We start from the raw sequence: 72,089 nt of genomic DNA, 5'->3' as shown, positions 1-72,089 counted from the left end.
AAGAACAAAGTGAGAGGATTTATACTACTTAATGTCAAGATTTATTGGGAAGATGTAGTGATAGTGTGGTATTTGCATTGAGATTGAAAACTAAAATAGAGAGTCCAAAAGCAAAACCACACATATATAGACCACTGTTTTTGTTTGTTTGTTTGTTTACAAAGATGCAAAGGTTATGCAGTGGGGAAAGGATGGTCTTTTCAACAAATAATGTTGGAACAGTTGGATAGCCATAGGCGAAAACAAACAAACAAAACCTTTAGTTTCATATCTCACACCACACGAAGACTTAATTAAATGTATTACACACCTACATTTTAAACCTAAAAGTATAAAACTTCTGGCAGAAAACATAGGAGAAAGTCTTTGTGACCACAGATTTGGCAAAGATTTCTTATATATGACACCAAAGGTGTGATCCATGAAATAAACACATGATACGCTGGACTTTATCAAATTTAAAATCTTCTCTTCCAAAAATACATTAAATTCATAAAAAGACAAACCACAGATTGGGAGAACATATTTGCAAAGCATGTACCTGATAAAGGACTTGTATGCAGAATATATAAAGAATTCTCAAACTTAGTAACCAAAGAACAAACTGTCCAATGAAAAGATGGCAAAAGATCAGAAGACACGCATCTCCAGAGAGGACACGCAGGGGGTTAATAAGCACATGGGAAGACTCTCAACATCATCAGCCATTATGGAAATGCAAATTAAAACCAAAATAAGATACCATTACGTGTTTACTAGGATGCCTTCAATTAAAATGTTTGGTCACATCATGTGATGTCAAGGATCTGGAGCAACTAGAACGCTCAAACACTGCTGCTGGGAATGAAAATTGGACAGCCACCATCGATTAACATTTTGGCAGTTTCTATGAAGCTAAACATATACCTACCATAGTATCCAGCCATTTCTCTACTAAGGACTCACCCAAGAGAAAAGAATGCATACATCCAGAGCCACCTGGGCAGCTCAGTCGGTTAAACATCTGACTCTTGGTTTAAGCTCAGGTCATGATCTCACAGTTCATGGGACCAAGCCCCACATTGGGCTCTGCACTGACAGTGTGGAGCCTCCTTGGGATTCTCTGTCTCCCTCTCTCTCTGCCCCTCCCCTGCTCTCTATCAATAAATAAAGTTAAAATAAAAATTAAAAGAAACACACATCCCTACAAAGACAAGTACATGAATATTCAGAGAAGCTTTATTTTTGAGAGCCCTAAACTGGGCAAAACTCAAAAGGTAAATATGGATAAACAAATCACAGTATCTTTACACAGTGGAATATTGTTCTCTGTCAAAAAGGAATGAGCTACTGATACATGCAACAACACAAACAAATAATTACTGCGAGCAAAAGAAGCCTGATAAAAAGAGTACATACTCTTTGATTCCATTTCTATAAATGCTGTGAAATACAGATGCTTCTGTAGTGACAGAAAGCAGACGAGTGGTTCTTGGGGAGGAGAGGTAGAGAGATAAGAGGTAGAGATTACAAAAGGGAACAAGTAAACATTGGGGATGATGGATGCGTTCATTATCTTGATTATCGAGATGGTTTCGCAGGTGTAAACATATGTCAAAGCTGATCCAATTGCACACTTTGAATATTTGCAGTTTATATTATATCAATCATACCTAAACAAATCTATTAAAAACCAAAAATTTAGTAGGAAGATGCTGAGTCTACCCTGTGATTTCACATTAAGCCTGGGGGCAAATCTGTACCCTTAAAAGCCATCATTACAACAAAAAAAGGATCTCTAGCTATTCATAGGATTCTTGTATTTGTTCATCCAGCAAATACGTATCAAATGCTTGTGGATGGCAGCACGGCTGGGTATTCCAAGTCCCGGACATGTAAGACAAAATGGAGTCTGCCTGGGCACCTGAGTGGCTGGGGTTGGTGGGTTCCAGCCTCATGTCGGGCTCTGTGCTGACCTCTCAGAGCCTGGTGCCTGCTTCAGGTTCTGTGGCTCCTTCTCTCTCTGCCCCCCCACCCCTGCTCATGCACTCTCTCTCTCTCTCTCTCTCAAAAATAAATAAACAAAATGAAAAGAAAAGAAAAGAAAAGAAAAAAAGAAAAGAAAGGAAAGGAAAAGAAAGGAAAGGAAAAGAAAAGAAAGGAAAAGAAAAGAAAAGAAAAGAAAAGAAAAGAAAAGAAAAGAAAAGAAAAGAAAAGTTGGAGTCCTCCTGCCCTCACAGAGTTTGTTTCGTCCACTATAGCAATATAATAAAGAGGCTGAAAGTACAAACTTCAGAGTTCAGAGTTGAAAAAATCTCCCAAGAATTCCCCAAAAGTCTTCCACTCACTTTTTCATTGGTCAAAATTGCATCTCAGAGTCAATTTATAAGTTGCGGGGTCAGAATTCAAAGCCAATTTCAGAGATTTTGTTTTAACTTCTCTTTGACCACTCAGAATTAAGAGACTCGACCCTAATTAGAAGGATTGACATAGAACTGAAATGTATTAACTATCTTACTATGGATGGCATGCTGTTGAAAGTCGTAACTAGGTACCACCTAAAATTTTCTTTTATACCATCAGGGTTATATGTGCCACCCTGGGAAACACTGGGCCAAATGTTCTCCAGACTCACTTTTGCCTCCCATACCTTGCAATCGTGTATTCTGGGTTTTGTTCACATGAAAGTAGAGGATAAGTCATGCCCACTGTAATTGCCTTAGCCTTCTTTACCCTACTGGGAAAAGATAACGTGTTTCTGTCGGGTCAGAGGATATAATGTAAGGTTCCACCTCAGCACGCATGTGGTAGACCTCACCTTTTTTCCTTCTATATGTTCCTGGAAGTTGGTGGTGGGTATGAGGATTTGGGAGGCAGCAAGAGATTCCAAACTGGTTCAACCCAACCCCTGGTGAGCTCAGAACAAGAGAGCAGAACTGGTTGTTGAACAGAAGTGGCCTCAAGGGCAGTGTATGAAGCAAAGTGGCTCCTTTAAGGTTCTTAAGCAGGGTCTTGACTCCTTTTATTTGATGTTGGATGAGCCCCCAACTTCTGGCATTACTTGCAGTGAAGAAGAGTCTCCATTCGGCAACTGGCTAAGATCCAAAGTTGCCAGTTCTATAGCCCAGCAACTTTCACAGAGGACAAAGTCATTCCAGAGTAGAAGGTTTTTGTCTCATGGTCAAGATGCAAAGTTATCTTCAGAGGTTGTGTGCAGAACACAGAAGAAGTATGATCTTCTGGGTCGTACTCAGTTAGCAACGTATACGCACACAGCTGTGACGGGCCTTGGTCACCATTTATTTCTATTCTAAGAGGTGCTGTTTCTTTAGGGCATTTGCCAGTCACAAAGAATTGGAACAAAACAGATTTCAGAGAATGCCACTCATGGACCAAAGCCAGCGTTCTCCTCCCTTTCTCCTGACAATACAAAGAGTAGGTCGGCAGTTCTCTGTCTCTCTACCACTCCGGTAGGGTTTCCAACATCACTTTTGACATTTTGGGTCAGATAATTTGTTGTTTAGGGGACTGGCCTGTGCACCTCAGAATGTTTACCCAAATCTCTGGCCTCAACCGATTAAGTTCCAGGAGTGCTGTTCCCCAGTTGTGACAACGAAAAAGGTCTCCAGATACTACCAATGTCTCCGAGGGGACACAATCAGCCCTGCTACTTTAAGGTATCTTTATTTCAGGGTCCTGAGTAAGGGCTATCCTAGTCTGTATCACGCAGTCTTATAACTCAGTCTCAAGGAGGCGAGATTGAGAATTTATTGGGCCTCTCTCCTTATTCGGATTTGCCTGTTTTCTCCCCAGCAGGTTGTACAACAGAAAGAAGGGCTTATTTATTAAGTTAAACAAGAGGTCACATTCATCTTACCCCTAAGGCCCACAGCCTGCTTCCCTTATAGTTACAAAACTAAGAAGGTAGAGATTACAAAGAAAGGTCACTTAAATCCTGTTCCAAAGTGATGACCTTAAGCCAGAACACATGGTTGCTTCTATTAGGGAGGATAAAAGAAAAAAAAAAAAAAAAAACTCTGGTAGGAATCTCATTTCATTACAGTTTTATTGGGGGTCATATTCCAATTAGCATTTTTCAATTCGGCCTATTATAAGTAAATCACACAGAGGCTGCATGTTACTTTTCTTTCTTTCTTTCTTTCTTTCTTTCTTTCTTTCTTTCTTTCTTTCTTTCTTTCTTTCTTTCTTAAATATTGTGCCTCTCAGTGATAATCACTCGTAAGAGAAGCATGCTGCCCCCTGCAGTGATTCGACAAATAGATTGCCTAAACACCTTCCTGTAAGAATTAAGGAGAGGTGAGTAAACAGAAGGTAGCCATTCTGTGTTTCTTGAAACCAACTTCAGGAGAACAAAGGTAGCAATTAGGATTCATTTTCTCTCCTCATCAAGACTGTGCTCAGCCCCTCTGCTGAGCGAGCCTTTGCAAGAGATGGCATTTTTCATCAGTGATTGATAGCGCCCACAGCTTTCAGGCAGGAAAATGTTCTTAGTGACCTCCACAGAGTTGAGGGACTGAGTTATGTCTCAAAAGCCCGACGGTGCCAAGATGTCGAAGCTTGTGAAGTTTCAAGACCAACATTATCATGAATTGGCTGATGATTTCAAAATGTAGATTAGCTTTGACGACGGATTGGAAGCCACAGGAAGAAATTATGGAGGAACAGGACTTCTGAGTTACGAAAAGCCTTTTGAATCCGTTTTGAGAAAACTGACCCAGCTTCTTTCGTTGTCTAAAAATCTTACTGAAACGGACCCCGTGGGATTTTCTCCGAGTTGTTCTCAAGTTTGTCCTTGACCCCATATATTTTCGCTCCATCTCTGTTTTCCCTTGGTGTTCCCAGATACTCCCATCTCTTAAAATACTTAGCCTTGTGCACAGGACTCTAAAATCTATCTATTCGAGAATCACACCATGACTTTAAGGGACTATTGTATGCACCCTCGGAGGCTGAGCACTTTATTTATTTGAAAAAAAAAATCTTTTTTAAGTTCATTTATTTTGAGAGAGAGAGAGAGAGAGAATCTCAAGCAGGCTCTGCACTGTCAGTGCAGAGTTGGACGCAGGGCTCTATCTCACGAACTGTGAGATCACGGCCTGAGCCAAAATCAACAGTCTGGGTGCTTAACCGACTGAGCCACCCAGGCGCCCCCAGCTGTTGAGTACTTTAAACCCAACATGTCCAAAACTAACTTAACACCTCGCCTTCCAAGCATCCCCCTCTTAGTGAATATCATCTTTAAACTCGCCATCCATGCACCCAGTCAAGGACATACTACCTTTCCTCACACTAGCGGGAACCATATTTCCTCACATCATCAGGGACCACGTTTCATCATCCGATCAAGGACAATGTTCTGGAGATTCTACTTCCTAAATATCTGTCCGAATGTCCCCATCTCCAGCCCCACTGCCCCCTCAGCAGCGACAGGATTTTGCACGAGGATCTGGGTTGGCCCATCTGACGTGACTGTCTAACCTCCTCTGTCATCCTCTGCATTGTAACAGAAGTTATCTCGCTATGCAAAACACAGATCTGATTGTGTCACAGCCCAGCTTTAATATTTCGGAGTTCCTGAGACCCCCTAGCCCTTCCCACCCACGTATTGTAGATGAAGCTTTCACTGACTTAGGGGAAAACTCTGTGGCCACCAGTGTTACCCCTTCTGTTTCCTGATTCTCACGTGGGGGTGGGGTGTCTCTCAGTGCTTTATAGTGCCGCCCACATTCCAACTCTTCTCTAAAATTTTTTTTTCAATTCTAGGGGCGCCTGGGTGGCTCACTCAGTTGAGCATCCCACCTCGGCTCAGGTCATGATCTCTCAGTTCGCGAGTTCGAGCCCCACTTCGGGCTCTGTGCTGACAGCTCAGAGCCTGGAGCCTGCTTGGGATTCTGTGTCTCCCTCTCTCTCTGCCCCTCCCCCACTCATTCTCTCTCTCTCTCTCTCTCTCTCTCTCTCAGAAATAAAGAAACTTTAATTTTTTTTCAAATATCATAGAAATTCCAAGTAAGTTCATTTATTTTATTTGACAAAAATTTACCATATACCCTGTGCTCTCCTACGCACTTCAGAGATACTACTTAAGTTGGAAACAACCTAAAACAAGTTTTCCTGAAACAAAGTAGAAATATGTATGAATGGCACTACCTAGAGATACCCTCAAAAGCATTTTTACTGCAAGATCTTATCCATCACTTAAGTGAGAGTTCTTAGAAACCCTGAGAGGTTGGGATGATGTCAGGACTTAATTCGGGGGTTCTAAATTCCTTCTACTAATATGTTCACCTTCCCTTTTTCCATCTGGCAGGCTTTTGCTTATTAACTGTGTATCGAGGATACTGAACTCAGTGGGTTATAAACGTGAAGCAGTCATGTATCTTCTGACCATTGCTTTAAAAACAAGGTAGCATGTGATTTGGGGCATGTAATTTAACCTCTTTGGGTCTCCATTTCCTTTCTTAAAGACAGAAGAAATAATGTTACCTACCTCCTAGAGTTGTAATGTCTAAAGCAGTACCCGGCATATAGTAAGCACTCAATAAAAGCTGGCCATGATTTTTATGCTCCTATCTCCCCTTCTAAACCACAAGCTCTTTGAATTCCAAGAGCTTACATAATATCTGGCACATATTAGGTGCCTCCAAAATATTGGCATAATAATGGATAAAAAGTAATCAAAATAAGGATTCTAGGAATTAAACAGAATTTGAAGTTGATTTGATCACATAATGCCTTTTCTCCTAAGGATTTCAAAATAGCATTCAGACAATACTTGATTCTCCTAGGAGACAATGCCTATAGACAATATCTCTATGACAGAGAGAATAATTTAGCTGGATTCAATCACAGAGAGATTCAATTACTTTCCTGTGAACTGGCAGACGAATTTGAGCAACGACTTCATTGGTAGACAGTGAGCATTCTAAACACTTTAAGATGGCAGAATTAACCTTTGTACATTTCCTTCATCTGATTCTATCCCAGTCATTTTTTTTTAAAGAGTGGCAAAGAACAAGTTTCAAAGATAATAATTCCTCAAAACTCTGAAGGATTTTATAAAATGCTTTTTTGTCAGGTGCTTTGGAAAGCGAGATGATCATGTTGCCTACTTCCTGCAGGCATGTTTCAGGTAGTTATACGACATCAGAGCCCGGTTGTATCACAATGCAAAAACAAAACAAAAATAGTATTTTTATTTTCTGCATTATAACAAACGAGCAGAACTTCTGGGTAGGTGTGGCTTCATTTGTCTTCAGTTAAGTGCCCTCCCTCACTGTTTCTCCAAGGGTCAAGGAAACAAAGCCAAAATTAAAAAGGAAGAGCAAAATCAATCATAGTTCTCTTTCCAAATAGTCAAGTATTTAGCGTTATGTAGACTAAACATCTGGGTGATGGTTCAATTTTTCCCCATTTTTTATCCACATTTCTACCCAAAGATTGAACCCTGTCTGGAAAGGCTCAACCATTAGCCTCCAAAAGCTGAATTAACCGAGCTGATCAGCACAGAAAGTATAGTTATCTGTTGAACTAGAGGTGGTCATAGGGGGAGAAAACGAGGCAATCTTAACCAAAGTCAGTGGTTTCGTGGCTGACTTTTTCTGGATTTATACTAATGAAAAAAAAAAATGTGCTTCTGTCCAGAAGATCCATTCCAAAACAAATAAAAACATTGTCACACTAGACTTAAAGAGATGCCCTCACTTTCAGTAAGGGCCTGGGAGGAGGAAGGTCCTTGGAGAACCATCTAGGAGTGGCTGACATACAATTTTGTTTGCTAAACATTCTTGACCTTATGGTCCTCTATAAAAATAGTCTCTTTCAGTGCAGCTGAGAAAGCTGTGATTTTGCCGCCCAGCCGATGTAGGCTGGACTTGTCCATCATGGTGAGCCTAGGTGTGCCTTCGTTCCCAAGGATAAGAGAAAAAGGTGGCAAGCTTAGCCACGTCCTCTTCCAATGACTCAAACACCCTGCATCCGCCTCCCCCACTTAGGATCCTCCGCTGAGAAAGCCCGTCATAGGATCCAAGCCCAAAGTTTTTGAGTCTGTCCAAGACCCTGCATGTAAAACAGGTCTCTGCTCCTCTCTCGTTTTACCCGCTTTCCCTACCCCCGACTTGCGAGGTTCCGCACGGCCAAGGAACCCTGGGGTATCAGGCGGAACATTCTGACGTCCTCCCACCGCTGTTGCTGTGGCTATCGAGGCTGGAGGATTTATTAGTTGTGAACGTTCATTTTTGTTTTTCCTGGTCCAGTGCCAGTAAATAAGTCACCCAAACCATGGCTGAGTGTCATTTGATAGGAAAAGGCTGGGATCACAAGGAAGCCTTCTGTCTTTCAACCAAAAAAAAAAAAAAAAACCCAAGAAAACAAAAAACCACCACCGCCGCCACCACGACAAACTGCTGAGGTAAGCGGTGTCAAACCCAGCTGCGACAACAAGCCGGTGGCGAGACAATCGACAGCTTTCACTGCTGGATCTGGGGCTAGAGAGCCACTGGCCCGCAAACCCGGGCATGGACGAATTCAGGCCTGCAGCGAGGGGCCGCTCTCTCAACCTACCGGCCCTGTCCATTTCGATCTTTCTAGCACACGACCACGGCGCAGCTGCAAGGCGACTGGAGATGAACGTCGACACACACGCACGAATGCACGTGCGCCCACCCTTGCGTGCACGCACACCCCCCCCCCCACGTCCCCGCCCCCACGCGCGTGTTGCTGGAGCCGAGTGAGAAGAAGCTGATGAAATCACGCCGCGCGCGAGGGGCTGGGGCGGGGAGGCCAGAGTGGGATGCGGGTGGGCGTCTGGAGGCCCAGGATGGGAGAAGCGGGGGGGGGGGGGGGGGAAGGGAGGAGGTCAGAACTTGGGAGGGGACGGCGCTCCTGCCAGGCCCGCCGGCTCCCTGTGACTGTTGCCCGGGCGATGGCTGGGGATGATCGGGGAATGCTTGGAGCCCGCAGCCTTCTTTTGGACTCCGGGACGGAGCAGAAGGGGGTGGATGGCTTTTCTCTTTCTGTTCCTGCCTTTCATATTCAGCAGATTAGAGCGGCGGCGGGTTGCTGTGGCGACCACGCAGAGGAGGGCTCCGCGCACCTGCACCGCCAACGCCAGCCGCCAGCGTGGGCTTGGGCTGTCCCCAGGGCAGATTTTGCTGTGGGAAACCCGACAACAACAACAACAACAACAACAGCAACAACAGGAGTATGGCAAAGGGGGGGTGGTGGGTAGAGGGAGGAGGAGAAGGGATCGGGGAGGCAGGGAACGAAGAGAATACACTCCCAGTTCACCCCAAGGCAGCGTTGCTCTTTCATAAAAGGGGGTGAGAACGCACAGGACACACAGGTGGTGGCCCAGAAACCTTGCCCAGGTAGCCAGCGGGGCTGCTCAGCTGTGACCGGAAGCGGGGAGACAGTCACCCACGTCCAAGGGCCGCCCGCTGCACATGCCGTGGTGGAAGGGAATCATGCGAACAGGGAGAGCTTTAAAGCTTCGACTCTTGCTAAGTCTCCGGAGGAGATGCCTACGAGGAAAGTCACTCTGTGGTGACCCAGGACTAAAAGCGACTCGCCATTTTTCTGCGACTGATTTTTCAACGCAGAGGAGAGCCTCCTAACGTGGGAGAGATACCATTATGTCTTTTCTTTCTAAGTTTGCAGAGGCAGAGAGAAGGAGAGGAGAGAAGGGGGACAGGGGAGGAAAACCGATGAGCTCCTGAAGCTGTGGAATGCTCTGGCATGGTTCCAGGTTCTGCTAATGAAGAAGTCAGCTCCACGCAGGGTTCGGGCCTCACCTCTCTGGACACCCTGGGCTCTGCCTTCAGTCTGCCGCTTCCTTCCTTCCTTCCTTCATCTGCCTCTTCCTGGTCCCGTCTTGTGATTGCCTTCCGCATTGTTGTCTCTGTTTCCATTAACAAAACATCACAACGCGTTAGCCTGCCCAAAGCCTTCTACAGCGACAATATTTACAGAAGGTGAACTAAAATAGGTATAGAGATTGAGAGCGAATATGCAGCAGACCTTTTGAACTGAGAGCACGCTGGGTTTGTTTGTTTGTTAAACTAGATTCTCCTGGCTGCTTCAGCTTTCTCGCTGTCTCTCAAACAATCCAGTTAAAGGGAAAGATGATTCGAGAGACATATTCTTTAAAAAATGTGTTGTTGTTTTTTTTTTTTTAAACACATTTCCCAGGCAATGCTCTTTCCCAAGCAATGTGATTCGCAGGCAGCGGGCCTTATGTCTTCCATTTTCAGTATAACTGAAACCAGGAACATTTCTTTGGGGTAGCTGTGTCACAGCAGACTGAGAGGAAACAATTACAATTGACTGTCCCATCAGCACATACACGAACAACACTGTGCTGTTGTTCCTGAGGTCCGTACACGGCTTCTTATTGACTCTAGCTGAAGGAATTTCATACGGTGACCTCATCTCAAATGTAGCATCTTTTCAAACACCTGTATATGTGTCTCTGCCTTTAATAGAAAGTCGACACACTATTTTCACCAGGAAGATGGCAATACACTAGATCAGGGATTGGCAAACTTTCTGTGTAAGGGGCTAAATATTTTAAGCTTTGGGATCCATACAGTCTCCAGCAAAACTTAACTCTGCTATTGTGCTATGCAAACAGCCCCAGACGACATGCAAATCAATGGCCTGGCTATGAGCCAATAAAACTTTATTTACAAAAACAGGCAACAGCCCCATTGGATCTAGGCGCCACAGTCTAGATCCTGCACCAGATCTAGCCTCTTTGAGGTGTAGCACATTGGGGAGGTTAGAATGCTCCTGACCCTCAGAAGAGATCGCTGTTCCAACCCCATTCTTTTCAGTTCCTAATCTTACGAGGTATATCTAGTAACCAAGAACAAACAACAAACTAGTTCAACTGAAGAGAGTATCCAACCTGCTCGTGGGACTAGGATTTCTTGATTCCATCAAAAAAAATCAAATAAGAACCCTGAATGTAAAAGAATACTGCATTTTTGAGCTGTTACAGTATATGTACGTCTAGTCTTGTAATTCGTGATCCACTGGCAAACAAATGACCAAGCACATTACGTTTAGAAAGAGTAGAATTTGTGCTTCTTGATGGTCACAGATTTCAAAGGCCTATTTGGTGCCCAATTTTCTGTAGAGTCTTGTGCCAAAATGCCTTTTATCACGGGGAAGCAAGCAGTGCACTTAAACATATTTTGTCGACTGGGCACCATATGTGGAAGTGACAGCCAGAATTCCCTGCCAGTTCTCTTCCGTAGGAGAGGATGGGTCTACAAAGGTTCAAGCATCTTCCAATGACTCATGCTTGAGAAGTCAGCAGGTAGGGGGGGTGACCGCACAATTCTAAGTTTCCTTCTGAGAATGATTTCTTTCCTAAATATGGATTTTGATTATTACTGTCTCTGAAATTTATTCCTTATTTTTAGGAGTTGTATATGTTATTCTTGCTATAACTTTGTACACAGACAGCAGAAGGAAGTGGGAACATATGCTCACCTTCATTCCAGTGTATGAATTCCAATATGGATTATAATGTTTTGGCCCCATATGTAGTCTTATTAAAGACTGAAAAGCCCATTCTTTGGGAATGACACTGATACCTGATTATGGAATTCTGAAAATTCGCCCTAATAGAATCCTGGGAAGAGGTTACAATTGTCCATAAGTGATGGGATTTGTCCAGAAAAACATTTCCATTGCTTATAACTGGGCAATAAATGAGGACTGAGAAAGCTGAATCCCAAGCAGAGAAGTCGTGTTCCAGGGTGTGCCCACAAGACTCGGGGGCAAAAAGCCACAAGAATGGATTAGAAGAATCAATCTGAATTCTTGAGGAATATCCCAGAAACACCTATGGTAAGAAACTCGAGGAAAAGCTAGGCTTGTTTTGGTCTAGCCAGTTTGGGATTCAGATTATTGCGATTCTTCCCACTTGGTAAAACGAGGGACACAGAGTTCTATTCCGTATTATGACGCTTCGCCAAGAAGGGCCAACTTAGATGTATTCCTTTGTTGCTGCAGAAAGACTTCGGACTACTTTGTTTGGGACATGAGTGCAGACAAATTAGCCAGTCAATCGGTAAGACATGTGAAAATGAGGATTGTATAGGAGAAAGAGTGGAGTTCCATTTTCTAAAAATAGTAAGTGTACAAAAAGCCACAGAAGGGGAGATTCCCCTCCCTCCCACTGACAGCTTGGGTAGAAGTGGAAAGATACAAATGATCAGTGTTCTCTTCCATTCCATCAGTACGAAATAATAAGGTTAAACTAAGTTAAACTAAGGCAGACAGAACATCGTGCATAAAAGCCCAGAAACAACATTATCCACTCATGTGTGTTCAACACAAAATGAAATCATTTGGAATTCAGATGTAGACCTGGACAAGGCCCATCGTTTCGTGTGAAAATGGTGAGTAATTTTACAAAAGAAATAGGATCCATTCTTAGAAGCCATTTTCCAGGTGAACTTATAATGGGAACGTCTTTGGACAGAAACTTCTGGTGGTATTGAGAAAGTCAGATATCAGTAAACTCTCACTCAAGGAAATACCTGGGCCTTTGGGAAAGTTGGCATTCCCTTTTACTAGTTAAGAGAGATTTGGAAAGCGACCAGCATGGTGGGTTTTTGTTGTTGTTGTTTGTGTTTTTAGTGCTTTGTGCATGGGGGTGGTTGCATCTAAATATTCGAATTTATGGGAATGGATTATAAGAGAAAATAGTGTTAGTGTTTCTTTCTGTGCTCTGCCAGGTTAACTTTGGAGCAGCTACCTTGGTGAATCATTGCCTGATAGGACGGAGTGCTTTGGACAAGTGCACATTGGTTGTGACACCCAGATCACCTGCCACCCAGATCTGCCACACAGTGTGGACTTGTCTGCCAGTGTGGACTTGTCTGCCACTGTGTGGACTTGCCTGCCACTGAGGGTCAGGATTATAATGGCCTCTAATTGCTATTCCCATCTGTTGTAAAGAAGAGATAAATGTTTGTGGGTGGATTTTTTTTTTTTTTTTTTTTTACAAAATCAGAAAAAATGATAAATAATAGGCTTGGAGTAAAACCACTTTTCTATCAGTCCTAACACCAGATAGTCAAACCAGTTCCAAGGGGGTCAATTCAGAAATAAGAAATCGTTGTTGGTAACTGCAGCTTGATGCTTCAGCTTTAGGGCTAAAATCAAACTAAGAGTCATATCTAATGGAGAATATATTGCTGGGGAGAACAGAGACAGAAGAGCAAAGGACATCACACTTGCTGCTTGCCAACTAGATGCCACACCCATTAACATCCCCAATGCCTACAGGAACCCTATAAAATAGGTGAGACTACTCCATTTGCAGACATGGGAACTGAGGCTCAGAGAGCTTACAAAATTTGCCCAAACCTTTGGCTGGCAAACAGGGATTCCAGGAAAATTTGTGACTCGGAGGTCTTTGGGACACCTTGTCAATTGGAGTAATGATTTCTTAGCTTAGGCAAATCTTGTAGGAAAGTAACCATCTGCAAAGGAGTTTTTAAAGCATCATCTCTGCTACCCAACCAGAACTACCATAAAAACCAAAGAAGTCTTAGTTTCATAAGCATGGGATTATAACTGACAATAACAAAAAAATAGAAATATGTTCCTGGTTCCTTAATTTGCTAATAATTATTGCTGCATTAATGACCTTGGCCCACAATGACCATTTCCAGAGTCATGGTGACACACATAAGTAGTAACAGGCAGGAAAAAATGCCATTGTTTTTCAAGGTGAATTCAAGATGAAGAAACACACTCTTTTTGGAATTGTGTAATTTATGCAAAATAGTATGATGCAAAATAATATGATGTCCATAGTATGAGTGCCCTTCAGGTGAATGAGAATTAAGTGAGGTTCTATTAGAAAAATGACAACTGAACTTAAATGATTGTAATCTATGCTGGAAGGAAGGGAGGGAGGAAGGAAGGGAGGCGGGAAGGAAGGAAGGGCTGACTCAGTGGGTCCTCTAGGAGCCACTGGAAAAAGTCCACTTTTCGTAGTGTGGTTAAAAACTGTGCATTGAAAGGATATTACCAACAGTCCTTGAAAACCTCAATAAAAGAAGCAATAAACTTCTCCTAAAATACTTGATGTCCGAAAATGTGAAGTTAAACGTTCTGGAGCCTTTGTTGATTTCCTTGAGGTGGGGAACAAAAACAGCCAAGGGGATCTCAAACTGCCTTGTCCCTGAAATTCTAATCATATGCTAAGTGAAGTTTCCAGGGACCCAGGTAATATATGAAACACAGACTGCGAGGTTGGAAAATACTGGGTGAAACTGTGGTGACCTTGTTTGTGAGGGGCTACAGGTCCCAAGCCCGGAGAAAAGTTCCTGAATATTCCACTCTGTGGTGGGAAAGCCAGGGAAATGGGGCAGACTGACGAACAGTCTAACAGCTGAAAATATTTGCCTAGGCTTCTCCTACCTTCGGATCATGTGTCTCTGCATTTTCCTTCAATTCGGTTGGAATCCCCAGGCACGTGTGAAGCATCTTGTCAGATACGATTCAAAGCACTGGACAAAGAGGTATCGTCTGCTCCCGGATATCTCAAATAGCCTGGAAGGGGGAAGGCAACAAGCATGCCTCTAGAAGCTGGCAGGCCAAAGGCAAGACCACTTACCACGTGTCTAAATATTTCAAATATGTCAATCGTGCTAGTAACCTTTAAATTAAATATATTCCACTTTCCAGTCTGGAACACAAAAAGTCCTTATTCTGATCTGGAAGACCGGATTCACATTACACGTGTCAGATTCCTTAAAGCTCTGCAAGGAACATGGTGGCTTTCAGAGAGGGGGACGCAGGCTCCCAGTCCATTCAGGGCTCCGTCCTGTCTCATGGAGGCCTCGTGCACAAGATACGCTTGCCTTTACTCACAAGCTCTGCCCTCTGCTTTCCTCCACGTACATACTGCGGCCAGCCACTCTGGCCTCCCAGGGCCAGGTACGGGTGGCAGGTTTCATCTTCCCGAGAGAGAGACTCAAAGAAAAAGGCCGGCACAGGCCTAAAAGTGGCCCCAGGGAGCTCTGGGAAGAAAATTTTGGAGTGTTGGGCATCCGGAGTATGGTCTAGAAAGGGAGGCGTAGGCTACAGGTGAGAATGACCCCTGGACCCTCAGACACCTGCCTTGCTGGAGGGGCATTTCCAGAACCGGGCATTTCCAACATGGGTGCCAGAATAGGGGTGCTCTTGCCAGGATCTGAGGGCAGTGTTCATAAGCCAAGGGTTAAAATTGGACTAATATAATTCCCCATAGGTATTATCAAAAGACTCTATTTCAGGTTAGATTTTGTTGGGTTAATATTCTTCAACTACCGTGAGGAATGACAAAAAGTATAAGCCAGGCGTTTCCAATTACGTATGTTCTTTGAGAGAATAAAAACTATGGAAAGGGCTCACTTCAAGTGAACCAACCCTCATTACTGAATTTGCAGATATTTGTAGGCACCTACTGGTCTGTTAACCCATGTTTTTGATAAATACATATAAAAATCACTATCATCATGTTATGTTTTCTTCAAACTAGAAATTTTAGGATTCCCATTCCTTTTTGGAAACACATCTTCAAGTATGACCCTGCTACACTTTTTTTTCCCCATTGTAACTGGTGCAGAAATTTCTCTGAATTTCTTTCAAGACTGTCTTTTTGGATTTATCTCATTGTGGATTCCCTTTTTTGTTTACCATTACTGTTAATCATTTATTACATTAGTCTTTACCTAACCAGACCTCTAATTGTAGTGTTCATGTTGACTTTCTGGTACATTAGTCCACAAATGGTACAATCACTCTATCGCCCTTGTTTTGAATGACTTTTTTTTTTCTAAATTTTTCTGAAAATCCAGTATTAGCTCTCCACACTGACTTTTCTTGCACAGCCTCAAGCTGCATGGTCTATCCTTTTCTGTAGCAATATATCATAAATCAACCAAACATTAGTTTCATTTTATTCCTCTTTTTTCCAGATAGAACTTTTCGTGTCGATGTATTTAAGGTTCTTTACCTGGAGTTGTATTAATCTCTAGTTTGAGATAAGTTATTCAAAAATTTAAGTAGAGTCTTCCAAGTCTTTGACTATGTTTGAATCCCAACTGTAGAGCTTTGCTTCCTAAAAATAGATCTTCTGCAAATTTCATTAATTCTTTGGCACATTCGGGCTCCTTACTAAGTGCATTAAAGTGGAAATTGGGATGATTTCTCATTTTGTCAACAATGTTCAAAGTGTCGTTGGATAAGACCTTTGTTACTAAGTATACTTTAGTCTCATTAAATTTGAGCCTATCTGGCTCCTAAGTCACTCCTATATGTAGTATATTGTGAACTCAAGGAAGATAAATTATTCATCAGTTGTTCACTAGTCAGTGTATGGGATTTGGGTTTTTCTTTAATATGGAAAGGTGAGTTAGTGGAAATAAAACACCAAGTTCAGACTGAGGGTTGGCCTTTAGGTAAAGTAGACTGGACAGGTGGCAACCCACAGAGTCTTGCCTTAGTGTGGCTGCACAACACTCTACTGTCTCCCTTACAAGTCGGCCAAGGAAGATATTGGTACTTAGATCCAGATCCAAGTTTCATTTCTAACCCATAGAAGCTTCTAGATTTATCCAAATTATCTAACCTCTTCGGGTCTTGATATCCATAGTTTATAGAAATAGAACAAAAGACCATCGTCAGGGCCACTTTTAACTTTTATAATCTATTCCTCAACTGTTCTAGCAGGCCTGAAATTTTCCCCATCAATTACTAATGAGTCACTGATAGGTTGGACCACAAGGATTGGAGTGTTATCTCCAGACTCCCACAGTGAAGATGCACTGAACACTTTAACAGAAGTATGTATTTTTGGTTTAGTGATGGGTCACTGGAAGCAGAGAGTAGGACTGAGAACACGGCAACTTGAGATTATCAAATCAGAGAGAGTGGGCAAGGGGACTGAAGAGGAGAGTGATAGAGGAAAATAAGGAGCCACCAAAGGCATCTTGGCGAGGGAACTTCTTGGTGAAATTGGCCACCCAATCATTGCCAAGCTATGAGGTTGCTAAGTTAATGTAGACTGAGATAATCAACAGTCACTGTAACAATGGTAGGCATGTCTTACATCTTTCAGTGTGGTAAAGAATTGAATAAATACTACTAGACAGATCGTAAATTCCTCTTGAATCTGCTTGTTCCCATACTACCCATCTACAGAGAATCATATCCATCATTCACACTTGACTCCAAGGCTAACTTCTTCAAGTCCCCTCTCCCACGTCACCAGGCAGAGCTAAGTTCCTCTTCCTCCACATGCTGATGGCATGTTACCCCCAGTTCTCTCATTAGGCTCCACTTTAGCGGGAGGTGTTCTAATACCTGCCTCACTCTCACCTTGCCCACCCCTTACCTGCAACCCTGTGTGAACACCCTGAGAAGGGCAGCAATCCTTCTCTTCTGTTCCTATCCTTTCCTGTATCAATGCTCCACTCCCTTCCAGGCCTTTCCTTAGGATTCTCTAAGAGCTTCATTGGGGAACCCCAAAATGAACGTGAATGGTGTCTTTTCCTCTCCATTCCTGCCATTATAATCCAAGGTCTCCTTTGGGCTTTGGAACTAGTTCTGACTAATTCAAGGAAGGAAAAGTAAGAAAAATACAAAGATTGATATTTATCTATTTTATTTTGCTACACTTGAGTGACAAACTTAGCTTCCAGTCTATAATATTAACTATAATTATTTATTACATTATTATTATTATTATTATTATTTGTAGTTTTTGTAGGCAGCACCTTAACCAGGGATTTCCATCAAAATCACCAAATAGGCTTTTGAAATCGACATACCTAGGCCCATTGCTGATGATTCTGATTCAGTAGGTTACAGCTGCTTCTTGTATCTGAATACAAAATGCTCTCCGGAGATCTGGCACAGAGCACAACTTTAGGTGGGGACCTCTTATCACTTAAAACTCAAGGCCCTGAAAGCACAGACTTGAGTGCGACCTTGGGCAAGTTATTTAATTTCTTTACAAATTACATATATGCACATCTATAACCTTTACAAAAGTGTAGCAGCATTTTCATCTGGGATTAGAATAAATGGAAACGCCAGTTTATTTCGGAGAACATACTCTAGTTTCTGTTTAAAACAAACACCTGGACACCTGAAAACAGGTACTAGGTTTTTGTGGGGTTTTTTGTTTTGTTTGTTTTGTTTTTTTTTGGGGGGGGGAGATTGTTTGTTTTTGTTTTTAGTTTTATTGAGGTATAACTGACATACACTTAGATTTTATTTATAACGAAAATTTTGACTTGGTCTGCTACATATGGTTACTGATCAATTTTAGAGTTAAAGTAATGTGGTTCGTTCAGATTCAACTCCGTGAGAATCACTGTTTCACCCTGAATTACCTAGAATTAACCCACTGGCACTGACATTTTTGGAAATGTTATTTTTTTTTACCCTTGGGGGATTGTTTGCAAGAGTTCTTATTCTGTAATATTTGTGCCTTTGAAGGAATGTATACAGGTTGATGTTACTTTATAAGGATGAATATTTTTCTTTCTGAATCCACTTTGCTTTACTTTCTCAACTGTTTCACACTTCCCAAGAACATTCTTTCCAGTGAGTGTGTGGGTAGCAAGAGATGTCTTCTGGCAATTATGTTACTAGTTAATTTTCTGGTTCCCTGATTTGAAAACATGTTAGTTTTCAAAATTATTTTTCCACACCTTTGTAAGCTTTCCTCTTCTGACCTAGAGTGTTCCTGCCTGATCTATCTAAATTCGCCCCATTCTTCAGGTCCCAATTTTTGTAAGATTTTCCCCAATCTCTCCTGCTCTATTATTGGCTTCCTTTCATTTTGTCTATGAGTTATTGTCTATATTGTGTATGTAACACTTGTCATATGCTCTGGCATCGTTTAATATGTTGTTTCATTGTTTTAGGAGTGTATCTTGTCTCTCTAATTCTTTAAGCATCACGCTAATGGAGTCTCTGTGGAATATTTCTGTGCTTCCTCTCAGATCAAGCAGTGCCTTGCAAAAGCATGTGCTATTCTCCTCTGAGGAATACTGATGAGGGGGATATGGCTCTTTATATATAGTAAATAATCATACACGGTAATATTGAAGGACAGATAGCAAAGCATTATTTATTTGGGCAGAAACAAGGGATTCCATCCTACTAATGTGGATTCTTTTGGCCTGACATTCTGCTACCAGTGAGAATTACTTCACAAGCTTGATCACTGGAAAAATCCGGGTATCTTCCACTGATGTTAGGATTAACTCAGCTCATCTCAGTTATTCAGAAATAAGAGTACAAGGCCGCATGTGCATTCCTTTCCTGTAAAAAAAAAAAAAATGACTTCCGGGTCTAGTTCTTAGCATGTTATTTCAATTAGAGTTCAGTAATATTTACTGGCCTTCCTAGATGCCAAACACCTAGGTCTTTGTTTTACCCTAGTTGGGTTTCATCTTCGTCTGTCCAGAGTTGAGGCTTCCCCAAGGATTCCTAGAAGCATATTTCTTATCTACTTCCTTTCCCAAGGCTTCTGGCAGCTTTGCACGGTGGCTAGAGATTCTCATGCAGTTCCTGATATTGTTCCGTGTTCCTTTTCAGAAGGCAGGGGAAAGCAAGAGATCTGTCATTAAAGGTTCACAGTTGCGAGATTGGAGAGGGTGGGAGTGGGCAATAGCTCACTAGCAAGTGAGAATCTTTCTCCCTGAAATGCTGTTCTAACCCTTAGCTACTAATAAAGACAAAGGCATTGTTCTCCTCAACATTGTGATCTTAGCTCCTATCATTTTGCATACCACATAGTTGGCAACTGATAAGTTCTTGTTGAATAAACACAGGAGATCAGATGCTATCTCTTCCAAGAAGCCTTCCCTGGTCTACTGAGTAGAACTGATTACTTCCTCTACTGAGTTCCAATGCAACAACACACCCTCCTTCTCTTATTACGTTTATCTCAGTGAATGGCACGGATTTGTAGACTGTAGATTTATCTTTTTCAGTGATTCTTTGATAACATGCCTGCTTTACATATTTTAGTATCCCCAACACCAAGTAAGCACAGTGCTGAAAGAAACAGCCCCCTGAAACTGCTGTCTGTCTTCTGTAAACGTTTCATCAGTAACATTATTCACTCCATTTCATGGTATCCTGTTTAGAAGATTTTGCCAGAAATTTATCTCTGGAATTATACCCAGAATATATGTGATTCCCTTAGACAATATTTGTGCTTTGGTTCCATGAACACTATACTTTGTGTCTTTCCAGTTATATTTGGACCCATCCGTAGTAAAGATTCAATGTCAAATGCTCTTGTAGTAGTCTTACTCTTTGTTCTGACTTAGGTATGTAGCATTTTTTACCTTTGTATTTCCTGCCTACTTCTGACATATGCTATTTTGTTGTATTTATGTGTCATATAAAAACCTTCCTTGAATCCCTCTTTTGGAGTCAGATGGAGTAAAAGCATACACCTATAAAAGAGTATGAGTAAGTTGAATGTGCTCATGCATTCAACAGAATGAAGGTAGAAATCATTGAGAGTATGCTGGTCTAAATTCCTTTGATTTGAAGAATGGAATTTGGGATAGATTGAATATGAGTAATGGATTGGGAGATGTCAAAGCTCGTGCAACTGTTTGGATGGTGCCATTCTCTGAATTAGGAAAGAGGAAGAAGCCCAGATTTGGGAAGGCACGGACAAAACAACTATAACGTAAATAATAATTATTGTAACTCACAGCCGTATAGACTTGTGTGGCTCACAAAACATTCTAACACAAATGATAGTTGTAATAATGAACGCTTGTCTAGTGATCTCAAGTTCGTAAGGATTATTTCCTGTGTTCTTACAAGCCTGTGAGTTGGCAAGGGCCAATGCAATGCCATTCCCATTTTGCTGATGAAGAAGCTGAGTCTCTGAGGGGCTAAACCACTCAGAGGGATTTGGAAGGTCTCAGGTGTGGGGGTTCTGATTTGCTGCCCTATGGTCTAACCTCCCCCTCCCTCATTTTACTGCTGCTTCTAAATTGGAAGTACATCACAGCCAGAGTGAGAGGTGCAGGGGTCGTGTACCTCTCTGGGTGTGTGACAGAAGAAAGCAACTGCTAAAGGAAGCATTATTACTAAAAATCCTCTCCATTCTTAAAGCTGTATTTCCCGATGATCATTTCCTGTGAACCGCTCCTGTAACTGTTCCTCCGTCTTCTGGGTGGGAGCTCCGCCCAGTAGAAGTCTGACACACGGGGACATTTAACTGGATTGTTAATTCTAAAAGCGTCTTAAACAGAAGGAACAAATGACATTTCTGACATCATCTACCTCTTTTCGAATAAAGTATGAACAGAGTGTGATAGGTATTAAATATTGATTGATTGTAGGTTTCATAGAGCATAGTAAATTGATAACCAAGGCTTGGAAATACTGCCAGACTTCTGGTTAGATACTTACACACACACAAGGAGCAAATTATAGCTTACGGCATGCATGTATTTGAATATAAAAAGGTAGCTTTCCCGCTTGATCTCGTGTCCCTCAATGGTGGATAACCAGAAAACAGGAAGTTAGACTCAGGGGAGAGAGGGTTAAGTCAAAGCCATGATATGATTATACCTTTGGTGTATCGCCCGGTCCTGAGAGGGACATTTTCTGATTTCTCTATCTTCACCACATTGCCGGATTAAATGCCGAGCGTAAGCCTTGAGAGACCTAACTGGTGGTCATTTGTCAAAAATGCGAAGCACCCACACCTTCTGATATAAGATCACAATGATCACAAGCGGACCCGCCACCATTAAAGTGCTCCCGCGATGCTTTCTGCACACTCTGTCTAGTAAGAAAGGTTTTGGATGGACTCCAGAGTTGAAAAATAGGTGGTGAAGAAATACTTCCAAGCGCTGCTTCTTGTCCCTATATCAAAAGAGACCAAAGAGGCATTAGATAAAATACGAGGCTGACTTGGTTTTCAGACAGATTTTCTGGACATCTGTGACCTCCACCAATCTTCGGGGGAGAAAAAAAGCACCATACATTTCTGAATGTTTGGGCCAGGCTCCCTTAGTTCTCTATTTTTCTTACCACCCGGAGACTGAAGCATTTGGCATACGTGGGATCCTAGTATTTTAGAGCTGGAAGGGAAACTCTCCCACCCTGGTTTTATCTGTAGGCTGGATAAAGGTTTGGGATTTAGCAATAGGCTTTGCTAGCTCAGCTTGTGAAAATCACATTCTTTATCAACTCCCCAGATGGTTTAGATCATTAAAAACACAACAAAACAAAACAAAAGCCCTTCAGAGTGTACACTGTGAAGATATTCTCTAATTTCCAAGAAAAATAAATATATGTCGAATCTCTCACAGATTTCTCACACTTTCTCAGTATACAGCCTGAATTGCTGTGCTGAATGGAGAACTTAAAGCCATCGTTTTTGAAACTGCAAAGCCTTGTGCTGAATACTTAACTTCCAGCAGCCCCTTTGCCTTTCTAGTTTGTCCATCAGCCCAACTCTAAGTCAGTATTTATCTGTTGGGGCTTAGCTTGCACTGAAAAGTGGATGTCTTTATTCAATGAATTTGGGACAACTGGCTCTCAATAAGCAACAAAAACAAAAAGGCTGTTTCAAGTCAAAGAGACCTCAAGAAACTATCCCACCATCTGCTGAGGAGAAAGAAATGAGCCTGTGGGCCAATAGCTTTTTATTGAATACAAGAAATAGTATTGTCGTCTAAATTTTCTGCAACACCCTTTGGATCAAAATATTATAATCGCAGCAAATAGATGCAGCAAATAGATGCGGCCACACTTAATGGATACTCAAAGGGCCAGACCACTGCTTGGCTTGGAACGTTTACTGTCATTTGGAAGCAAAACTGGGGGGCTAAGGGGATTGGGGTTGGAGGGAGAAAGGGAGACCTTACGTTAAGCTGGCATGCACCAGTGAATAAATGGCTGGCATTTGCCGAGCTGCGTTGCAGGGAAGCTTTTAGCAGTTTGCCATTGCCAGCTGATGTCTCTGTGAACATCAGTGCCAAGAAGCCAAAAATGAAAGCAGGTGCAGGGGCAGAGGAACTGAGTGTTAGGGAGGGGGGAGGGGGGCTTTCAGAAACAGAACTTCTGTTGTTAAAAATTGGTTGCCTTCATTAAAACCTAAACAATGCCTCACTTTAACTCCGCATAACATTTTTAGCCCACTAGAATCCTGCACACACACTTAAGACAAGCCTCTTGCATTTATGCACTGGACTAAGAGACTGTGTTTTGTTTGTCTCCCTCCAAAGCTGTGGATTGTCTGCGAGACTGCTGAACTCTGATTAGAGCAGCTTTCCTCCTGAAGCCAGGAGCATCTGCTTCTGAAAGTGCCCTTTTCCTCCCCACCCTCCCCAAGTGCCCCTTCTTCAGAAAGTCCCGCTTCTACATAACCGGGGCCTGGGAACAGGGAATATTCCTGAACTCGGCATGTCTTTGCAGGGCCCCGGTGCCAGTTCAACTCTCTGAAATGCTGCTTTCCGATGAGAAAACAGACGGGACTCGGTGCCGCCTGCAATTTACATTCCCTCAAAAGCTCTATGATCCTACAACATTGTTCCCCAAGCCCCACCACAAGTGACAGCAGGGGAAAAAAACAATAGGGGGAACCAAAAGGAAAAAGGAATAAAGGTAAAGGTTCAGGACCAACAGAGGAAAAGAACTAAGGCTTGCCACAGGGCACAGTAAAAATCGAGAATAAAACAGAAAGACATCTGCCCCCTCCACTGCCCTGCACGGCTGAGCCGTTCTCAGCATGGACTTTGTCAGCGACTGTCCTCCCACACTGCAGAATGTGAAAGTCATCTTTCAGGGAGATAGGACGAAAATACAGATCACACGCAGCCTTCTCACAACTGTGATAGAGGGAGAGCAAACCCTGACAAGAGGAAACAGCAGGCAATCTGTGCTTGGTTGAAAATACGCTGTGTGGTTTTTTTTCTTCCCCCCTAATGGACATTACTGCAAAGGGAGAAATATAAAATATGCGGGTTTGTTTTTACAGGCTTTTAGAAAAAACAGAAATAGCAAGTTCATCTACGAGCCAGATGCTCTACAGGAACTAGACAGAGCTCAATCTATTACAACTATGAGATTATGACATTGGGGTCAACGATTTTACTTATAATTTAAGGTGCACAAGTATAGTGTTTCTTGGGGGTTGGGTTCGTTCTGTGACCTTAATGCTCGGGAAGTTTGTATACAATCTCCGTGGCTTCAACCACCAAGTGCTACTGTCTTGTCCACAGTAGGTTTGGTTATTATCAGCTTTTAAAACGCAGAAGAAAGTTTAACAACTTAAATCAGAAACATAAACGGGGTCGCATGCCAAAGAGTCAGTGGATGAAAAGGAACGTGGTTCATAAAGCAAGTTGAGTCTGGGCTTTGGTCTGAATGAAATATTGAGTTGGGACAAACAAGAGACTGCAAAGCTTCAAGAGGTCTGAGAGAAGGGAAATGCTCTAATAGGAAGAGAAAGCACAAAACAAAAACCTGGCTGGGGATAGGAAGAGGCATTCCAAAAAAAGAAGAGGCGATAGCTAATAACATAAAACCAGTTTCAAGCTCAGGACTAAAAACAGCAACATTTGAAAGAAAAAGCATGTTCAACTACAAAATGTGCAGATTTAAAAAATATCTATTCTCGATATTGTGGAGGATTTGCGTGAAATGGGCTCAGGTCTTAAAGGGAAATTGAAAAATGCGTGTCGAAATCTTTTCCACCTCTAGGAATTCATCTTGCTCAAATGTTGAGGGGTGTGATATATTTATGTATAAGAGAGTTCATTGCAATATTTAAATATTTAAAATTAGAAATATGTTAATTATTAAAATATAAGAGATTTACTAGGAAAATTACGGAATAGACGTAAATCATGTTTTCAAAAAATGTTCTCCGACATGGGAAACTCCTTGCATATGTTTGCTTAGTGGAAAAAAAAAAAAAAAAGAGGTTGTAAAACAGTAAATACAGGACGATCTTAATTACGTGTGAAGCATCTACTCCAAAATGTTAGCAGTAGTTATTCTGAATTTCAGGCTTATCGGAGATTTTTTTTCCTTAATTTTTCCCTGTATTCCTTCTGTTTTTCAAAAATTATACAGTGAAAATGTACATGTTTTGAACTTTGTGTTGAAGAGAATTCTGTATGCAAGAAAGTGCACAAATAAGCATACAGTTTAATGAATTTTAAGAAATGGAAGACATTCATCTAATCAGCAGTCTCATCAAGAAACAGAACATTACTAGCCCCGGAACCACACTCCTGCCTGTTCTGGTTCCCTACCTGCTCCACGGGGGTAAACGCTACCCAATTTGGAACACCATAGATGGATTTTGGCTTTCGTATATTTTAAGAAAGGGAAGCATACAGTATTTGATCACTTATGTCCAGATTTCTTCCTTCAACATTGAAAATATACTGTTTTAGCCAGCAGGTGTCAATAGAAAGTTAAAACCATTCGTGCAGGACCCTGTGCTCTATCAGAGCTTTTTCGGGGACTGTAGGCCCCCACTCCTATCCACTCCCCCAGGGTGTGCTCTGAATCGAGTATTGGGCCTAAACTTGCCAAGATCTCTCAGCTGCAAATGTCCTTTGCCTTCTGGAAGTCTTCTACCATGTGTATCTTCGATTAGGAAATTCATCAGCGCCGTATTATTTATTGTTGCACTAAACTTTTAATTATCGCCTTCATGTTTACTTTGTCACGTGCCGTTCATATTTCACGACCAGTCACTGGATTCCTACTATGTGCCAGATGCACAATACCTGTAGGATAATATTACTTCATTTTATAGCGAAGGTGAGCGATTTTTCCTAGGTCATAAAGCTAACAGGTGACAAAACCCATCTCTACCCAGGTCCTTGGCTGCTTATACCAGATGGTCTCTCCACCACACCTCTTTCTCTCATTTGCTTGTATTTTAGCTCCTCACTGGATTAGAAGATCTTGGAGAAATTAAAAAAAAAATGTACTTATCTTTCTTTGGGTTTTCCCTCCTAGTATAGTGCTTGGCATGTAATAAGTCTAGTATTTGGTTACTGAGCATAGTAAGTGTGCTGATTTTTTGTTGGATTTTTCTAGCACCCCAACACTCTTTACAAATATCTTTGTTTAATGAAACTGTCATAATGTTTTATAGTGTTAACCACCAACATGGCCTGACATTCTGATTCTAATCATTCTGTGGAGAAAATGGGCTTGATAACTGGCATGGCCAACAAATGTACGTGGAAAAGTGGACAAGTGGGCTTGATAACTGGCATGGCCAACAAATGTAAGTGGAAAAGTGTAAGGACAAAAGTGGAAAAGTGGAAAAATGTAAGTGGAAAAGTGGACAAGGTGAACCACGTGCAGGGGTATAATAACTAATACATTTGACGTGAAGAATTGATCATCTTGTAAGCATCATCCTCCTTCATATGACAAGATTATTTTGGGTGATAATTATGGAATGAATTAAAATAATGGTCAGAACATACCTGTAGGAAGAAAAATAAAAAGAAAATAAATATTTAAGGACAAAATAAAAGGTAATAATTTGAGAATTTTTAATAGCATTAACAAATATTTTAGAAAAAAAGTGACAACAATTTATACCTATAAATGGGTCTGTTGTGGGAGTGAATAATAATATTACAGCCTGTTCCTTAAACTTTAAATTTGTGCAAATGCATTGATGACCTTGTCAAAATTAATCTTCATATCTTCATGTTCAATATACAGACGAGGCAAATTTGTCAACCTATTTTTACGTATAGTTAATCAAAGAACACAGTTCGTTAAACTTTAATTTCAAAAAGTGTCTTTCACGTAAAGTAACATGAAATAAGAGATCAAATTCCAGATATTACAATACTGGTCATGTCCTTGGGATCGATTCTAGCAACTTTCAAATATCTCAAGTCAAATCATTGTAAATACGCATTCTCATCCTTCTGTTTAAGAATTTTCCTAACCACTAGTTATTGAAGTAACTTAAGTTTTATAACTTCATATTTACAATCACTGGGCTTTATTTCACATCTGCTCTTTAAATGCAGGGAAATATGGTACCACAGGGGCTGGAGAAATGAACTTTGCGAAAGCAAGCTCTAAGAATTCTAAACTATTACAAACTTGAGTCAGCCTGTGCCATGGCCCACGGTATAACTAGGACTCCTGAATAGTTTCCAAGTGGAATAAGATGTTTACAAAGGAAAAATTAAAGAGTAAGTGCTAATTTAAAGCTTGCATACATTATTAAAACTCAATAATAACCCCTAAAAATCCATATGACCCCCATTACCTCAGAATACGGTGGGTCTTTAAAGAGATAATTCAATTACACTAAAATGAGGTTAGCAGTGTGATCCCTAATCCAATACGACTGATGTTATTATAAGAAGAGACAGACACAGAAGAAAGACCATGTGAACACGTGTATGTCTGAATGTACGGGTACAGGCCTACGAAAGACTGGAAAAATGTTTGCCAAATTCTAATGGGCAGTAATCATTTGGAATTGGAGAGTAGTGATTTCCACTTTCCACATTTATGCCCTTTCATCTTGTTGGGATGATTTTTAGGACAAGCACGCATTCCTTATATTATGTCAAAAGGTAGTAAATATCAGTGGGGTCAACAAATGAGAGTTTTTATGTAATATAATATGAGTTCATTTTTCAATCACCATTAGAAGACCTGGGTATACAAGTCATATGAGCATCCTGTGTGGTTTTACAAGAGACAGCTAGAAACAATGTGTGGACACTGAATGGAGGCAAAGTTCTAGATGAGTTTATCAGATAAGTTCTTTGCCATCTGATGATCGAATAGTCTAGCAGCATTGTCTACATCGGCAATGCAAAACAAAAGCAATTGAAATCAACCTAAGTGTCTTCCGATGGAAAACTGAATAAATGAAGTGTGATGCATCCATACAATCAAATAAAATACAACGGTGATGATGAGTGACCTAGCGCTAGCTTCATCCACACTGCTCAATCTCAGAAATACATTGCTGAGCAATAACAGAAAGTTGCAAAAGAATATACACCATAGGATCCCATTTAATTGAAGTTAAGAAACATGGAACCCAGTGCTCTGCACTGCTTATGGATATGTATTTATATGACACAATTACTAAGCAATGGCGTAGAAATGGTGGTTACCAAATGTGGGATAGAGCTCAGCCTTCAGAAAAAGGAGAAACGTTAGAGAAAGATACCCAGAGACTTGAATTACATTAGTTATGCTTTCATTCTTTTTTTTAATGTTTATTTATTTTTGAGACAGACAGAGACCGAGGCAGAACACCAACTGGGAGGGGCAGAGAAAGAGAGAGAGGGAGACACAGAATCTGAAATAAGCTCCAGGCTCTGAGCTGTCTGCACAGAGACTGACGTGGGGCTCGAACCCACGAACCATGAGATCATGACCTGAGCTGAAGTCAGACACTTAACCAACAGCCACCCAGGTGCCCCAGTAATACTTTTTTCTGATGCTGGATGGTGGGTATATGAGTCACATAACTGGTTATGCTTTTACAAGTGAAATATTTCCTAGTAATAATCATAATAATAGCAATATTAATAGTTACTTAGCACTTACTATGGGGCAGCCAATATGTGTACTAACTTAGTTCTTCCTCACAAAAGCCCTATCAGACGGATACTGTTATTGACCTCATTTTACAAAGACGCCAACCAATCAAAACACAGGAAAGTTCGGTAACAGGTCTAAGATCACACATAGGAAGGGGCAGAGCTGAGAGCTGAGGCCAAGCAGACATCTACGTATTAGTCTCTTAACTACTTATAGACACACATATGAGAAGGGTTTTCTTGTGAGGTAATGTCTTGTCTTCTCTTTTTTTTTTCTTTTTTTCTTTTTTTCCAAACCTAATGGGTTACCTGGTGAAGTAATGAGAGCCGCAGCTTTGAAAATGTAAACAGGGGGGACCAAGTGTAAGATTGCTTGGGCAGCATTACACTGTGGTTTGTGGGAGGTTGGGCTTTGTAAACTGAACTTCCCATCCAAAGCCAATTCTCTGATTTTTTAATGCCAGGAAGAGTTTCTCTGGAGGAAAACACAAGGAGCTCTACTTTAGGCATGGGGAGTTGGAGGTAAAAATGTGGCTAGCAAATAGAGATGATGGAATTCAATTTGTGTTACAGCTAGGAATTTGTTAGCATAAGAGTCCAAATATAGAGATGGATGTGATTATCCAGGAAATATGGAGAAAGGAAAAAATGAAAGGCCCACACCTGGAGCAGGAGACTATTTCTGTCTATCTGTCTATTTCTCCCTCTCTCCCTCTCTCTCTCTCTCTCTCTCTCTCTCCACATGAACACACACTCACATAGACACATGCATTTAGTTTTTAAAGTTAATATAAACAATTCTATTTCTCCTTTTCATATGTGTGGAAGCAATTCTCAAATGTGTGTCCAGAAATGAAGAAAGTACCCCTTTTGAGATATGTATTAAACACACTGGTGTCCATTCAAGCATATCTTTCTACCCCCTCCATTCCATTTGCATTAAAACCTGAAGAATTTTTTTTAGACACACACACACACACACACACACACACACACATGCACATCTTGACCACTTTTCTTTATAATCCCATCTGTACTCTTAGAGAAAAAACTGGCCCCAATAACAGATACTCCCCATTTCAGCCTCTACCCTGGTCAATTAAGAGAAAGAATACTCAACACCATGGTAGTTTTTAGAACTAAAAGTCCCTGGAACAATTTATGAAAGTATGCTATTTTTATTAAACTTTAAGACAATTTCATTTTACATAGTGAACCTCATTTTAAGGAAATTGAGAAATGTGTGTTTTTAGAATGCTCACTTTTTTATATTCACAGATTAGCCTACTAGATAAAGAGGAATTTTTTTTTTTTCCAGAGTTCAAGCAGTTCAGATCAGCCCGTGGACGAATGGGTAATTTCTCAACAAATGGGTTATAATGATTGTCCTAAAGTATGAATATCATCGTATGTGAGAGGCAGTGTTAGTTTGATCCAATCCTGGAGGGATTTTGCTTCACTTCCTCTTTAGTAAGGAAGCAGCTGTATTGCAAAAGTGGGTGATTGGAAAAGGGGGCCGAGAGAGAAAGTGAGATGAAGAAGGGAGGCTAATATCTATTGACTCTAACAAGTACTTTGTACCATAACAGGAGGCTATCCGTGTTAATACTCTAGGCAATTGTCCTGTTATTATCGTCTCATTTTTCGGATTGTGCAACTAAGTTTCAGAGACGCTGAGTAAATGTCCTCAAAGCCACACAGGACACAGGCTCCAGTATGTCTTGGTCCACACTCATTTATAGCTCCATGTGCAAATAAAAAGTATTAGAGGGACGCCGGGGTGGCTCAGTCGGCTGAGCGTCCGACTTCGGCTCAGGTCATGATCTCGTGGTTCGTGAGTTCAAGCCCCGCGTCGGGCTCTGTGCCGACAGCTCAGAGCCTGGAACCTGTTTCAGATTCTGTGTCTCCCTCTCTCTCTCTGACCCTCCCCCATTCATGCTCTGTCTCTCTCTGTCTCAAAAATAAATAAAAAATAAAATTAAAAAAAAGAGTATTAGAGTGTGTTTATCCAACAAACATTCTATCCGTTCTTTCACCTCTAACTTGGTATCTGCAATCAAACTGAGATTGTTTGCTGGTTATCAGTAGATTTTTTAATACCTGTTTCATACCTGGTAGGGAAAGAGAAATTTTTGGCCACAGCTTCTGCCAGTACTTTTGGAACACGTTTCTTTTCTTTTTCTTTTCTTTCTTTCTTTCTTTTTTCTTTCTTTCTTTCTTTCTTTCTTTCTTTCTTTCTTTCTTTCTTTCTTTCTCTTTCTTTCTTTTCTTTTCTTTCTTTCTTTCTTTCTTCTTTCTTTTCTTTCTTTGTTCTTTCTTTCTTTCTTTCTTCTTTCTTTCTTCTTTCTTTCTTTCTTTCTTCTTTCTTTCTTTCTTTCTTTCTTTCTTTCCTTTTCTTTCTTTCTTTCTTTCTTTCTTTTTCTTTCCTTCTCTTTCTTTCTTCTTTCTTTCTTTCTTTCTTTCTTCTTTCTTTCTTTTTCTTTTCTTTCTTTCTTTCTTTCTTCCTTCCTTCTTTCTTTCTTTTTCTTTCTTTCTTTCTTCTTTCTTTCTCTTTCTTTCTTTCTTTCTTTCTTTCTTTCTTTCTTTCTTTTTTTCATGCTTAACCTAATGCTTGGAGTTACTATACTTTGCATTTCCAAAATGTAAATTTATTTTATTACTTGGTAAATATGATTCTGATTTGGTTTTACATAAGTCATTTTCTATTTGTGCCAAATAGACTCCAGCCTACCATACTTTCACTGATTATTGGTTTGTAAGAAATGTATGAAAAGTTATATTCTTAGTGGTAAATTTTTTTCAATTTTTTTTAATGTTTATTTTTTGAGAGAGACAGAGACAGGATGCGAGTGGGTTAGGGGCAGAGACAGAGGGAGACACAGAATCCGAAGCAGGCTCCAGGCTCCGAGCTGTCAGCACAGAGCCCGACGCGGGGCTCAAACTCACAGACTGCGAGATCATGACCTGAGCCGAAGTCGGACGCTTAACCGACTGAGCCACCCAGGCGCCCCCTTAGTGGTAAACTTTTTAAAATGAGAACTCAACATCAGCTGGGCACTAGGTTTTATTTCCTGCTGCACCTCTGCGTCTCCAGCAGTGCCCAGCACAAAGTAGATCACCAATAAATTATCACTCCCGTCCACCACCCCTCAGCATACTCTTTGTTGTTTTTTTTTTTCCACTAGCAACCAGTCATGAGAAAAGGCATGCATGAAATAATACGAGTCACAAAAGATAGAATCGATTTTGTTAGGTAACATCCGTTGTGTTGAGCCTCCACTGCATGTTATTGTGTTTAATTTTCACAACTGTTCTGTGAGACTGGTATTGTTATTCTGATCACTGTTAATTGTCACTTGACAGCTGGAAAGAAACAAGGCTTGAGAGAGTCAGCAAGAAGTTTGGGTTTGAACTCAGAGCCCCAGGACTCAGGAGCCCTTGCATATATACACCCACAATAATAAAATGCTTCCTTGTATGAAAATTAGGCAACTGGTATGTTAATGAAGCCACCAGGGCTGAGCAGGATAATTGAGTAAGTGTGGGTAACAAAACAATGGTAAGGCAAACAAAGAATTTCCTTGCAGATAGATCCACAAGAGAATATCTACTGGAACCCTAGTTCTTTTAGCGCCTTCTGTTCTCCGGTGTCTAATGTAGTGGAAGGTTGGGAAGGGCCAAGGATTGGGTTGGGTCGGGGCTGGAGGTACTCCCGAATTTTCACGACTGTGTCCATTAACCTGGTTAACAGCCAGTCTCTCCTCATCAAAATAATGCTGCTGCGGCTTCACCGTTGCCTCGGCAACCCCTCTAGTCACTACAGTGGGTGCCACTCACATGATGTCTTTGGTTCCAAGCAATAATAGTGCCTTCCGCCATATTGTTGCCAATAGTACTGCCAGCTTTTGGCCTGGCCTTTGAAACGTTGCATCACTCACTTGACGTTCATTCAGTAAACGTAGCCAGTGCCAGGCATTCCACCATTGGAACTGTGTCTGGTTACTGAGCCTCTTGGAGGCATGTGCCTCCTTCACTCCTTGGGGCAAGGTTGCTTCACACCAAAATTATAGATTTCTGCTCTGGGATGGACTTCCCTTCAGTTCTGTGGGTCCGTTTGCACGGGGGAGGATTTACCATGTCTCTCTCGCTCTCTTGTTTTTTCAGGAGCACGGGAGGTCTGATGCATCAGGGTGCAGGAGCTATGTCTTCTCTTCTCCCCACAAGGCATCTCACAGGGGCATTTCCCTTTCAGTACTGTGTTTCTCCCCCCAAAAATCACTTCAGTCAGAGGACTCGCGGTCGGTGAAAAACCCTGGCTTGCCCTGTTCTCTGGGAGCACTAAGGCTGAGTCAAGTGCAGGGGTAGGCAGGAAAAGAAAAGGTACTAGTCCTTCTCCTTCTTTTCCTTGCTTCCTCTCAGCCCATCTCTGCAGAATTACCTCTGGACGAGACACTGGCACTGGAGCAAGGGATAGAGTGAGTAGGAATGGCCTGAGGCCGCCACAGTGTCTGCAGAAGTGAATGCAAAAGGATCAGGGGTTCAGTCAGTTGAGCGTCCGACTTCCGCTCAGGTCATGATCTCACAGGTCGTGAGTTTGAGCCCCGTGTCGAGCTCCGTGCTGACGGCTCAGAGCCTGGAGCCTGCTTCGGATTCTGTCTCTGTCTCTCTGCCTCTCCCCCGTCTCTCTCTCTCTCTCTTCCTCTCTGTCTCTCTCTAATATAAAATTAAAAAAACATTAAAAAAAAAAAAACAAGAATCAGCAAACCATCACAAAAGGGACATCAAATAAAGAGAGGAAGTACCCTCCACTTGTGGTGTGAATTTTTCCCTTTGCACTTAGTGTTTACATTCAGAACCAGAGTCAAATCACACATTGTCACCAAGACTTTTGGTTGGAACCCTTCCATGGCTCCAGCTTCATTGTGCCTTGGATAGAACATCTGCCACCTTAAACTGTCTAATGGCTAGTTGCCAGCAAGGCCAGCCCAGTATCCCTAGAAGGCAAATCAGATGTCAAGGGTCTTGAAGAATTTAAAGCTAAGGAGACTGGCCTTCTCCGTCCGGGGTAGAAGTTATCACGTATAAACAAAAATTACTATCGGCTAACCAACTTGTTTAATACTACTGAGAAAAATACAATTTAGGGCAAGATTGGAAGAGATGCAAACTCCTAGCTCCACACTACATGCCCTCGAGATAAATAAGGAATCGCTATTAATTCTTGCTTAATCTACTAAGCAAGGTAGTTTCACTTCTCAGACCTAAATGGAGCCCAATATGACCACCTTCCTAGCATCAAAGACTGCCTGGACTGTCCACATTATCAGTACTTGAAGCTTGAGGACAACAGAGCCATTTCAGTCCGTTCTCTGTACTTAAGAGCCAAGAAGCCCTTAATTGGCTACTTATTCTAATTACTCGAAATAGAAACTTATCTGTTCCTGTGTCCTCCTAGACCAAAGGACTCCAAGTCCTTGTATAACACCCTTAGAGCCTTCCCTTTAAGACTGTGTTACTTCTGTGGCTAGCGCAGAAAAGCAAGGAAAATACAAAAAGCCACAAGTCTGGCTCACGCAGAACCCCATCATCAGCACTCAATTTATACTGAAATAATTTGTCCAACAATCAAAACCAGACTCTGCTCTTTATAATTTGAGTTAGGTCAACTTCCTCTTTCTCTCTCTTTCTTTCTCTCTCTCTCTCTCTCTCTCTCTCTTAAAAACCAATTTGAACAAGACAGAGTAGTTTTTTGGTTTTGTTTTTGTTTTTTAACAATTAAAATAATTGCACAGTGACTTCTTCAGACTGGCGTGCATGGCATAACGTGTAAGAAGATTAGAAAAAGTTCTAAGGAAGCTTGAAGGAAGCGGGGAGGCATATGGTAAAAAGTAAACCAATAAACTGAAGAGCCCAACTGTCAGCTGCCTAGGGCAGATCTGTGTCCTTTTCCTCCTGGTTGTCGATTTGGAAGCCAAATACAGCAGAGCAATGCCACACCTTTGGGGACAAGCTGGAAGGAAATAATATGTCCTTTTATTCAGAACATGAAAAAGATCTAAAATTAGGTATATTTAGTGGGATTCAGAGTATGATTTAAAACCCATAAGCATCAGGACGCCTGGGTGGCTGAGTCAGTTGAGCCTCTGACTCTTGGTTTCAGGTCAGGTCATGATCTCACAGGTTTGTGAATTCGAGCCCCATGTTGGGCTCTTCACTGACAGCACAGAGCCTGTTTGGGATTCTCTGTCTCTCCCTCTCTCTCTTTGCCCACTCCCCCAGTCATGCTGTCCCTGTCTCTCTCAAAAATAAATAAACTTTAAAACGCTTAAGCATCAAGAAGTCTCAAACATGAATAAGATTAACTCTGAAAGACATGTAAAGTTTACTATTGATAATAAAAATACTTGATTCATAGACTTGCTCTAAACTGAACTCATGAGCAAAAACAGTGAAAGGTGAGCAAAAGTAGATTCTTAAAATCATCAATTCAGGCCAGGCTGATGAAATGAAATTGTAGATGATGGGACTTGGGCCATCAGTCTTATAATTTCATACATTTTGAACATCATCCAAAAATATTAATCTGCTGTTGAAATTCTGTGAAAGGAAGAGGGGAGAGAAATATCCTTCCTCTTGCCATCTCCCACCCCGAAGCATTCACAACTGGTCCTAAATGTATCAGGACTGCGTCAAGACCTTTGTTGGGAATGCTCCTTCTTTTGTTTGGGATTTGCTTTTGAACCCTCTTCCAGAAGTTGAATATTTAGCAAGAGCATTTTGTTTGTTTGTTTGTTTGTTTACAGTTCTTTTTCCACTTCAATCTCTGACTTCATACAAATGATACCAAAATAAAGATGAAAATGGAAAAATTCACACGTATATTCAATTTGGAGGCACAGGGTTTGGCTTTCCAAAAAAATGCTCTTTTATATGTTTGGTGGGATGTTGAGGGAGAAACAAGGAAAATAGGTTAAAATTAACTATTCTTGCCATCAAATTTACCCTGTGCAGACTTTTAGAAAAGCTGGAGTAATGGACCATGGTCTTTTATATGTGAAAGTTTGCTTATGTTTTCTAGTTCTTGGATTTTTCATTTCAGATCACCCTCAGCTAATTATTATAATCTGTATGGCAGATAGTCTCCTCAAATCATCTTCTTTGATGTAATGCAGATTCTTTCTTAAAAGCTAAACAAATCTCCAAGCTTCCACATTCCTCTGTAGAGCAGTAAGAAGGGGGGGATGGGTCCCTCCCACAGCACAAAATGCCTAAACACTTCTCCAGTGATGGTCTGCCTGTGGCCTCCAGTGAGGAAGAAAGCATTCCTGTCTCCTATTTGTTGGGAAAGAGATCAGTTTCTCTAGTAGCATCCAAATCACAACTATGTACATCAACACACGGTTAGTCCACACATCGATTTTGAAGACATACGATTATATTCAGTACTGCATTTTTACTCCACAAGCTCCTCTGACCACACAGTTTTGAAGATCCACACTGTAACTTCTGATAGCAAGATCTTTTAATTTCAAAGTTTAAGAGTTTTAAACTTTCTCTGGTCGCTGAAGTTGACTTCTCAAATATAAAGATGCCAAGCCTATCATATGCCTATAATGATTTCATTTAAAAATAGGCCTGAAAAAAACCTACATTACTATTCCTTTCTCTGTTCAAATTAATAGTTGATTGTATTAGTGTTAAAAAGGCTTCCTCCACAGAATATCAGTCAAAAAATGAAATGTATTTGCGGTAGCACTGACTGAATTTTTAAATAAGTAAGCAGCTGTAATTATGTTAAAAAAAAACAACAAAACAAAACAAAACAAGGAGGGGTGTAAGTATGGAAGAGGATATTGTGTAAGCAAATAGGAAACCTGCTCACAATGGGGCAGAATGTATAAGTTACAAAGCCAACACCAAGGTTTCCTGCCAGCCAAGAGAAATAGAATCCAAATTATCTTTTCATCTGTTGAGATACCAAAAGGAAATAAATAATAGTATTCAGGCATTTATTTTTAATGCAAGAGGCAGCCAAAATCAAAGTCAAAAACTCTTCACTAAACATAGGCATGTGCGTTAGGATAGCTTGCACACAAAGGCAGAATGTTTTTATTTGAGTTTTGCGATTACAAAACTGCAATTCTCTTGAACGGCACCCTAAGTGCGTTCCTCCAATTCCCAACAAGTTCTAATGGGATAAGTATATATTGTGAAATAGGATAGTAGGAGAAAGAGAACATGCTATAATGATTATCCCTGTAACTTCTGCATACTTTTCTGTATTGTCAAGTTCCTGGCTCTTTCATTGTCAGAATCATTAAGTCATCTTTCAAGATGTCAATTCATTTGATTTCAGGCATGCCAGGAAGTAGAAATATTGCGCAATAGATAAAATATAATTGGAAGTGTTTTTTTAATGTTTGTCTATTTTTGAGAGAGAGAGAGGCAGTGAGCAGGGGAGGGGCAGAGAGAGAGGAAGACACAGAACCTGAAACAGGCTCCAGGCTCCAAGCTGTCGGAACAGAGTCCGATGTGGGGCTCGAACTCACAAACCAGAGAGATCATGACCTGAGCAGAAGTCAGACGCTTAACCAACTGAGCCACCCAGGTGCCCTATAACTGGAAGTATTTTTAAATGGAATATGGGTCTGAGCACCCTGGGTGCCTGTTTCCTCATCTAAAAGGAGGATTGGGAGGATATAACCCAAGGTCCTTTTCAGGTGAGAAATTCTGTAATGCATGCTTTTGCATGACTGTACTCAACATAAGAGAAAACATGAGAGTAGGAACAAGCACCTACTTTCAGAAATTGAAATTTCTGAAATTAAGATTGAGTCCCAGGTAGTTGCGTGTGCACAAAAACCAAACCTTAAAGTCGTCTGCCAAAGCCTGTGGACTAGGTGACAATTTAATGGGAACAACAAGCTCATCTTACCACGGAATAGTAATAGCCAATGCAAGACGGCAAGGAGTTGACTTTTATTAACTGCTTCCTATGAACCGGGCACCACGCGGCACCCTGGCTGTACATACGAACTGCCTAGTGAGCTCCTAGCCCCGTGAAGGAGATAAGTGAGCACGAATCTCAGTGTGGTCCAGATAAACACTGGTAAATACTATGGTAGAGACGAGTGCAAAACGCAGTGGAAAGGTATGGAAAGAAACTGATGCAGGCAGAGAAGGATATACACCAACAGAATCTTGAAGGAGGTGACACTAGGTAAAGAGTAATTTATACTCTAAACTTAAATCTCTAAATCTATTGGAGAAAACTTTCCGTTCTCCGTCTTCGAAGTTGTCTCAGACCCTTCTGGTCCTTTAGTTTTGCACATGAATTTTAACATCAACATCAGTGTCCTATGAAAATGCTATCACGATGAGGAAACTGAATTTATCTTTAACACGCATGTCTTTCTTTTCATAAAAACTGTATCTATTATTTTAGTTTTGTTTTAGATCCTCCCACAAAGTTTTAAATTTTCCATACACAGGGACTTGTACATGTTTTATTCATTACTCTTTTGAATGGAATATTTAACTCCATTAGAGATGATTTATTTTAAATTATTAATGGCCTATTAAACATTGTTTACCTTTTATATTAATTTTATATCCAGAAACTATGAAGAATTTTTTTATTGGGTCTAATAGTTTGTCATTAGACTTGGATTTTCCATGAAAATAGTCATATGACTTTTAGATAATGATACTTTGTTTTTATTATTCCTTTTTAATCCTGTGAATATTTACTTGTTTTGATTTTTCTTTCACTAGTCTGTCTAGGACTTTTGAAACAATGCTGAATGCAAGTAATTATTATGGGCATAATTTATCTGGCTTAGTTAAAAGAGAATGCCACACATTTTTTTTTTCATCAGGTATGATATCTGCAGTAGATTTTTTTTTCTTTCTTTTTTTGCTACATTATGAATGGATGTCATATTTTGGTGACACTTTTATCATTCTTAATCTTTTATTTATTATTTATTTATTCATCTACCTATCTATCTATCCCGTTTGTTTTGTTTTGTTTTGGTTTTAATTTTGAGAGAGAGAGTGTGTTGCAAGTGGGGAAGGGACAGAGAGAGAGGTAAAAAGAGAGAATCCCAAGCAGATTTTGTGTTGTCAGCACAGAGCCCGACCTGGGGCTTGAACCCACGAACAGTGAGATCATGACCTGAGCTGACTTCAAGAGTCAGACTTAACCAACTGAGGCATCCAGGCACCTCCCTTCCTAATCTTGTATTATAAAGTAAACATACCTAAATATATGCAGAGGTACACAAACATATAGTTTTTAAAAGAATAATTAAACCAACATCCTTGTAAGTATTACCCAGGTTAAAGAACAGAACAATGACAGCAGTTTTAAAGTCTGATTCTTCTTCTCCAATCATATTATCTTCACCATCCAATAAAATAAGCACTATCATAATATTTGTGACAATTATTGACTTGATTTTCTTTAGTATGCATCATATGTACATATGGGAAATAATATTGTGTTTAGTCCTGCTTGTTGCAAAGCTTTATGCAAATGGAATTACACTAACAGTACTCTGGTAATTTTTTTTTCTCATTATGATGATTGTGAGGTTCAGGCATGTTGCTATGCAGGGCTATCATTCATTCACTTTCACTTTTGTATGATATTCTAGTGTGTGAATGTATTATAATTTACTCACACAATCTAGTGTTGGTGAACATTCAAGTAGTTTCCAGTTTTCTGCTGTTACAAATAATACTTTCATGTATTCTGATGCACAGTTGCATGAATTCTTTAAGGTACATGTATACGGCTGGGGTACATGGATCTTCAACTTTACTAGAAAGTGCCACACTCTTTTCCAAAGTGACTATTACCAAAGTTCAGGCAGTAAAACGTGAGAACTCACATTGAGCCACATCTTCACCAGTGATTAGCCATGCCAGTGTTTTTAGGTGCTGCCCTACCAGTGGAGACGTAAAGAGGACACATTGTGGCTTTAATTTACTCTCCCCTGAGGTTGAGCAACTTTTTGCATGTTTATGGAACATCCACATGTTCTGTGAAATGCGTGTACAAGTGGTTTGCTCATTATTCTTCTGAGAGCCTGGATTTATTTGAGAATTCAGGACATGGGTATTTTGTTAGTTATATGTGTTGTAATACCTTGCCCAAGTTTGTGATTTGCATTCTAAGTCTCCCTATATTTTCATTTGGGGAACAGGTTTTAATCTTGGTGTCATCAGAATTACCTATTCTTTTCTTTGGTTTATGCATTTTTCAGACGTGTTTAAGAAAAATTTCCCAGCCCCAAATTTGAAAATATATTCTGTGTAATAGCAGATTTAATAGTTTGCATTTGCTTAAAGTCTTTAATTAACCTGCAATTAATTTTATCTATAGTGTGAAGAGGGATCTAAATTCATTTTTATGTATAACAGCCAATTGTCCTAACTTTTTTATGAAAAACCTATCTTTTCCCCAATCATCTATAATGCCCTCTGCCATATTAACTGTCTGTTTATGTTTGAGTCTATTTCTGGGAAGTTCTATCTACTCTGTTTCATTGGTCTATTTGTCCCTCTGTGAGTGATATAGTTTGTTAATTACTGGACGCTTGTAATATTTTTGATAAATGGGAGGGCAAGTCCCTAACGTTTTCTTCTTCCTCAGTTGTCTAGACAATTGTTTTCATTTTAATTTCATGTAAACATTTCAGAATAAATTTACCAAGCTTCAAAAAATAAAATATCAATACAAAGAAAAATATCATGGGATTTTACGATCCATAAAACCAATGTGAAAAAACGTGACAATTTTTGCAGTATGAATTTTTTCAATTCGCCAGTTCATCAATCTTTATTTCATATCATATTTAATGTCACTCTACATGAGTTCAAGACTTACTGTAAAATTACAGAAATCAAAACAGGGTGTTGTGTTGAACAAAGGTAGATAAAGGGATCAATAGAATCCAAAAATAGACCCATCACTATGGACAACAGATTTTGTCCAAATGGACAAAGGTAATTCAATAGAGAAAGTAGCCTTTTTGTAAAAAAACAATGCTGAAACCATTAGAATACTCATGTGCAAATATATATATATTTATATACACACACACACATATATGTGTATATATATATATATATATATATATATATATATACACACACACACACACACACACACACCTTGGTCCAAAGCACCTGGGTGACTCAGTTGGTTAAGTGTCCGACTCTTGATTTTGGCTCAGGTCATGATCTCACGGTTCATGGGTTTGAGACTAGCATTGGTCTCTGTGCTGGCAGCGCTGAGCCTGCTTGGGATTCTCTCCCTCTCTCTCTCTCTCTCTCTCTCTCTCAAAATAAATAAACATTAATTTTTTTTTTAAACCTTGGTCCATACCTTATCACATCTATGCAAAAAATTAACTAAAACTAAATAATAGGTCTTTGTCTAAAAGCTAAAACTGTAAAATGTCTAGGAAAAGATAAGGAAATAATTGCTGTTTGGGGCTGACAACAATTTCTTAAACATGACAACAAAAATATGGTCTATAACCCACGAATTCATTTGATTACTATATTAAGAGATGGAAAAACTAAGCCTAAGACTAGGAAGAGATACTTGCAAATCACATATGTGGTAAAGAACTTATATCTAGAATATATAAAGAACCTTCAATGCTCAACAACAAGGAAACCATAAGCCTTAAACTGCAGGCAAAACACTTGAACAGACATTTGACCAAAATGGAAAATAAGCGCATGCAAGGATTAAGGAAGTTTGTCATCAGGAAAACGAAAATTAGAGCCACCACGAGATAGTGCTACACACCTATTTGAATGGCTAAATTTTTTTTTTTTTGAGTACTTACCCTAACAATTGCTGACGGGGATGCAGAGCAACTGGAACTTTCACACATTGCTGGGGGGGAATGCAACATGGCCCAGACACTTGAGAAAACAATTTGGCAGTTTCTTATAAAGTTAAAAATACATTTATCATACAACCCACTCCTAGCTATTTACTCAAGTGAACTGAAACCTTATGTTCACACAAAAACTTATATGTGAATGTTTATAGTGATTTTATTTGTAATTGCACAAAACTGGAAACAATCCAAGTGTTCGAACTAGAGACTGGTAAAACAAATTCTGGTACATCTATATCACAAAATACTACCAGAATAAAAAGAAATGAACAAGTAATACGCACAATAGTGTGGCTAGATCTTAAACACGTTATATTAAGTGAATGAAGTTAGTCTTGGAGTTTACATCCTACCTTGTTCCATTTATGTTACATTGTGGAAAAGGCAAAATTATATAGACATAATCAGATCAGTGATTTCCATGAGCTACTGGAAAAGTGTTGACTGCATATTTAGGAAGCATATTTAGGAAGCATAGGCCAGTAGCATATTTAGGAAGGGGGATGGGTGATGGAAATGTTTGCTATCTTGATTGTGGTGGTAATTAGAGTCTGCATGTATTTGTCGAAACCCACAAACTAGTATAAGTAAAAAAAAATGTGAATTTTATTGTATATGTTTTATAGCTTAAAGAAAAACAAAAAAAAGCATCCTACTTCATCTGATTTTGTTCATTCTAGAAAGAGAGAGCGAGCAGAGGAGGAGGGCAGCGGGGGAGAAAGAAAATCTCAAGCAAGCTCCATGCTCAGCACTCAGCCCAGAGCTCTATGGGGCTCGATCCCCCAACCCTGGGACCCGAGCAGAAATCAAAAGTCAGACGTTCAAATGACTGAGCCACCCAGGCATCGCCATCTGATTTTAATATAATCACACCAACTTAATTTTGGTTTGTGCTGGTATGTCTTTTTCTCTCCATTTTTCTGTGACCTTATTTACTCTTAGAGCACTTATTTTAGATAGGACTTTATTTATTATTTATTTAAATAAATAAGAGCACTTATTTTAAATAAGAAAATTTTTTTTTCTGTTTAAAACAGTCTTGCGATCTTTATCTTTTAACTGGTCTGTTTAGCTCTTTTATACTTAATGGAATTACTGATCTGGTTTGGTTTAAATTTGCCTTTTTGTTAACTGTTTTACATTTGGTCTATGCATTTGTTTTTTACTATTTTCTTTAATATTCCTTTGGATTAAGTTTCTTTTCCTTAAATTTTCTCCATTTTCCATTTTTACTCCGCTTTTCTTCCTTCATTTTTTCAGACTGCATCTATTGCTCCTTTGTGGGTAATTAGCCCTCAAGACGGGCCTATTAGGGTTATGTCTATCTCCACTCTCCCCAGCTTCAGGATGTTAACAATTCTCCCTTCAAATTCTTCTTAGGTTTTGGGACCTGGAAGTTTTGTCTTGTTTTTTAAAGCCCAACACTTATTTAAAAAACTTTTAGGTATATTTTATCCAGCATTTGTATGTGTTTGTACTGAGTGGGTCTCTTGTGAGCTTAGTTTTCCATTACGCCAAATCCAGAAGTGAAAAAGGCTTTAAAGCCAAGATATGTAACTTTGGAGAATATGAAGCACTTCTCTGTGGCCAGAACATAGAGTTCTTAGTGGAGGGAGAATGGTGGGAAATAACCAGTTGGACAAGACTCAGATCGTGAGAAGCCTCATATACTGTGCTCAGGATTACAGACATTCTTGCAAAAACAATGGAATACAAAAAAGAAAGTTTAAATGGGACAATGTCATGACCAGACTTGTATTCTTAGATTATGTTGGCTTCATTGGGGGATCGAAGATAATTTTCATTCATTTGTGCATAAAGCCTCATCCTCTGATACTCCTCTTTAAGAAATTCTGATTCATGGGGGGAAATTTCCAAAGATCTTTACATGTTCCTCAAATTATCTCTATTGGATGATTTAATTATCATGAGCACGTGCCATTTACATCATCAGGAAAATAAAATAGAACTACTTTCAGGTTGCGGGGAAAAATAAGTCCAAGATCTCTGGCCCCCAACTGAAGATTTATTTATATATTCAGTTGGGAAAACAAGACAACAAAAATGAAACCAAAGAACCGAGCTTGAGCTATATAACTGGAGCGGATGAATACTGAAGAAACAAAGGAATGCCTTCGCAGAGGTCATGTTCACAAAAGCAAAGTAATTGCTCATGCTTTGTTACCCTTTGCCAAGGGAACACAGAGGCCACTGCTGGAGTTCACACCAGCCCTGCCTGTGTGTGTGTGTGTTTGCCTCCTTTTAGATTTTGCTGCAAACTGATTCCCAGCACCTTCTGTTTCAGTGGGTACAGGGCACCTCGTCACAATGAGTTATAAGAGTAGATGGAGAGGCTGAATTCTGTCAGTCCCCTTCAGAGTTATAGGACTATAATTCCGAGTTGCACCTTCTAGATGAAGCCCTCCCTGTTGACTCCCACCCATGCTGGTATGCCCTTTTTCTGAACTCCTGTTACCCTATGTACTTTGGCATTTGTTTTCTCATTATTAAAGCATAGCATTTCTAATAAATACAATTTATTAGGTTTTTACTGGATGCTAGGGATACCTTATGTCCCATGTACATAAGTACATTAATTTTTGTTGTGAATTTTTTAAAACTCTATGAAGTTCAGTACTATTTTTCCCATTTTACAGATGAAGCAACAAACATTTATAAAAAAATGGCCCAAGATAACCCAGCTTGTTCACTCACCCCCAATATTTGGTATCCCCTATACCTATCTTCCAGCCTCGAAATTTAAGTGCTTGGCACATATATTTTAATGAATCCTCATAACATGTCTGGAAATAGGTATTTTGATCACTATTTTACAGATGAGGAATCTGAGTAACAGAGATAGTAAGTAACTTGCATACAGTCACCAGGCTGGCACATAGGAGTTTATAACCCAGATCTGGCCACCTCCAAAATCTATGCTCTAAAGTATATTCCTTCTTAATCTGATTTGTCCATCTATTCCTAAATTACTCAATATCTGGACGTATGCTTTACATTGTGGGTCCCCACATCATCCAACAGGTACTGAGTATAAAGAAAAAAGGTGCTCATACAAGAGGAGTGCCAAAAATACCTGAATAAATATCTTAATATAGATTAATAAATAATTGCCAGAGAAATTTAAGGAGAGACAATACAACGTATCTCATTATCTAACGTTACCTGGGAATGACAGTTGGATATGAATGCGTCTTTTCAGATGCCTCAAACGAAAGTGTTTACATGTAAACTATTGTTCATGGAAACCCTCCTAGCAGAATGATGTCTTGCCTTGTTACATAAGGTGATCAATATAACTGAATCTACTCTTGAGAAGTCAAGATCGTTGTCAGAAAATCATTTTAAAATTAGCTATAATCTAATGATGCTGATATAATGTGTTTACAATAGCTCATCTCTGAATGAAAGAATGTCTTTAACTCTTATCAGCTTTAAGTTATTTATTATGACAAGACATGTGCCCCAGTGGTAACATATTAAAATTTGCTGCTTCTAATTTCTTTGGGCTCGGGGAAAAAAAATAAAAGATTCAAGCCCAAAAGATTTATGTGTGCGGTAAGTAGAGTCTGAGAGAGAGTCTGAAGCTACCAAATAAGCCTAGAGAACAAGCGTAATGCGCTATTTTTGCTATTCAAGAGCCTTTGAAATAGACTTCCAGGTTTGTTTGTTTGTTTTTTTGTTTTCCAGAGGGAATGTGGAACCAGATTAGAACTATCAGAAGTCTGATTCATTACCTGAATTTATATTTATGATCTTGGTCATGATGATAATACCAGTAAGTGTTTCCCATCAGGCATTCTTCTCTCCCTTCTTTGTTCATCTCTGTCTTTTCTAACTCATTAAACTTGAACCATTCATAGAATGGGGCTGGGGGACTGGGATGGAGTGTGCAAAATGGAGTTAATGCCAAAAAAAAAAAAAAAGCAAGATGTCAAAGTTAAATGTCATTAGTTATCATTGAGAAATAATTTCATATTTCAATTGAAGACGCTGGAACTCTGTCAAGAGATCCTATCAGTTTACATGGCTAATTGGAGGCAGGACACAGAACTAGATCTCGAAATATCTGTTCCCATATTCCTTCACTGTTACTAGTATCTGCATAATGGAGTCATTGCAGATTTCATTTCCCTTTGGAATGGCAGTGGAATAATGATCTATGATTTATTCTCATTACTTTACATCTCTACTTCAGCCTGATTTTTAGATCTCAAAAGGCAAAAAAAAAAAAAAAGACAAAATCCTGAGTATCGTAGAGCAGAGACAACAAATACAGTTTGTAAAACCTAGTCAGTTATAAAATATTTTCTGTTCGCCTCTTTTGTGTGTTAGGAATGCTCAAGGTCTATGAGCTGTGAAATGCAGGATCAAACTTGGTATTGGTCTCTTTAATGAATCATTCCCTCACTCAGAATGCTGTTCTTGAGCACTACTGTGCTTCCAAGCACTCCTGGAATGACAGGTGACCCATCAAGAAACGAGAGACAAAAGCCCCATCCTTGTGGAGCTTACATTCTTGTAGGGGCAAACAATAATAGACAAAGAATCTAATATGGAAGCAATCTTTATAGTATGTTAGAAATGTTACGGGGGGAAGAAAGAAGAAGCTAAGTAGGGAAGGTGAATGGAAGTTCTGCAGGGAGGGACAGACAGACAGAGGTGCCTGCTGCGTGGATTGTTGCATCCCAAGCTAGTTGCGCTCATCTGAATCATGAGTTGTCTCTAATTTTTCCATGTGTGTAAGTAGTATCCTCTTAGCTCTATGTTAAACTTCAATGTCTTACACTTATTTTTTCAATTTGAGAGAGAGAGAGAGAGAGAGAGAGAGAGAGAGAGAGAGTCCCAAGCAGGCTCCATGCTCAATGCAGAGCCAGACACAGGGCTCCATCCCACGACCGTGAGATCATGACCTGAGCCAAGATCAAGAGTGAGATGCTCAACCAACTGAGCCAGCCAGGTGCCCCTCCAATGTCTTACGCTTCTTAGAGTCTCCATATTACCACAGATCAGGCCTCATGGTAGGAATTCAATAAATACTCAGTGATTTACTATAGGCTTATTTTATTTAATGGATATCATTCATGTAAAACTATTTTTTAGATTAAAATTGCACTTTGGAAGTGACACACTAAATGAGCTTTAAATGTTCATTTATAAATTTAGATTTTTTTCTTAATCATCTAAGGCATTTGGGGACTAAGGAATAGCCCTTGATTGGGTACCAAAAAATAAAAAATTAAAAAAAGGCATATTATTTCCATTAAGCCTTGGTCACCCATTAGTTAGCGTTCGTAGCCCTTTACTTTGATATTAGCTTGAGTGCCAAGAGTTCTTCATAACTAGAAACAGGGAATTTAGCCAGAAGTCAGGAGAAATGGACAGCATAGTGGACAACTTAGAATCCAGGAGAGCATGTGTGGCCCAAAGAATGATGGCAATCTCTGTTTCTTAAAAGTCTATGGCTAAGTCACCAATCCATGAAAGATGTCCTGAGGGTCTGAGTCAGTGGTAAAAAGGAGCATATGTTCTCCTGCATTGTAGGATTGTCAGGTTTGGGATAATACTATTAGTTTACATGGCTAATTGGAGGCAGGACTAAAAACTAGGTCTCTAGAAATCCATAAATCCATTCCCATGTTCTTTCAACATTACTATTATTTGCATAATGGAATCACTGCTATTTCATTTCCTTTGGAATTTAGAAAAACCTACAAATGACTTTAGGCCAAAATGGGAATTCTATCTGACAGTGAGGAGGGTAAACTCTAAGGCATCATTGCTCAGCGTAGACAACAAACACAGTCCGATTACATCAGCTAAGATGGAAATCAGAAAAAGCCAAAGCACTCTATATTTCATAACTTTTAATTTTATAATAATAATGGCAATATAGGAGCTGACATTTATGGAATATTTCTTATGTGTCAGGCTCTCTCCTGCGTATGCTATATCCGTTAATTCACTGAATTCTCCAAACATTCCTACAAGGCATAACTCAGATTATTTTTTTTTTTTAATTTTTTTTTTAACGTTTATTTATTTTTGAGACAGAGAGAGAGCATGAACAGGGGAGGGTCAGAGAGAGGGAGACACAGAATCTGAAACAGGCTCCAGGCTCTGAGCTGTCAGCACAGAGCCCGACGCGGGGCTCGAACCCACAGACCGTGAGATCATGACCTGAGCCCAAATCGGCCGCTTAACCGACTGAGCCACCCAGGCACCCCTAACTCATATTATTTTTAAAGGACACATGAGAAAATCTGGGACAAAGAAAAGGAACTGGTTCCATGACCACACAGAAAGTGACAGAGCCACAAGGAAAATCCATTCTGGATTCTTAGGTTTGAAAAATACCTTAGAATCTTCCTACTCCAAGTGTTCCAATGAGCCAACAATATTGGCTTCACCTCGGAGATCTGCTAGACACGTAGAAAACTCATGTCTCCGCTCAGACCTCCAGAACCGGAACCTGCATTTTAACGTGATCCTCACATGATCCGTATGCCCATTGAAGTTTGAGAAACATTGTCCTACAATATCCTAGATGATTGCTCAAATAGACTCTTGCTTCCAAGATGACAACTCATTAAACCACGGTCATTCCTATTCCTTTGTAGAATGGCTTTCGTTGCTTTTTTTTTTTTTTTTTTTTTTTTAGAAAATTTCTCCATATTTCAATTTTCCTACTTTACCTTTTGGTCTTCAGATTTTATTTTCCAACCACATATAAGGTTAATCCTTCTTCTTATGCTATCTGTAAGCATTTGAGCATAGTTATATATTTGGATCTGATGTGGCTATTCTGATCTCCCTGCCTGTGTCCTCAGTCCTCTCTGTACTCAGACCAAAACTTACCATCAAAGCATCCATATATTATTTTATCCATTCATTTATTTTAGTTTAGTTTAGCTCAGTTTAGAGAGAGAGAGAGCTGGGGGGAGCAGAGGAAGAGAGAGATCACCTTAAGCAGGCTCCATACCTGGCACAGAGTCCGAAGTGGGACTCAATCTCACAACCATGAGATTGTGACCTGAGCTGAAATCAAGAGTCAGATGCTTAACCGCCTGAGCCACCCAGGTGCCCTGCCTTTGGTTGGTATATTTGGGAAGTAGTTTTATGATATTTTGTGTTACATGTAATTCTAAAATGTTTTCAGCTACACCTTGCACACAATCTCCTGCTACTCATGGTAAAGAAGTAAAAAGTTGAGCTATATATACCTTTTCTTCCTTACCTCTCCAATAGTGAACTGACTCAAAAACTTTCTTTTTCACTTATTGTTAAACTTACTGATAAAGAAAAAAAGGGGTAAAAAAAATCCCAGATAGTCCTCCAAAGTCAGATATCTGTTGTTGGAAATAGTTCAGTTTTCTGCTGAGTTTTTAAGAATTTTACAGGCATAGCTTAAGACTTCATGTACTTGGTTAATATTATACAGACTCCTTGAATAAAGAATTCAGAGTCTAATATTGAAAATCATCTTCTCCATAGGTTTTCTAGTAGTCTAGATGAAAATGCACATGTACATAATTAGATGCATTCTTTTAAGAATCCAAGATTCAGGGACGCCTGGGTGGCTCAGTCGGTTAAGCGTCTGACTTTGGCTCAGGTCATGATTTCACGGTTTGTGAGTTTGGACCCCATGTTGGGCTCTGTGCTGACAGCTCAGAGCCTGGAGCCTGTTTTGGATTCTATGTCTCTCTCTCTCTGCCCCTCCCTTGTTTGTGCTCTCTCTCTCTCTCTCTCTCTCTCTGTCTCAAAATAAACAAACATTAAAAAAAAGGTTTACAATGTAAAAAAAGAATCCAAGATTAAGCAGTTAATGGTTGTCAAATTTCATAGGACAGGATTATCACCAGAAAAAAGAATTGTTAAAAATTAAAATTCCTACACTCATAGGTTCTAAATCATAGAGTCTTAGGTACGAGCTAGGAATTTTCCCTTTAACAAGAATCCTATAAGACAAGTAGTTCACAGACGACAGTTTAAAGATCTGGATCTTACATCAAATTGGATAGTTTCTTTATTGATTTATCAGCATCTACATCACACACAATGTTTAATTTTACTTGGCAGGGAATGATCATCATTAACTAGTGTTCAGTCAAAGAATATTGCACAAGGCCCCACACTAGATACCTAATCAAGTGGTAAAGCTTTCAAAAATGAGAAATATTTATTGTCATTGTCACTCAGCTTTACTGAGAAAAAGCTACTGAAAAAATAACGTCAACAATTGGGAGGCACCATGGAGTTCTTAGTGTTCCAGGAAATGGTTAGGATATATGTCTCCTTGACACTTTATACACATGTGCAGTGTCATTGTCAGTAGCTGTGTCTTTTAATACAAATAAGAAGATATAATGGTAGAATGGGAGGCTGAAAATCTTATGTACTATCTCCATGCCTAGAATTTTCCATTTCCTTTCTAAGACATTTCCCCTGATAAGAAGCTTTATGAAAGAGCTTTACTGTATATATGAATAGTCCAAGTGTATAAACGAGACTCAAATTTATTGCATATCTTTCCAGATTTAAACGGGTTGAGAAATGGGTCAAACAGTCATAAATACTATTATGTATTTTACTATTACCTGTTTTTCGAGATGGTACTTAAATAACTACTGCTTTCCCTCAACGGAGGAAAACTCTTGATTTAACTAAAATGAAAAACCTCTCACTGGTAAATTTGTTCCAAGAATTGGTATACTCTGGGGCTCTGAATTTATTCAGGTGTTATCCATTTATTTAATGTTGAGTGAGCACAACAAAATGCACATGTGAAAGTTATGGTTTAATTGAAAAGCATATAGCATAACTTAACTAGACCCTGCTGCATCGTGCTAAAAGTAGCAGCATGTGGGGCTAAGTTTAAAAAAAATCTAATTATAGAAAGAAAAATGGTAAAGTTCAGCCAATGCCTGCAAGCTAATATTTAGTCTTTTCAATAGGTTATGACTATATATTTGATAATTTACAAACCTGGCACTGTATGGCATTGATACACACAAGTTAAACACAGAACATGCACACACACACACACACACACACACACACATCAAGAGAACCTCCTTACAAATCAGCAGTCACTTGATTTACAAATTCTTCTGAGTACGTATAATCTTGTTCATGTGTCTTTTGGCTCTCATTCAGGATTTTTTACCCTCAGCCGAGGATAGATAAATAAGATTTTCACCTAGTAGAAATCACCCCCTATTCATCATTGAAAGTCAAGGTCAAAATGTAAACTCTCTGATACTGAGAGATGGCCTCAGTGTTACCAAGTTGGTAGACATAGTAAGAAACACTCATCCTAGTAAGCTGTGCTGACATATGCTGGTGGATGTTCATGATTGAATAGATGCTCTGTCCTGTCCGTTTCCTGTAGATCTGTAGGTTAGTTTAGCTAAACATGGGAATTAGAATAAGGAGCCAACTTTCGTCAGCCTTCCCAAATGGCAACTTCTCTTTGTTCAAGCTACCCCAAACAGGGGAATGGAAGCCTTATCTTGAGCTTGCTTCCTTGTTTTCTGACAGCTTTGCTGATCTTTATTTTGTCCAGATATGAGCTTCAAGAGGCTCAAAGCAGATTAGCTCCTTTGGGAACTGAGGGATCATCAAACCTGAGCATGTGCCTTCATGGTCCCTGGAAACTGAGGGGACCCTTGATTTGTAAATCAAGTGACTCTTGGTTTGTAAGGAGCTTCTCTTGAGGGGTGTGTGTGTGTGTGTGTGTGTGTGTGTGTGTGTGTGTTTAATTTGTCTATATCAATGCTATAGAGTGACCTCTTTAACTTTGGTAGCCTTTGGTCATTTCTCTTATTATTCATGGATGTTCCTTTCCTTTCATAATGAACTCCTTCATCTAGCAAATATGCTTAAGGTTTCTGTCAGTAGGAAAATTTGTAAATTTTGCTTGTGGAAATCCAGTGTTGCAACTGGCAATTCCAGCCTTCTATTTTCAAAAGTATTTACCAACATTTCTCTTCTGAAATGAAGAATCTCTAAATTTAGCAAATTTTTGTTTGGTTGATATTCTTTCCATCTAGTTGTCAAATATTATTTGCTTCATATTGGGACCAAATTTGGCCACGAATTGGCTACTGAAGCTTTAAGTTTAAATATAAAATATAGATATCATCATGCAACACACCAGGCAATCAATCTCGCTACTATAGATGAGAAAGATCTTTCTTAAACTCGGCATGGCTATGTTCAACTGTGAAAGTTGAATTTAAACATACAGGGGGTGGGGCGTAGGATGTAAACCACGCATTTTGCTTCAGTCATTTCCAATACACCTGGCTTGGGGGAAAAGAGAGATTAACCAATTTCTAAAATCTCCCTTTTGTCTGTGTATATTTCCTTACAGTATGCCAGATGAATTATGGCTATTTGTAAACTAGCCCTTAGGGAAAGCGCCAGTTTAATACACTGAAGATGGTTTTAATAACAAGTGAAGTCATTTCTCATAACTAACAGCTCATGTTGATATAGCCAAAACAGTTACTCAAAACAGTGTCTTATATAAATGGGTTAAGATTTTCACCCAGATTCTGTTGCTAGAACTGTTCTTTTGGTGAGTCTTTGCAGAGTTTTTAAGAGCATATTTAACTAATCATTGTAATTAGATGAGAAGAAGAAATTAGAGACAAGAGAAATGGAAAGGAGAAGGTAGAATTATCACTATTTGGAAGTAATATGATTATATACTTGAAAAACCCAGGAGAACCAACTGGAAAACTATTCAGCATCAGAAGCTCATCAGTTCTCCATAAGTTAATGGTTAAATTTACCACGATATGAATTAAAATACCAACATTTTTCAATGAGACAATCTGATTTGATTAACTATTTACCTTAAAAATGTTTAAAATAGTCAGGAAGCCTCTGAAAGAGAACAATGAAGGAAGACCAGACCTATCGATTTTAAAGCAGGCAGTTGAAGTAACTAAATCATAGGGGCATATACATAGACAAACCAATTTAATAGACTAGACTGTTCAAGAATACTGAAGGAAAGGGAACCTGGGTGGCTCAGTTGGTTAAGCATCAGACTCTTGATTTCAGCTCAAGTCATGATCTCACAGTTCTTCAGTTTGAGCCCCACATTGGGGCTCTGTGCTAACAGTGGAGAGCCTGCTTGGGATTCTCTGTCTCCCTCTCTCCCCTTCTCTCCCTCTCAAAGGTAAATAAATAGACATTAAAAAAAAAAAGAATACTAAGGGAATTTAACATGTGAATAAGATGAAATCTCCAGTCTATAGGGAAATGATAGTCTGTTCATAAACAGACTGTTCATGAATAAATGTTGACACAACTAGATAACTATTGTTTCCCATAACACCATAGTAAATTACAAATGGATCAAATATTGAATTGCCAGAAGTTATATAAGTGATAAAATGGCAACAGGTAAAGGCTTCCATATGCATGACTCAAAATCCAAAAGAAATAAAGAAAGTTTGATGTAGTGGGCTGAGTGGCTATTTTCATGGGCCAGGAGCCACCAACAGAGATTCTAAGGAAAGGAGGATGGTGAAAGTCTGTCTTCAACCCTAACCCACTCATCCAGTTACCACGTATACCCCTCCCTTCACCCTCCGGAAACCATTTGTATTACTTGATTTATCCTACCAGAGTTTTCCTTGATTGACAATGCAAGAAAATACAAAGATGGACTTTTATATGTGTGCTCTTTCATGGACAAAAATATATTCTATATTCACTATTTTGCACCTTGTGTTTTCATTCCATGGTATACCTTGCTAATCTTTCTGAATAATCTTTCTGAACAGAGTTTCCTCATTCTTTTTGCAAATATCTGATACTCTATTACAGTGCTATGCCATTATTAATTTAATAAGTACCTCCTTGTGGAATTTCAGATTGTTTTCAATAATTTTTTCTTGTAAATATATTAGAAATGCAACTGATGATTTAAAACAGTATCTTGACACAGCTCTTAGACGTATAACATTCTCATTCAGAAAACAGGCTTTACAAGAGGTGTTGTAAAAATCCTGAAGGCATATCATAATTAAGCTACTAAAGACATTGTTGATAAGATATAATAGTTTCCCCCCAAAAGAATCTTACAAGCAAATTTACGATGATGTGACAGGCAGTGTTAAGAGACTATCTCATATAAAGCGAATATGAAATTATAATCATTATAATGATCAAATTACTGTAATTAGTACATAGAGCAGAGAATTTATCTGTGCCAATTCCACATACTAAAATAGTTTAGGCAATAGTTATCTTATCAGTCACAATCCTTCCCAGAGAAGAAATAATGACAACTCTATAACGTTCTATTTTCAACTTCGTGGCACAGAACTTGTTAAATGTTATTTTTATTTTAAAATGATGGTAGCAGAGATAGGATTGTGACATAATGTGTTGTAATGGATTCATTTACCCATTTTGGCAAATCCACCTATTAATTATCTCAACCCCATTCTACCAATAGGGTTAACCTGATTACTCACCAGAAATAAGAATCAATATTTCATGTGTATATTTCCCAAATTTTTGTCCAAAGTTTCTCAAAGATGTAAAAGGATTGCATGGTATGCTAAAATATCTATATCTATATCTATATATATATATGTATATATCTATATATCTATATGTATATGTATGTATACATATACATATATATAGCTATATACATATATATAGATAGGTATATATGTGTGTGTGTGTGTGTGTGTGTGTGTGTGTGTGTGTGTGTGTGTATGAGATTTTGGTCACCTCTGGGTCAGAAATATAGGAGTCACAAGAAATTTTATCCTTCTAAAGTATTCTTGATGGAGCCTCATGGCGGTAAAAATTAATTGTAATTGGTTCTGTTTCTGGCTTTTAATTTGGGGGCTACAGTGAGATACCAGTCCTGAAAGGCATCTCAGAAATAGGACAGCTGTCTGGCTGATGCCTTGTTTTAACTTTTCACTGCCACTAAGAAAGTCATTGTCCTATAGCCCCATCTCACACAGGTTTATACTGTTTTCAAAATGGTAACTGATATATTATATGAAACTGCACAGGTTGTGGTGATCCTTTTGAAGTTTAATGCTCTAACCCTATGGGTTTGCTTGCAACCACTTATCTTCCGAAGCATGAGACAGCCTAGCCTATTTTGTATTTTTAATTGATTCAACATTAAAACTACTTTAAGAATTTTGCAATTCCTTGACATTGATAAGTTACATTACAAAGGCCTCTATAACATCTGGAGAATGTGTTTCCAAAAACATATTTGGTAACAATCATACTTGAATAATAGATAATGGCACACTTATGGTCAGAGGAGAATGGTTCATTGGCTCTCCAGAAAAAATATTTCAGTTAAGTATTCAGCTGTCACACTCACAGGAGAGCTGAGCAGAACTCAGTGGGAAGAAACTGGGCCTTGCTTTGGTCAAAATGAAAAAGAATATTCTTTATTTTAAATAATATGTATACATGCAGAATGGAGATGCCATCTTGGAATTGGTGAATTGTTCAGTATTCAATCCTAGAATGATCTCAACATGGTAACTAGCATATCATATAGAATTGCACAGGTAACAGTAATCAAATCCTGTGTAATTTCTCTAAAACAAGAAGGAATGAACTGAATGACAAAAAAAAAAAAAAGAAAAAAAACAAGCAAACAAACGAACAAACAAAAGAATTACAAGAGATCAAGATGGAAAGAACAAAGTCTTGAGATCAGGTTGAGCTCAGCTAAAATCCTGGTTGTGGGATTTTGGACTAGTTACTTTCCATCTCCTATGTTTCCTCATCTGTAAAATGAGAATAATGGAAACTCCTTTAGAAAGGTTGGTATAAGGATTAAGTGAGGTCATTCTCAAGCACAAGGCTGGCATATAGGAGGTACTTAACATTTTTTTTTTAATTTTTTAATGTTTTTATTTATTTTTGAGACAGAGAGAGATAGAGCATGAGCAGGGGAGGGACAGAGAGAGAGGGAGCCACAGAGTCCGAAGCAGGCTCCAGGCTCCGAGCTGTCAGCACAGAGCCCGACGCGGGGCTCGAACTCACGGACTGTGAGATCATGACCTGAGCTGAAGTCGGACGCTTAACTGACCGAGCCACTCAGGCACCCCCTTTTTTTTGTTTCATCTTTTCTTTCCCCTTCTTTCATTTTTTGTAAAAACAGAAAAGCATCAGCAGCATCCACTTGTTTCTGGCCTATATTGCTTATATTTATATATGATAATAAGTGACCCAATTAAATTTCTCCCTCTAGCCTTACTGAGTACCAAATCACTTCTAAATCATTCCTCATAATTTTATATGTATTTTTTATTATCATAATATAAAATATGTCTGGTAAAGCAAATTCCACAACAATTATCAGCTGGACACAGGATTTTATTACCTCTCCATCATTAATATTTTCAATATTGTAAGACAGAAATCCTTTTGCCTTCATTTAATCATATTTTTCCTCCTGTCATCAATATAGATGTTGGTCAATCGATCTCAAACCACATAATCTTTCTCTGTTTCTGTTGTAACAACTTTCAAATGGGAATGATATAGGTCACCTCATTCATTCATACAGAGGGCATGAGAATAGTTGTGGAATATTGCTGGGACCTTGCTTTCAGAAGATGACTCTGGAAAAAGAGCATAAAATTCTTTAGGTCAGTCAGAACCTGATGCATTGTCCACTATAGCCAAAATGTCAGAGATTAGAATCAATGGCAAATTAATTTTTTTAATGTTGAAATTGTAGCTTGATCACAAAGTGGATTGTTATGACCCACAAAGGCATTTTTCATATGTGTGATGGAAAGAAGTGTGGAAAGGAGTCCCTTTTTCTCTGGGTTCCTTCCCTTATAGTTTAGCTTCCTCTCCCCTCCTCTCTTCTCTTTTCCCCCTCCCCTCACCTCTTTCCTTTCCCGTAAGACTGTTTATTTGCAATGTCGTTTGAGCTGCTGTTGCAGAGATTGTGAAAACTCTTGGCCAAACCAAATGCCACAGGCTGCTATTTGATGGGTGCCTCTGGTTGGTCTGACTCCCAGTCCACCAAATGTAGCAACGTCAGAGGCACGGCAGCCTTAATTGGGGAGATAGCGCTTTTGTGGGGGCGCTGGAATGCAGACAGCACCTGATGTCTGGGAAGGGAAAATAAACAGAGGTAAATGACCATGCTGATTTTGGCAGGATGTGCAAAAAAAAAAAACAAAAAAACAAAAAAAAAACACAGACTAAATGCCCAGCCAATCTGATAGGGCTAGGAGAGGTCCTACACATTTAAACAGTGACCAGAAAGGAAGTAGGAACCTGACACGTAGGAAGCAAGAGAGAAAAGAAAGGGCGAGAGACATAGCAAAACATGTACACTCAGGAGCGCAGAAACATTGCTACATGTGCACATGTTGGGCCGTCTTGAATTAATCACTGACCAGAAGGCTCTAGTCAGAAAGCTAACTCTTTTACGTGGCATTTTGGTGGCAGGCTTATTCCACTGAATGAAGCCACAAACCATTCACAGGGTTTGTAGGCCAAATTTCATTTTCAACATTTATTGCATTCGGAGACAGGAGTGAGCCTCGGACTCAGGGAGGAACTCTAAAAGTTAATCCGTGTAACCCATTTTACGCATGAGAAAATCAAAGCTCAGAGAAGGTAAATGATTCTTCCACTCCCGCTTTGCTGGCTGGTGCAGAACGTGGTGGAGACCCCAGGAGTCCTGGTCCCCGATTCCGGGCACATTCCCCTTCACGCATCTTCTGCTCATACTCTATACACGGTCCCCTCTTGGCCCCTCTCAACCACTCTCCTCCCCCCCCATCTCTTTACCGACATAGACATTTAAGAGCATCACCCGGAAACCTTCAATTACGAATCGTGGAAGTTGCTCACCACCCTCTATGTTCTGTCATTCCTAACAAGTGACCCCAACTCAAGGGGAGTATACACAAATAATGTTGACTTCCGTTTTGCAATCATCCACCATCTGGTGCTCCATCACCTGCGATAAAGGACAAGTGGTATGCATCACTGCCTCACATTTTCTTGTGCGTATGTGCTCTTCTTGTTTCCCAACTCACCTCTGCTTTGGGAGAAAAATAGTTGTCACAATCACAGCAATAAATAATATTCGTAGGACTCTCCTCGGCTCACAATTTTAGGACTCCATCCCTTTTCTCAACATCTTCCCCGCTTCCAGGTATTTCTGGAATTCTCCAAAGAGCGCATGTATGAGGATGAGTAGAGTTGACATTTCCCACGTTCCCTCACCGATCTGATGCTGGAGAAGTTGTCATTCAGTCACTCCGAGTCCATCCCAAAGCCTCCAGCTTCTGCAGCTGCTCTGTACCGAAGCTTCTCGGGCTCCTGGATCAAACTTTCCAAGGCCACCCCAGTGCTACAGTCACCACGTACTCCCCACTGTCACCTAGCTCTGGGACAGACACCATGCTGCATTTGGATCCTCCCAGATTATTCTACTGTGATGTGTTGTTCTTGGATTAAAGTTGTCTGCTTTCTAATTTCTCTTCACTTGGGATGATTTACTTACCAGAAAGGCTTTCTTGGTCCCTTATGCAACTAAGATTTCTGACAGATGTATCCCACCACTCCATAAGATGTCATACTCCATATCCATAAGATATGATGGAATCCAAATCGCACGAAGTTGTATGCGTTAAACATGTAAAGGACCAATGAGGGTTGAGATGTAGCCCACACTCCACTCACCAAACCCCACACCCAGGACTATGTCTGCCTGAGAGAGTGGCTTCTTCTAATTTGCAGTTGGGCTGTGGCCCTGCCTGAATTCTTATTTTGAGGTTTCAAACAGGAATTCCTGCTATATGGAGAACAGGGACCATAACTTGCGTTTCTTTTGTGTAGACCTCATCATACGGCCCAGCGGTGGGCATAGAAATTATTATTTGCTAGATACAATCTATAAGGTGGCAGATAGTTCACACCTAGGCAAAATCTCTGGCCCTGGGAGTCTTAAAAAAATAATATAGAGGTGAGCGCCTGAGTGGCTCAGTCGATTAAGCGTCCGACTTCAGCTCAGGTCACCATCTCACGGTTCGTGAGTTCCAGCCCTGCGTTGGGCTCTGTGCTGACAGCTCAGAGCCTGAAGCCTGTTTCAGATTCTGTGTCTCCCTCTCTGTCTCTGCCCTTCGCCCCTTGATCTCTGTCTCTCTCTCTCTCTTTCAAGAATAAATAAACATTAAATAATAATAATAATAATAATAATAATAATATAGAGGTAAGAAAGGTAAAGGGCTTTCTAAAGGGCAAAATGCTGGCTTTCTCTCAGTTTCTAAAATTGTATTCAATTAGGGGCACCTGGGTGCCTCAGTCAGTTAAGGGTCTGACTCTTGATATCAGCTTAGGCCATGATCTCATGGTTCCTAAGTTTGAGCCCCATTTCGGGTTCTGTGCTGGCAGTGTGGAGCCTGCTTGGGATTCTGTCCCTGCCTCCCTTTCTGCTCTTCCCCCACTCATGCTGCCTCTGTCTCTCTCAAAATAAAAAAACTTAAAAAAAATTTTTTTTAAATAAATAAAATTAAACTCAATTAAACCCATGACATGTCTTTCCCTTTCATAGATTGAAAGGGAAATCCTTGAAACAGTGTTGTGCTCAGGACAGTATTCTGGTTTCAGACAACCTTCCTACTCTAGGCATCGAATGTTCCCAGTCCGGTTCTGTATAATGCCATAGTCCTCCTTTCTTAGCATGTAGTAATTTCACACAATAAGGAATGTCTTACAGAACTTGATTTGTAACGTTAGTGCAGTCGCAATTGTTGCCATGAAGACACTGAGAGGTAAAGAGGCCTAACGACCGGCCCTTAGTGGAGGCCAGATTTCAGAACACCGAGGGGCCCAGCCTCCATTTCCCTTCTTCCCCTTGGTCGATGGGGTTATGCTAGCTACCTAGTGAGGACTGTCACAATTATATCTCCCGCTTTTTGATTCTAAACAGTATCTCACTGGGTGCAGTCAGCTAACCTTCACTTTCATCTTCTTGCTTTTGGCAAACCTATACCTAACTCCCCCCAAAGTTTTTCAGTTTATCGTTAAAGTTCACAGATCCAGCACTTGCCCTTTGCAAAAGTCGTGGAAGCCCCATACAAAGATTAAACCCTGCTGCATAAAAAGTCAGACAATCCCCCTTCACACTCGCCACACCCCGTCAGCCAACAATAAATCCCCTCCCGACATAAAAGTCCCTCTCCCCCACTCACCCGAGAGTAAATCCCCTATTGGCAGGAAGCCAGAATGAACAGATGTGTCTGCCACCAGTTCCTGGGGTGGGGTCAGCCTGCATCTGCTTTGATCAACCAAAAGGAGGAATTTCCAGTGTCACGGGGGCCCTCGGCAGAGAATGCCCCCGGGCCTACTCCAAGAAGTAAAGGGACCAGGGATTAAAACACAAGTAGGAGCATCCCAACTGGGCAGAGGAGCACAAAAGACCTGTGCATCCAGAGAGGTGATGTTGTGGTCATTCTCCTCATTTCTCTCACAGTAGCATGAATGCAAGTCAATCCACCTTTCAGAGCTAGAAGCTCTTTCCGGAGAAAGGAAATGCCATAGGGATGTTGAGTTTAGTCGTCCCTATTATGCAGTCATTATTGCTCGTAAGCTAAACACACAAGAGAGAGTATTAACCCTTACGCAATGAGAAGATGTGTTACAGTGACATTTAGTGTTTATATTGGACCCGACCTGAAATAGCTCCGTGAACCACTGAGCTGACTCCTATAAGGCACTGCCACTATTTTCACTCATGACCTTCCACCGGAATCACATATCACAATCTCCAGATAGGCCATTAAGTTGGACCCATCTCAGTGCCTTGTTTGCAACCGAGGTTGTAAAATGAGAGCCTTAAAAAGTATTGCCACTTCATTCACTGAAATTGAAGGAAATTTCCATGGTGACGTACGAGAAAATGTCTTGCTCAGTCAGCCGAGGTTAGCTGCACACTGCCACTCAGGAAAATTATCAGTGAATTCTGTTTGCAACCTCGTCCTGGTAGGAGCACATAGGACACTTTGGAGATTGTGGTAGTCAGAGCAGGCTGAGTATTATCACAAATAACACTAAATCTCAACCACTAAGGTCCATTGTTCACGCTCTTGCCAGTCCTGTGCAGGTTGGGAGGGGTGGGGCGGGAGTGGGAGTTGCGGGGGGATGCTCTGTTCCAAGCGGGAATGGGGTTCTTTCCCTCCAGTGGCTCTGCCACCAGGCTCTGGAGTCCTATGCTACAGCTGTGCATCTGGCCAGCATATGATGGGACACAGAGAACCGGGAGCGTGCACCAAGACTTTTATGGGCTCAGCTTGGCAGTAGTTGGTGTGCCTTGTTACCCTCACCCACACTCCTTAGGCCTCAGGTAGCTGCAAGGGAGGCTGGGAAATGTAGTCAAGTTCTATGCTCAGCAAATACCAGAAAATTAAAGGTTGACAGTGGCCAGAGAGCTAAAACATGCCGTGGGTCAAAGTGTTGAATAAGAGTGTTTGCAATGAAAGAGGAGACTTTTTTGTTCGCAAGAAAGGACCTGCCTATTCCACTTTAGAAAACACCATGTACAGCTTTTCTTGATAGTGTGGTTTTCAAACATTGATCTTCTCAAAACTTGCAGATGGTGGAAGATTAGATGAGGCGGAAGAAAAATGAAGCAACCACGCGCATACCCACACCTACCCTGTGACTTTGCCTGAAGCCCAAACACTAAAATCTGCATTTAGCTTCATATGCTTACGTCCCCCTGGCAGCTGAAGAGCTTTTGAGGCAAAGGTGATGTTTTCTAGCATCAGCTTATTTTGTATATACATTTTTTAAATGAAGTCTTGTTCAGTTGTTTCTGTTATATTTGATTTAAAATGCAAGAGGGAATTGTGGAGGATGGGGATAGGTTCATTGAGGGCTTAAGGTTTTTTTTTTTTTTTATTTTGAAAAGTACTACTATCTTGAATGATAATAAGTTGGCAAAGTATTCAAGAAAATTCATACAAAGGAACGCAGGTGTGCTCTGGGTCAGATGGGGATGTCACTCCTACAGGGCAGGTGCAATGTGTGAGAAAAAGAATGAAGAGAAAGAAATTAGTCACTGTCCCTTCTTCCTTTTTCCTTCCCCTTCCTTCCTTCTCCAAGGCACAGGCCAGTAGGCCAGTGAAGGGACAGACTGTGGCAGGAGAGACGGTAGGCTGAGGAAAGGGCCATGATGGTTGGAGGACTGGCCACACGGAGCAAATAAGCCAATTTAGCAAAGAATTCAATATACTGGGGATAACGGAAGGCAAACTCCTCACTTCTGGGGTAGATTTTACAAACAGAGAAAGTAGAAAGAGCGGAAAGAAACCTGAGGTGTTGAACTGAAACTGGAGGTGAGCTCATGGTACATGACTATGTAAATGTAATCGAAGATCTGTACCCTTCAAGACTATCGAGGACATGAAAACCAGGAAGACTGAGGAAGTGTTCCAGATTGAACTTTTCTGAAAATGCACAATAACTAAATGCAAAAGTATTCTGGATAAGATCCTGGAACAGAAAGGCAAATGAGATGTGACAGGGTCAGCTGCTGAAATTCGAAGGGGTCCGTGTGTGGATGGTAGGGTTGTATCAGTGTAGGTTTCCTGTTTTGGAGTGTCGTATGCTGGTGATTTAGGAGAGCATTCTTATTTAGGGAACACGTTCTAGAGTGTTTCTGATGTCATCTCACAGTAGGCTTTCAAGAAGTTGAAGACCAAAGCTAATGATAATGGGCATGTAAGTGAGCGATTACGGAAACGTGATGGCAAGTTAACATTTGGGGAGCGTGGGTGAAGAGGTTATAGAAGTTTTCTGTACTATTCTGGCAAAAGTTTTTGCAAGTTTGAAATCTCTGGAAAAGAAATAACTAGCAATAACACAAAAAGAACTTCTCCACTTACAATGCAGTCTCTCCGGATTTCAAATTGGATATACTTTGATATTTTTTATTAACTCCAATTAAAATGTGTATTGCTATTAGGTATCTGTGGCCAAGCCATGTTTTTCTTATGAAATTCCATCTCTAGAGTGGACTCACGGAATCCAAAGTTTCATTCAGGTTATAATATCTAACTTGTATTAAGTGCATACTAAGCTTTTATTTAGTGGTAATATCTAAGTTTTATTAAACACAAAAAATTCGTCACACATACTGTTTCATCATATTACCTTATAATCACTCTAGGGTTTAGGTACTGTTACTGTCCTTCTTTCCTAGATGCGTTATCGGGATTAGCTTCGGCTGCATATTACAGGGATGATCAAAGTGACCGTAACTGACAGAAATGTGAAGTGTTTTTATTTACTTATTTATTTTCCTATCTAGACGACACCTGAAGATATGGTGTCCAGAGGATGTCATGGGCTTCTTACTTTCTGTTTCTTCCTTTCTGCTTTGCAGTCTTCCGTAAGTGATTTCCATTCCCCTAATCTCCTCAGGAGCCAACATGGCTGCTGGAGCTTGGGCCTCACATTTGCATTTCCAGGCAGCGGGAAGGAAATAAAGCAGAAATCGAGGGCACTCATCTCTTTCCCTTCAGGTCACCTTGCCCCAAAGTTCCAAGCATTATTTTTGTGACGGGCCACATGCCCACACTGAGCTGCTTAGGAGTTAGTGAAGGTCATGTTTTTGCTGGGCACGTGCTCTGAATTCTGCTGGTGAAGGAGTCTGTCGATAGTGGGAGACAGCCAGTAAACGCTACCACAGAGGTTAAGAATCCAACGTCACTCACTCAACTAGTAAACTGTGGAGACTTGGTTGTCCAAGTCCAGAGCTTGGGCAGTTACCATGCTGAGAAACCACCTGGTCCTGCAGGAGCTAGCTCTGTCGGTGCCCACATCATGCTGAACTGACCTTGGCCCTCAGTATGCTTCAAGGTCATCAGGGTCATCAAGGCCAAACATCACCACAGGAGGCAGAATTAGAGAGGAAAAAATACGAGCACCATGTGGGAATCGAGAGGACGGTATCCCTGAGTATACCTGAAATATTCTCAGTCATAATTGGTCAAGAGAGCCCACAACAGGAAGAGGGGATCAGAGCAGCGTGGCCATTGTGGCCTCTGCTATTGCCCTGTATGCTGGGGAGGGGTCTGTGATACATGGGAAATCTGTAGGTATAGTGGCAACCTTCAGAATATTTTCTGAGTCTGGGGGCTGAGAGGTGGGTGGAAATTATTTGGACTCATTCTTCCTTCTTACATTTTTCCTGTATATAACTCAATACGTTAGCCATAGCTACAATATTCTCACTTTTCATGGAATAAGTTAAAAACATCTGTACCTACCCCTGGCATTCCTGCAGAAAGAAAGTTCTTCGCATCTCTTCCAAAATCCTCGAGAAGTATTTGAGGATGTCTCTATGGGAGGCTACCAGAAGCTAGTTGCCTACAACTGGACCCAAGCCTCATCCTAACAAATTGGAAGGTGATGATGGGCCCAGGTAAAGCTCCTCACTCTGGTGTAGTCATGCCTCCAAGGAAACAGGAGACGGCTGATCAGTTGTAAGCAATGACAATGGATGACATTTACCACTCAAGCTTGGTGGGGGGCATTTTTGATACCTTCTTTACTCTCTGACTGTATAATTACACTTTCATAATGAAATCTCCTTGAGCCAGAGGAGGAAAAAATAAAGTTTCCCCAAACAGTCCAAAGTAAAGTTGCTTTTGGCTATTTCCAAACCTAAAAGAATCAGCCAAAACAATTTCAATCAAATCTTTTTGAAAGCACAACAACAACAACAACAACAATTCCCTCTGAGGATAGGGGTGGGAAGGTCAAGGTCTAACCTGGTGTAAACAAAAACGTCTCAGTAGAGCAGAGTTAGAGGTTAAATAAATGTTTCTAGCAAGAGGGATTTAAAACAGGACTATTAAAAATATGTTCTGCTGCCTGCATAAAAGAAGAAGGTGATAGCTGTCTTTAACCTTATTTCTGAGTTCAGAGTGAGAAATACAGGTTCATGAACATATTCTGGAAACAAAAGAAGAATAAAATAGATTTATTCTAGAAATCTAGAAATATTAATGAAGACATCTGGATAACAAGTAAGGAAAATACTCATCTAAAGTGCATTACATCCTCGTAATTTTGATAAGGTACAAAGTCTTTAAAACAAAAAAAATATATTTTTAAAATATATTCATCTTTTCCCAAGTCGTAAATGGCCATAGATGAAAAGCAGTACCACCCAAAAATAAAAATTAGTGCTAAATCTCAATACCCATTAAAAGTTCATTTTTATTGGGGCGCCTGGGTGGCGCAGTCGGTTAAGCGTCCGACTTCAGCCAGGTCACGATCTCGCGGTCCGTGAGTTCGAGCCCCGCGTCGGGCTCTGGGCTGATGGCTCAGAGCCTGGAGCCTGTTTCCGGTTCTGTGTCTCCCTCTCTCTCTGCCCCTCCCCCGTTCATGCTCTGTCTCTCTCTGTCCCAAAAATAAAAAAAATTAAAAAAATAAAAAAAGTTCATTTTTATTAATATTTTGGAGTATTTGTTTCTTTTCTGTGCATATTCATATCTATATTTGCAACTTCCTCCAGCTAGCATCTCATTACAAGTACTACTCTGTAACATCTCTTCTCACTTAGCAATTCAAAGTCAGCATTATCCTGTAGCACTAAATATTGTTCTAAAGCATGGTTTGAAATTGTTTTAGATCTTCCCTCCTTATGTACAGACTCCTTTCCTTTCATCTGAACACATATTATTTTCAAATTTTCACTGTTATAATTAGGTCTGCCATCAATTGATGAAAGGATAAAGAAGATGTGGTTTATACACACAATGGAGTACTACTTGGCAATGAGAAAGAATGAAATCTGGCCATTAGCAGCAACGTGGATGGAACTGGAGGGTATTATGCTAAGTGAAATAAGTCAAGCAGAGAAAGACGGATACCATATGTTTTCACTCATATGCGGATCTTGAGAAACTTAACAGAAGACCATGGGGGAAGGGAAAGGGAAAAAAATAGTTACAAACAGAGAGGGAGGGAGGCAAACCATAAGAGACTCTTAAATACAGAGAACAAACTGAGGGTGGAAGGCGGGGTGGAGGAGAGGGGGAAATGGGTGATGGGCATTGAGGAGGGCACCTGTTGGGATGAGCACTGGGTGTTGTATGGAAACCAATTTGACAATAAACTATATGAAAAATAATAATAATAATTAAGTCTGCAACTTACATTTTCCAATGTGCGTCCCAGATTCTTTTCTCAGGATCGTTTTTTACAGTGAGTTACTACACCAAGTGGCAAGAACATATTTAGCAATTTGCAAAACTATTTTCAAAGGGCATCCAGAGGCATCTGGGTGGCTCAGTCGGTTAAGCATCCCACTTTGGCTCAGGTCATGGTCTCACGGTCTGTGGGTTCGAGCCCCGCGCCAGGCTCTGTGCTGACAACTCAGAGCCTGGAGCCTGCTTCAGAGTCTGTGTCTCCCTTGCTCTCTGCCCTTCCCCGCCTCTCTCTCTCTCTCAAAAAGAAATGAATATTAAAAAAAAAAAAAAATGAATGGCATCCAGACAAGCTGTACCATGATCATTCTCACCAGCGGGGTGAGCACCCCTATTTCTTCATCCTCAAAGATATATGTGTAGATATACAAGTTTACCTCTATTTTCATAAGTGAAATACTTTTATTGCTCTCATTTCTGATAGAGTCAGACATTTTCCGTGTAGTCAGTATCTTAAAGTTCCTTTTTTGGTCCCCAGTCTCTTCATGTTCTTTGACTACTCTCTCACAGTCCACTTGCATTGTTCTCACTAATTTGTTAGAACTCATGCATTGGAAGTGGCAAAGATGTCTGTCAGTTTCTCATTTGCCTAATTATTTTGTTTATGATTACTCAGTTGTCACTACTGAACACAGAATGCTGAAGTTTTTATGTAGTCAAATCTAAGTTTTTTTTCAGTAGCGCGCCTGTTTATGAAGACCTATCCTATTCCCGACTGGGTTGAATGTCCAGTTTTGCTCGGTTGTGGCTCTCAAATTTAAATTACATTATAGCGGAAAGAATTAAGACACCGACTAGCTCAGGGATTTTTATGTGATAATACAGCACACTCGGTGAGGACACGGTCAGGGAAAGAACCAGCACGTCCCAGGGTTCCGTAGACAGAGGGGATTTCTGACGCTGGACTACAGGAAGTAGAATGGAGTAAAAGATTTATGAAGAGTGAGGGAAAGTGTCCCTGTCAGCTGGAAAGTCAGAGTGGTCTTTCTGACCGTTATCACAGCCGGCCCATAAGATCTGTGAAACAGAAAGCATTTTCACATAGCATGTCCCTGCACTAGGCCCTAGAAGAAAGCGAACCTTACACGTGTCTACAAAGCCAGGTAAAAAATAATTAGAGCTGTGTAAAAAGTTCTTGAGGCAACTATATTTAAAGGCCGAGCCTTGAGGCATTGCTTTGAAACAGGCAGAGGGTTGGGACCGTGGGTAGCTCAGCCCATTCTTGATTTCCGCTCTGGTCGTGGCTCCTGGGTTCGAGCCCTGCATCGGGCGCTGCGTTCATAGCGCGGAGCCTGCTTTGGATCCTCTGTCTCCCTCTCGCCGCCCCTCTCCCGCTCGTTCTCTCGCTCTTTCTCTCTCTCTCTCTCTCTCTCACTCCGTCTCTTTCTCTTTCAAAAATAAGTAAACCTTAGGGGCGCCTGGGTGGCTCAGTCGGTTAAGCGTCCGACTTGGGCTCAGGTCATGATCTCCCGGTTGGTGGGTTTGAGCCCCGCGTCGGGCTGTGTGCTGACAGCTGGGAGCCTGGAGCCTGCTTTGGGTTCCGTGTCTTCCTCTGGCTCTCTGCCCCTTCCCCACTCCCTCGCTTTCTCTCTCTCAAAAATAAATGATCATATTTCACACAAATTTAAATAAATAAATAAATAAATAACTGCTAAAAAAACACTTTTTAAACAGGCAGAAGATTGGCTTTTAGAAGTCCTGCCCGAAGAACATGGCATTTGGATCAGAGTGGTGTCGCACAGCAAGATGGACGGAAAGCAAAGGAGGATACCAACAGCAGACGATTTTTTTTTTTTTTTTTTTTTTTTTTTTATGAGACCGAAGAAGAGACCGTGCTCTTCAGCCACATTTGACTAGAAATGTTATCATCTCCCCGTGTGTTGCAGTCAGGTTGACATTTCAGCCTGGCTGGTGAGAAATCCCCTCAAGCTGACACTTGGGCACCAGAGCGTGGGTTCACCCTCAATGCTTTTTTTTTTTCTCTGTTGTTTCACAATAACTAGTTGAAAGGTCTTGTCTCAGTATTACCGAAGTCAGGATCCTGACACGCATGGTCTTGTGTGACTACTGCAACCCGGATTTCAGTGCCCAGAGTGGAAGCACGCGGTCTCCTTACGGGGAAGTCTAGAGGCAAAGCTGGTCACCATCTGGGAATGCCATGTTTCTCTCGCAGTAGATCAGGGAGTCAGCTGGGCTTGGTCGTGAGAAGGCAGAATAAATTGTTACGTGAAGAGAATACCGTCAGAGGAAATTATGGAGGTGGTGAGATTTGTGCACTGTTTAGTGGAGTTATTAGATGCTTCAGCATAGGTGTCAGAAATGGCTTCACATAAAGCCCTCCCACTTTCCAGCTGTGAAAACCCATGCCAGCTCTCCAATTTCTCTGAGGTTCAGCGTCCCACTCTGTAAAACAATGTTATAATTCTCAACGTCCTAGAGCTGAAGCGGGGATTAAATGAGATAATGTATATTAGGCACTTAATCTTCCAGCCGCCTAACCACAGTTATTTATTGGCTCGCTAAGTGGGGACTAGTCCTGTCATTATAAGTAGCAAATGAGGAAAATTAATCATGTGTTCCCAGAAGAGTCCCTCCGTAAAAATTCAAGTGAAATGATCATAACCCAATATCTGCCTATGAGATATGATTGATTAGGATCCCATCAATTATTATTGTTATTGAAGTTCTAAAAAAAAAAAAAAATTGCATGTGAAAGTAAAAGCTCTAATACCACATGGCATTGTCAGATTAGGGAGAAAATGGAAACACGGTCAGAATTGCAAGTCGTTTAACAATCTGATTTAAAGTTTGCATTCATTAGGTTAGAAATAACCTATCATCATACAGCAAAACCAAATATAGATTCACCGTTCAGTATTTATCGAGCCTTTACCCAGGCATTATGTTAACTGCTCTCATTTATTTTTTTTTTAAATTTTTAAAAATATTTATTTATTTTTGAGAGAGAGAGAGAGACAGAGACAGAATGCAAATGGAGGAGGGGCGGAGAGAGAGGGAGACACAGAATCCGAAGCAGGCTCCAGGCTCTGAGCCATCAGCACAGAGCCCGATGTGGGGCTCGAACCCACGAACCCTGAGATCATGATCTGAGCTGAAGTGGGACACTTAACCAACCGAGTCACACAGGGGCCCCCGTTCTCATTTAAATGATCTCACTGAACCTTAATATAACCATGAGATGAGCACTGTTACTAATATTTTACACAAAAGGAAACTGGATCTACTAAGGATTTAAGAAAACTGTGAAATTAAACAGCAAGTAAATAGTTAAGGTGCAATTTTCACCCAGGCCTTCTAGAACATTTCAAGCTTGATACTCTGCCCACACACCATCAAGCATACAGAAATTAATCTGTTGTAAACTGTGCAAACTCACAAATGGCTTTCTTTGCAAATGCAACTGGGAAAAGGAAAACGCATAACCATACCCACCCAGTCAGAAACTCAGGAAGTATTTTCAAAGCTTTGGCTGAGGCTTTATACAGCCAGAGGAGGAGCCATTAAGAAGTCTTTGGCATTTTTAGTTTATGTTTTTGTTTTGTGTTTGCAGGAGAGTTGGGAGGCATCAAAGAAAGGAATGGGTTGTGCTAATAATGGTGATGTGCATGTTAGAGGACGAGTGAAAAACTTCTCTTTAAGTATTAAGATTAAAAAAATCTGAAAAGTCGTGTTGGTCTTTGGGAAAAATGGGAGTTCGACCCAAGAGTTCCCACTGGACATTTAGAAGAATAAAATAGATATCTCAAACCTCCACTGATAAAGAGATACCTAAGAGGTCTGGTCTCGGGGGTGGGTGGGTTGGGTGGTCAAGGACCACTTTGGTCTCTTCCTTAGGACCTTGGAGAGGCAAAGCCTACCCGGTGCTTAACTCAGATTCGGGGAAACGTGCCATGGGAAGAATGAGACTGAGGGAGGCCTAGAGGAAGACTGTGTTGAGGTGGGAGCTTCCCTACACTGAGTAAGGGAGTCACAGACACAAAGGCTGCAAGGCTGTGCGCCGAGGTGAGCATGCCAACAGACTGCCAAGGCTGTGCCTGGTTCTTGAACCATGTGCAAAATCGTATGTCGTGTGCCATTTTAAATACCATCGCTCATGTTACGCCGTCTAAAATAATTTCGTGGAGTGGTGAGACGGCAGGGACGCAGCCGGAAGGGTGAAGAGACCTACCCACGTTCACACACTTTTCCCGAGATCTGTCGTAGCCAGCAGCCATGCTCCACAGCGGTGCCTGTCCTGGTGCCCCTCAGCTGACAGAACACCCGGAAGAACTTCTAACAGTCTGGCAGAGACTAGGCAAACTCCTTTCCCCCAAATATTTTCCTGAGACGGGTCACCACTCGGGGGGGGGGGGGAGAGGGGGGGAGGAAGGATAAATTGCGAATTGAGTTATACTTAAAAGCAAACCAACTACTACTGAGCACCAATAATTCTACCTCCTTCTAAATAGGAGAAATGCCATCCCCCAACCCAGCACCCGTGCGTTTTTGCAGTAATTACTGTCAGTGGGAAATAAAGTTCAGTTGCAAAACTGCAAACCCAAAGAAGCCGTTCAAGGTTGGCGTCTGGTTTTCCTGAACTATAGTGTTTTTGTCCATCATAAAAGACAACAAAGCTGACCTTCTAGTTACTCCCACTGAACCTAAAAGGCCATCTAAGGGAAAACAGGATGTGGCTAAGAACAATGACACCTCTGCAAACCACAAACAGAGCCAGGAGATGAATAAAGAAAGCCCTGGTGGTTTTCAGAAAGTCTGAAGAAAAGCATGGATTCAAAGGGAGAACAGTGATTGTGAAAATGCTATTGTTGATTTTGCCCGCAAACCAGAGTTCCCACCTTCCTTCTGTGGCTCGTCTGTTTTAATGTGAATATAAAGCCTAGAAATGCTCTCTGTAGCAGATGCCCTCTTGAAGCCCACTCCATGGTTTTTAATGTCCATTTTCATTATTGTGATCTTTTAAATACCAAGTCTGTTCAATTATCCTCAGCAGGAATCTCTAGTCATATGAACCACAGAACATACATTTGATATATTATAAATATAACATATATATCTAAAATATATACGTTTTTCAACCGAAGCATTTGTTTATTTTTATTTTTTAAATGTAAATCCAAGTTAGTTAACATATAATGTAATAATGGTTTGAGGAATAGAATTTAGTGATTCATCACTCACGTATAATACCCAGTGCTCATCCCAACAAGTGCCCTCCTTAAAGCCCATCACCCATTTAGCCCATCCCCCCCACCTCCCCTCCAGCAACCCTCAGTTTGTTCTCTGTGTTTAAGAGTCTTTTATGGATTGCCTCTCTCTCTTTTTATCTTATTTTTCCAAAGCATTTAAATTCGGTACGCTATGAAGAATACCTAGGAGGCAAAGGAATTATTGTCAGCTCTCCAAAAAATAATTCATATTTGGTCTAAAACGCTTTATAGCAAGATTTAAGATTTCCGCTAAACAGAGGTCTGTGAATAAGAGAGATATTGCAGTTTTCACAATTGCTGTCACAATGGGAGCGCCTATGAAAATGAACAAGAGAATAGATCCACTCCAATCAATAAAGCAATAACAATGCATTACGATATTACTCTCTATAACACTCAGCCCGTTCCTCCTGCTACATTTCCTTTCAATGTCCTTAATCTAGGTACAAGGATTTTTTAGAATTTGAGGCAGTTGTAAAGGAGGACATAATCATTTCAACCTAACTAATTTGGAAGAACATTAGCTCAAGAGCAAAATATTAAGCGCAATCTATTAAATTTACTATTTCTGCTATCCATCAATTTAACTGATCGTTACAAATAAGTACAATATAAAGGCGATGGCCAAGGCACTTAAATTAAATGAAAGAGAAAAGTGAAACTATGTCATTTTTCAGGAGTTGATTTTAAAAATTCTTTTCCTTTCTCACCACCCTCCCCCTTTTGTATCACTTGTAAAAAATAATTAGAAATGGTAAAAGTCAATATAAAGGTCCAGATCCTTGTGTGTGAATAGGCTATTCATGAAAAAGTTGGCTTGCTCCATTTAAGGGTCACCAAAGGCAACACAGATACTCCTGTTACATTTGTGAGGAAAATGGTGGTGAGAACATTTCTTCTTAGATCCCGGAGACGGTTAGGCTGGCGGCCCCATAGTTTCCTAATTGCATAAGTACATCTCCATTTGCATCTTACACTTTAAAAAAGTTGTTTTAATGTTTCCAATCACAAAACTACCAAGTTATAAGCTCCTTG

The sequence above is a fragment of the Panthera tigris genome, chromosome D4 (genome assembly GCF_018350195.1).
Source record: "Panthera tigris isolate Pti1 chromosome D4, P.tigris_Pti1_mat1.1, whole genome shotgun sequence".
NCBI classification, from domain to species: domain Eukaryota; kingdom Metazoa; phylum Chordata; class Mammalia; order Carnivora; family Felidae; genus Panthera; species Panthera tigris.
Note: the sequence above shows the minus strand (reverse complement) of the source record.